Source organism: Sylvia atricapilla, chromosome 2 (assembly GCF_009819655.1).
Source record: "Sylvia atricapilla isolate bSylAtr1 chromosome 2, bSylAtr1.pri, whole genome shotgun sequence".
Classification (NCBI taxonomy): domain Eukaryota; kingdom Metazoa; phylum Chordata; class Aves; order Passeriformes; family Sylviidae; genus Sylvia; species Sylvia atricapilla.
In genome coordinates this window covers 20,244,108-20,316,196 of record NC_089141.1, presented here as the reverse complement: position 1 = coordinate 20,316,196, position 72,089 = coordinate 20,244,108, and the positions used below count along the sequence as shown (strand labels likewise).

The 72,089-nt window shown below is 41.9% G+C and overlaps 1 protein-coding gene across 1 annotated transcript; it reads left to right on the top strand.

The window, feature by feature from the left end:
- Positions 1 to 28,090: 28,090 nt before the first annotated feature.
- On the top strand, positions 28,091 to 60,565 carry DPT (dermatopontin). The gene is made up of 4 exons (XM_066340962.1): positions 28,091 to 28,414; positions 38,631 to 38,756; positions 53,354 to 53,461; positions 59,192 to 60,565. The coding sequence occupies exons 1-4, from the start codon at positions 28,116 to 28,118 to the stop codon at positions 59,256 to 59,258; spliced, it is 600 nt and encodes a 199-aa protein (XP_066197059.1). The 5' UTR covers positions 28,091 to 28,115; the 3' UTR covers positions 59,259 to 60,565.
- The last annotated feature ends 11,524 nt before the right edge of the window (positions 60,566 to 72,089 follow it).

The following is a 72,089-nucleotide window of genomic DNA, read 5'->3' as shown; positions in this document are numbered from 1 at the left end:
ACTGTAAAAACCTGAAGAAAATATGATTCTGGCTTAAAAGTGTTTTTCAAAGGCTTGCCAAACACTAATATAATGCTGAAAACACCAGGAAGGGAAGGGGGAAAAGAAGAAATAAAACATATTAAAAGTGTGAAAAGTGGTCAACATGACAGACTGCAATAGTCATAGAGGTATGAAATTCATGCCACAATCAAGAAAGGGGATGATCCAGAAGCAGGGAGCAGCCTGGTGCTAAAGGATGGAAGGTGCAGAGGAGAGCCACAGTGGGAAGTTGAGTGAGGAAGGCAGGACTGAAGCTGTCAGTGACAGCAGAGGTGCTGCACAGTGGAGCAGGCACTCCTCCACTGAGTGACACACAGCACATGCCTGACTGACGAGTGTTACTACGAGATGGAGCTACTGATCCTTTCCAATATCAAGCTCCGGAAATGTGCTACTCCCTCTACCTTCTCCTTTCCAGGAGACAGGAGCGATAGAGAATGAACACTGGATTGCAAGTAGTCCATCTGAAAAGAGAACTTTAGAAACCGCTTGTTTTCCATAATTTGGTAGTTTTTGTGTGCATATTTGTGCTCTTCCCTTTCTCTTTTTAAAAGTAACGCACATCACCTAGAGAATTCATACACTTTGGCCTAACAACTAATCAGAGCAAAGAGGATTCTGCTGTTCAAAGAACAATGGGAGAGTTGTCTGGTTAATCTAGGCCAGGTCCAAGCACACCAAACAGTAAGAGAAGTGCCCTCGGACTGCCAAAGATACTGTGTTGAAATGGCAGTGTTAGTTTTCAGGAAACTAGCTGGTTCCTAGGATGATGAACAGCTAGGGAAAGTCTGAATAACTAGAAAAGGCCATGAATCCTGGGTTAGCTTTGGATCCATGGGAGCCATCAAGGAGCCATACAAGTCATAGAAGTCCTAGGCTTAAGACAAGCTGGTCTGTTTGGCTGTTTTCCAGCCCCATCGTTTTTCCTGAAAGACAAGAATAACAAGACAAGAAAGACAAGAAGACAAGATTAGATGTGGTCCAGGATGGATACATAAGCTGCACCAAGGGAAATTTAGGTTGGATGTTAGAAAAAAGTTTTTTACAGAAAGAGTGATAAAGTACTGGAGCAGTCTGGCCAGGGAGGTGGTGGAATCACCATCCCTGGATGTGTTTAACAAAAGACTGAATGTAGCACTCAGTGCCATGGTTTAGTTGAGGTGTTAGGGCATGGATTGGACTCGATGATATTGAAGGTCTCTTCCAGCCTAGTGATTCTGTGCATCATGTGCAATTAAACTGCTGCCAAAAGCATTGTTTGGTATGATTTCCATTGTTTTTCTCCTTTACAGCCCTCACTCTCCCTGCAGAATGGACTGCCTACCTTATTGTCTCCTCAAGCCCAGGACCTCACCAAGCTGGAGGACTAGAAGGAAGACCAAAGTCCAAAATAGGGCTCATGGGTGAGCAAGCTCTTTAGGCAGAGACAAGGGTCTAGAAGATGCTTAGAACTTGACAAATAAAAAGATGGAACTTCTGGCAGAATGGCAGAAAAAAATTATTCAGTGGTCTAGGAATGGGGCAGAAAAATCTTCTTTAGTGGTCTAGGAGGGTGCACCCCAGGCTCACAGTTAGAGAGGCTGGTGAGAGTCATGATCCTTCACATTGCAATACATCCAGCTGCAAAAAAAGGGGATAGCTTCAACTTTTGCCCATGGTCTACTGAAACTTTGGTGCAACCAGGGCATGGAGCACCTTAGTTAATGTTCTCCTGGGGCAGCCAATTGTAGGGAGTGAAGGAGGGGAAAAAAGAAGTGGAAATTACAGCCTGGAGTGCACTGGGAAAGGACACCAAAGGGACAAGGAGCAGAGAGGAAGTACAAGGTGTGCTTGCTCTCAGTGCAGCCTATTCTTGGAGCATCAGCAAACAAAAAATCCTTTGTTTCATCCTGACCGATTCGTTAAATGTCAGTGTCCCTCCCCCTGCCAGGTGTGGCCTATAAATAATTCTGTCACCCAGCTACATCATGTGCCCAAAAAGGGAAGACAGCTGAACAGGACCAAAACCCAGAAGGGATCATTTTAATTGAAGGAGCACCTACTATGTAAATAATCAACTACTTGCTAACCCCAGACACTCTCAGGAGAAAGAAGAAGTCCCTCAGCAGTACTATTGGACCAGAGCCAATAATAGTTCACCCAGGGTGCCAGCTGTGCCAGACCTCTGCGGTGAGTCTCCCTGGGGCAGCAGCAAGAAGCCTAAGGATGTTGCTGTGCAGTTTGCCAGAATCTGGCCCGAGCCAGGATTAGTTTCAAGACCTGGCACTGCCAGTGATATTACTCATATCACTTTGAGAAAATCACTTGCCCTCCATCTGTCTCAGTTTCTTCACCTGTGAAACAGAAGCTGATAGTGGCTTTGCAATGCATGACTGTTTTTCTGGCCCTGGCTTCCCCACCTGCTCTACAGCTGCCAGCATGGCAGTCTGCAGGTGGGTCTGCTTTCTGCAGCCTTAAGGGAGGCAGCTCTTGCTGTAAGAGACTGTGGCTGTATGGATGTATGAGCAGAGCTGTCAGTGGTACTGTTATTATTACAGACAGCAGTAGTGGCTGATACAGCTTCTCTGAAAATGTAATTATGGCCCAGAGAAGGCAGCTGATGCAGACACGGGAGCCATGCATGCCTAGCACTTTCAAATCCTATTTGTATTCATAAATGTGAACTCACTGCAAGGTGATTTACTCCTACCTTTCACTTAGCCACATAAAATAGCCTCCCTGAATATCACATAATAATATCTGAATAGTTCTTTTGTGACCACTCCCCAGTATACCCAACCCTAACGAGGTTCTGTGGCCTCTGCACACATTGTGAGTGCTCCATCTAACCTGGGAGATACATCTCTGTCACAAATACCAGAAAGGATACTTTGCATAAAGGAGCAACCAGAAACTGCATTGAGGACAGCACCACTCTGCACAGAGTAGTGAGCCTCTCAAATGATTTTTATTATCAGTTTTCTAAGGACAGCCGCTTTATATTCAGTTGATATAAGAAACACAGCAGTGCGGCTGTCGCTTAGGGGGTTAGTTGTATGGATGAGATTACTTCTTTCTCTTTTTTTACACACCTGCTCTCCTGGCTACTGTTCTTATTAAGTATTTACAGGAAAAAGTGAGAAGGGGAGCAGGAGAAAAGGGGATGAAACAGCAAAAATAAAGGCAGCTGCTCATGTTAGTCATGTGGAGTAGCTGATCAGATTTTTCTTTCTACACAGTAACTTGAATTTTGCCATGCAAAAGGAAGAAAATTAAAATAAAGTTGTGACCCTGTTGTTCTCACCAACAGAACCACCTATCTGCAAATCACATTTTAAAAAATGTTGCGCACTCAAACATGAATGATAAGATTTTCAAGAGTGAGCAAAAGGCAGGTTTGGATTTTACTCTAAATTTCACTTGTTCCTCACTACTCGGACACACTCCTGATTTCAGTGCCATGAGTAAGAGGTGTTACATAACTATGCAAAATACCAGAGATGTGGAGGCACGAATCCTGTTGGGCCTCAGGTATTAGACTATGACTCTGAAAATATTGCCATGATTTCCATAGCAAATCCACTGAGTCATGGAAATGTTAGGGATTATTCACACTGTGGGAGGAGCCAAGGAAATGCAGATCTTCAAGGAGAGCTTTTGCATGAGCCAGCTTCTGCTTAAGGCAAGAAGATAACACTTTCTGATCTATCTGCAAATAGCCTAGATGTCCTTTCAGCTAACTGCACACCGTGAACAAAAGTTTTTACAGACCCTGTCCCCTCTGTCTTAGGTACCTCTGTACAAGGATGCCTTTGGTATATTCCACCAGCTTGGGTCTCCTACAGATCTTTTGTACTACACAAATGCAAAGAATTGGCAGCATATTTATCCTTTACATTGGCCAAGGAGACTGGAACTTCTTGACAGCAGGCCCAGGGCTGAGAGATGACAGAGGAGGATCTCCATGAGTGGGGGGATCTCCACACAGGCTTGAACAAGCAGCTGTTTGCTTTGATTTCAGAGTGATAATAATCTTCCAAATGGCATCTTAGGGCTCAGCTGCTGCAACAGTGTTTTTGGAATCAAATTACTAGAAAGGTCAAAATCGTTAACATGCGCTTTAGGAAGAGAGAAAATACCAGGCAAAACCTGTAAGCTTCCACTGCTGAAATATGTCTCCTGGACTAGCAGATGCCAGTATTTTCTCCCTTTTACTGTAGGCAGAAGAGTGTCCTCTCACCAAGGGAACAGAGAAGGAGGTCATTCTGCTTGGAGTTCTTTCAAGAATGAGCAAGGAGGCGGAGACTCTTGTGACTTTTTCATAATTTAAAAGGCACAAAACAGTGTTAGAGGGAGTGAATGAATACATTATGTTACTCTTATCTGACACGCCCCCGACCTAACCTGTGCATTCTCTGTAGGACCTCTTTGTCACTGTTGGGCACAGTTGTTCTAATGTTAAAAATGTATATACTTATTATTGATCCATTCTTCGGGAGAAAATGACTGTGGAGTTGGTGCTACAGCCAAAGGACAAGACCTAAGAAGAGAATTTTATTCATGCCTCCAGTACATGTGCTGGGGCGTATAATACTGATTACACTACAGTTCTTCTTCAACAAGAAGCGTTAAAAGACAAGGGGAAAAATAAATAAAAAGCAGACAGAGGCCTCCACAATGTTTGAGCTACAGCTTTGTTTTTCTTGTTTACCAGACACATCTCTGAGACCATCTGAAGACACCTGATGCCACAGCATTGCATTAATCATCAAGGTAGATGGCAGATCAGGGCAGTGTATTTTCCTTTTGAAAGCATCCGAAGAAAAGTTAAAGCATCTGTTGAGAAACAGTGTGGAGTTCCTAATGTAGGCTTATTTTGGATGCATCATGCATAGTTGGCCTCTTTGAGCTGGCCATAACTAATTCAAAGTCAATCTGATACCCTCCAAAACATGGCCAAGACAACACTGAACACAAGGAGGAGATCATGCTCAGTCTGTGTTCTCTGCCCTAAATGTTAAGGTTTATCAAGACAAACAGTGCACATACAGGCCTCTGTCCCCCTGATGCATTGAACCATCTCTTCTCATGCAAGTAAGCTGCCTCTACATTCCATACCCCTGTGGTGCTTTCATATTGTCCTGCACATCCCAGATGGGTAATGATTCACCTTGATATGACAGTGCCAGTGTCTCTAAAGTAATTTGGCCCATGAAAAATCATCTTTCTAATCCTTGAGAATGTCATGTGTATTAGCTGCAGCCTTTCTGGTATGAATTCTGCAGAGTGGATTCAGTTTCACACAAGTCCTAGCAAGACTGGCTATCCTAGGCTAGGAATTCATACCCTACACAGCCTTTAATCTTCAGAGAGGCAAGCAACAACTGCTCTCCCTATAGCATCCACCTTTAAATCTATACATAATTTTTTCTTACTAGAGCAGGGAGGTTTGATCTGGGAATTTGGAGGTCAAATGTTTTAAATTGTCTTACCCTATATCTCCCCTTCATATTTGAACATGTTTATGTACAACACTGCTTGTTCACATATGGTCTAAACCTTCACCTGCATCATTAAGTTCAGCTTTTCCACAGTATTTTTCCTCATCCATTTCCCCTTGACCAACAAAATCCTGTCACCTGAGTTTAATGAGCCATTGAACTTGACTTAAGTTCAGGTTGTTAGCCACTGTGTTCAAAACAGTTAGTCTTTCAGTGCTTCCCCATAACTTCCCTTGAGTGGTGTACTCTTGGCCAGGTACCTACTCATGAATTCTACATCAGAACTGACTCCTGACCAAGACAGTGCATGCCAGGCTTAAATCCACCTCAGTGCAGCCTGATGGACAGGCAATATTTGTAGTACTTCCATGGAGACAAGCGGCCCAGGTTCCAGTTACCCAGAAGAGAATGGCTCTCTGGGGTGCTGCAGGGCTGAGAGCCAGGGAGGCGCTCACAGAAGCCCTGCAGCCTCACCTGAGTGAGCACACAGGGACATGCTTCAGTACAGCTGGGCATGTGTATTTGTGTGGTCTAGCTGAATCTGGCCCAAGGTCATGAACAGTAAAAATGTATCTTTCATGCCTTTTACTCTTCTGAGAGTTCACCCTTGCTGTATGCTTTGCTTGCTCCGGGTTTCAGTTGCAACATGATTATTCTTATTGCAGACCAATGTTCCACCGTCTGACTTTTTGTCTTTTTCTTTATTATTGCTCTTCATTGCTGCATTGGTTAAAATACAGATACTGCAATCAAGTATTTTGGTTAATAGCTGAATAAATGCTTGAAGATATGAATAATTATCCTAATTTACTCTATTAACCCCACACAAAAAATTTAAGGACTCTGCAAGCATCCTCACTGGAGAAAATATTTCAGAAATAGAAAATAATAGGGAAGATGTTGCTCTGTGCTCAGGAGAGATAATTCAGGAAGGCTGTATAGAGATGGCTTTCAGTTTGCTTTTAATGTTTTGAAAGGGGATAATCTTTTAAACTTTCAAAAGTGGGTACCTGCCTCAGGACAATGCCTCCTTGACTCCACTTTCTCCAATGCAGACCCCTCACTCTTTAGACCTGGACAGCTGTATGGCCCAGAGTGAAATATCTGCAGTCATGACCTTGCTCTCACCTTTCCCCATTACCACAAATTTCCTTGACAGTTAGTACTTTTGGGGACAGTGGAAGGATTGCATCCATCTTGAGGATGAGGCCAGGACTCGTCTTTGTGCAGGAGTGTAGCAGATGTAGTGAAAACACAAATCCTCTGCTCCTCTTTTCTCTCTAAGGACTTTGACATCCAGCATGTCCGTGCAGTATTTCCTCAAGGAGTGGAAAGAACTCAGAAATGAAAGAACTGGCTTCAGGCCAACCCTTGGTCCTTCAGGCAAACTCCTGAGATGCCCTATATGTGAAATAAATTGCAGACCTCTGCCTCTGAGGGAATTAGAGTTAATAGCTTAATGTTCTCAAAGAAAAGAAAAGAAAAGAAAAGAAAAAAAAAAAAAAGCCATGCAGGCATTTTGAACCTCCTCACTGCTGGGACACACATTTCCTTCTTAAGGCAGATTCAGGAGAGATGGTTGTTACGGAGAGGGAGTAGGATCCCATTTTGTATGCAGATTTCAGTGCTGAATTGAAGGTCTTACTGTCTCAAGATGCCAGGGCAACAGCAGCAGTATCTGGGCAGTCCTTTTGCAGTGATCATCAGATGACCTTGAGATTTACCCAACCAGGGCAGTACGGTTTCTAAAAATATTCCATTTTCCAGGATCGTGTTTTCAGCTGTACCAGAGACAATCCTAGTGACGAATTAATTCAGTCAGGCATACCCTCCATTCTTTCTCCCCACTTCCCTCTCCCCCAGCACTGGCCCTCCCTTGCTCTGGGTTGTAAAAAAAGCTTCCAAGATTCCTTTTAGCACTGACCTTCTGAGCTATCTAATGATGAAGATAGGAAGAGGCTGCAACCAGACAGCGGGGAAAAAAAAAAAAAATCAAAAACAAAAAACCCTTTTGCTAGCAGGGAAATGTGTGAGTAATATACACACTCTTGGATGGTGGCCAAATCACTCTAGTAACGGCTGTTAGCTCCCGTTACGAAGAAAATCATCAAATGAGAAAGAGGAGCTGCAGTCGGGTGTCAGAAATGCTGAGTCGCACCGGGAGAGTGCCGCATCCGATGGAAATTTACCCAGGAGCCAGCGACCTTCACACGCTGGGGACGAGGACCCAGGGCTTACAGGGAAATCCTGCCCTCCCTTGTACTGCTGTGCTGCCTCCACGTCACCAGCCAGGCAGAGCACACCCTGGAAAGGCAGAGCAGGAGAGGAGCTCCAAGAGAGCCTGGGCAGCCAGGACAGGCTCCATGGCATCAAACAGGGTGCTGCTTTCCATAGTGTGCAAGGACGTCTGGCCCCACAGCACTGCCTAGTCCTCTGGGATTACTTGCCTCAGGTAATTAATTGCTGCTCATCTGGCTCCTCTCCTGCTGCTTTGGACACATGGACCTGAAATGAGACAGCTGGGTCCAGCTGACCCCTTCCTGGGGCCACCACCACAAGAGACAGCAGGCAGCAAAGGTGACTTCACAACTCCCTGTTTTTAGGGCTGTGCCTTGGGTCAAGGTAGAACTTCCGTGGTGGCAGCTTCAGTGCATATTCTGTAGCCATTTTCACATGATTTCAGGACCATATTGGAAGCAGAATGCAGGAATACTCTGGCTTCACCCTTGTCAGAGGGGGTCTCAGGTTTGGGATACCACCAGAATATCTCATCCTCTCTCCCACTTACCAGGGCATAATCAATGGCTTTGCCTGCAAGTTCTCAGCCTCTCCCTAAAAGACAATGAGAACTGGGGGAAGACGCTCAATAATGCCAGAAGATAAAGGATACAAGACAATAAGTAAGAACTGTAGTTGAAAACGGAGGACAGCTACTTGCATCGAGCTCAAAGATGGAAAAAAGAGGAGAAAGAAGCAGCTGGTGCTGCAATGATGGGGATGCTGGCTAGATGGTGCTAGCACATCCTCCTGTGCTTTTGTCATGATCCAGTACAGCACTATTACTGCTTTTCCTTCAGACAGAGCTTCCGCTTCCATTGCAAAAGTTGAAGAAACTACTGTCCATTTATGGCGTTGCTAATAGAGAACTGGTAGTCCCCAATGGAGTTCTTGTTCCAGTCAAAGATGAAGGGCTTCTGGAATATAAGAAAGATAATGCTCTCTTTGCAGCACTGGGGAATGATTAGCAGTCATCTCAACCCAGAACTCCCGTGCTGGCTAAACATGACACAAATCATGATATCTGCCTGTCGTCGTGCCTGAGATCAGCCCTTCTCACACTGTGCTGCAGAAACTTGTTTTTAATCCTCTGGACTATGCTGGATGAAGCTCTCCTGGCTGTGCTAATAGAGCCGGCTCCAGTCACCAAGGCAACAGCAGGCTCCTCAGCCCCCGCAAGGAGAATATCCACGTGGTGAGATAGATCCTGGCTCCAGCACATCCAGTCCTGCAATCCACACACTTTTCGTTTGTACGTTGCACTTTTTATTTGGAGCTGTACCCTGTTTGCGGCAGAGCACCCGTACGGCTCAGAAGATCCAGGGCAAGGTAGGAGAGATGCTGTGCCTACTGTGGAGAAAACCAGCAGGCTTCTAGGACACCTGCTGGTGGACTGGTGCTTGACACACAACGTCCTGAGAGGTTCAGGCCTGCACAAGGACTATTTCCAAACTCCAGAACTTGGATTAAATGTCTCCTAGTTCTCTTGGTGAATGTCTGTAATGAACAATGAAGACTGAGGGTAAATCAGGTCTTGAATATAGGTTCAGACCTAAAACGAACTCCCTATATATTATGGCTTTCACAGAGCCCAGCCACCACTAGAGGGAACAGAAGCTCACAATGAGTGACACAATTATCAGATTGCTCTCTAAAATGAATGCGGTTATTGAGAAAATACTAGCAGACATTCTCCATTAGAGCCGGAGATGAAATATAGACATCTCTTGATCTAGTAAGAGGAGAGGAGGAGGAGGACTGGAAATGGAGGACAAGAAGAGGTTTTGTATCTTTGCCTGTCATCCATGCCTCGTCTCCAACTCCTGCAGGCAGAGGATTAAAAGTGGACACCTTACATCCAAGTCTCCTCGAAGCTGTTGATAGGAAATTAGTCAAAGGTACAGGCTAGGACAGCATATATTTGGTGGAAAAGAAGATTTCACCTCTTTTGTGTGCATCTAAAAGAGCTTACAAGCCTCTCCAAGCCTTTCTTTGCAATGGCATATGTTGCACATGAAAGCAGAACCAGCTGGGTTAGCTGTCCTGGGCTCTCTCCTGGGCACTCTGTGAACATACAGCTCTGCTCTGGGCTGCACTGTCCAGCCAGCCTGGTCATGCACAACAGTGGAAAAAGAAATAACAAATATGATCAGGCAGAAAATGGAAGTAAAATTTTTTCCAAGAGACTAGAAACAGCCTCAGCAGCCAGTTATCCAGAACTGAGAGAAATGGGAACTAGCAATTGAGACTAAACATCCCTGCAAGTCCTTGCCTGTCCTCAGGGTTTGTAAGGAAAGGGTTTCACCAATCCCTGGTGCTGACTGCTCTTCCAGAGCTGTTCATGCTGCTATAGGTGCCCTTTGGTATGTGCTGGGACAAGAGCAGGGAGCTTTGCTGCATACCCTGATTTCAGGCACTTCACAGCAGCTCTCCTGCTGGCTGATGGTGCAGAGCAGCCAGGAGCCAAAATGGGTATGGGGCAGAGCAGTCCTCACATAGTAATTCTCCCTAAAGTTTAAGGTTTTTTGAATAGTAATGTGCTCTTACTGCCTCTTGTGTCAGTCATTTCAGTTTATGTTTCAGTCTTCCCTTTCCTAGCTCATGCATTTATATGCCTTCATCCTCAGTTTTACAGTCAGGTGCACTGATTTCCAAAGGCTTGCTCCTGATTCACATTGCTATAATCAAGAGGAAAAGAAGGACTCCACATTATTGTTCCCAGGAATGAATCCAGAAGCTCTCTTGATCTGTGAAGCAGCTACAGGGAAATTTGTAGTAGAAACAGTCCCATTACTGCATTTTGTCCGTACGACTCATCTTGATACTGTTAACTGCAACTAACATCTTTCCTAAGAGATGTACTTTCTTAGCTCTTTGGTCCTTCTTCCTTCTTATGCACAAGTTTCCCTCTAATTCCTGTTGATGTTACCCTGCCTGGCACAGAGTGAATCATTTCCCCTCATTCTCACAAGCAAATCCCATGCAGCCCTGTGCAGCAGGTATCAAGAACCTGGTGGTCACACTGCAGTGAGAAACTCAGTCCAGAGGCCTCCAGCTGAGCAGCAGCCACAGCACAGCTCCAAAGCTGGCTCATGCATGTGGTTCTTTTCTGGCCTCTCTTCTTCCCTGGAGAAAGAGGAACACCTTGGTTTAGGTATGGCTAGAGTCACCATGGCTGCCTGGCACAGAAATCAAATTTCATTGCTGCTGGGCATGAAATCTAGTCCAGTCCCTGGCATGGAACTATTCACGAGGGAAGTTGCCTTACCCCTTTCTGCTCATGCTTGGGGCCAGTCCAGCTACCCCCATTGTCTGCCAAGCACAGCAGCAAAATTCTTACCCAGCTGCAAGACCTTCACCCACAGATTGGTTAGATGTAGCACACACAAGTGTTACTGATGCACTCTGTCCTCATCTTCAAATGTCAGGCTCACAGAGTTCTGGGGTTGACTTGCTCCAAGCTGGCCTCTGAGTCACAAATTCTGGCCTGTCCATGACCTGCATGTCCGAGCAATTCTCCTCGGCCAGCTTTATTTCAGACCTTGGCTGTGGGCAGGAATGATGCGTCCGGGAATAAAGCTCAACTCCTCATGATTGACAAGGAGGCCTCTGGGTATCCTTTAACCTAATGCTGCTGCTGAAATGGGCTCATGCCACAAAACACAGCAGCAGGAACAACTCTGAGGTCAGGGAAATGCCAGCCTGTACTTTCAGATCTTCTATAGAGGCAGAATGACCATATGCCTCTGTTTGGATCCCAGTTTAGGCTTGGAATATAAACCATGAAAAAACAGCAGGGTAGCTGAATCCCAGATCTGGAATTGGGATTCCCCCTAATCTTTTTAGACAGATGCTTCAGAATTTTTCCATGAGACCCTACACTACGCAAAAAAGAGAATTATGGCCTCATTCCATAGAGCTGTAAATTCTCTTATCAAATGTTCAGTTCTTCACCTGATCACCATGGGAAGCCTGTCTCTAAAGCAAAAGGTGTTTTCACAGCATACAAGGCTAAGAAATGAGATTCTTCTGTATAGCAGATTACTAGCACCTTAGAAAAAGCTGGCCTGTCCAGACTTCAGTAATTTCTAGAAAGTTAGGCTTAGTAATACTTTGCACCCTCAGATGTCACTGGGAGTTTTGCTCTTGATTTCTGTGGGGACAGGGTTTATTTTAAGGGCATTTCATCTTATCAGAAACCAAAAGCACTTCATACACCCTGTGCACATGGGCATAACCTAGCCATTCAGGGAAATGCTGTCTCTATAGGACAACCATGGGCTGACAGGACATCCACATGCATATAAAAATCATCATGTCAAGGCCTTAATTTTTCTGAAAATTTTTGCCTCCAAGTGCTATGCAAATTAAGCAGTTCGCCTTCGCTTCCCCCCAGTGGAAAATAGGCTGAATCAAGAGAGGATTTGCAAACAGGACCTGACAAATTCTTTAGAGCAATTAGGGCCCCAGCATGGGACAGGAGCTGTACACTTCACCATTCTTGCCTGTGTTCATATCTTAATGTCCACTCGAGAAGTTTGACATTGCTCAACTAACAAAAAGTGGCTGAAACATTTGAATGAAGCAAAGACCAAACAAAAAATGGTTTGTCTCACAAGTCAGCTCTGCAGCTATTAAGCCAGCCCTCTTTCCCTGTAGCCAGTCTGATGCCAAGATATTGCCATACCTTTGGCAGGGGGTCACACCTGAAGAAAGGAAAAGTGAAACTGTGAGGCCATATATTCCCTTAGCACAACCACACTTAGGCAGGTAAGTGCTGGGGAGGTGTGGAGCCCATGCTTGAGATATGGAGAGAAACTTGCAATATGCTCAAGGGCCTCACAATAAAACAATGCACTTTAATATCTGCACTGCACATAAACCCTGACAGTCTCTAATTTTGAAGGCATACATAAATATAAATTTAAATATGGAGTGGGGTATAGAAATGCATATGTTATTTTACTAAATAAATAACCTTTTTCACACCTATTACCTCATGACCATATCTTTACCTACAATGAGATTAGAGTTGTGTTATCTGTTTGGAAGTGCCTCTAAGAAGTGCTTCTGTCAGACAGCTTTCTTCTCTCTGATGTTACAGAGAGAAGGTAAACCAAGGTGACTGTGGACTGAAATGTGATGGTCAGTGAACCTCAACAAGCCATGAGATGGTTCAGGCAGTGCAGAGTGGTGATTAAGCACTAATAAACATCAGTCAAAAGTATAGCAAAATAGGATATCAGAGAGCAGCAAAACAGGATTCTGCTGCAAAACTCCAGTGAGGTACAGAATGTCACACCTTTCATGGCAAACCACTTTCCCTTCCTATTCTTGGCAAATCCTGTCCCCTCTCCAAAAGACTTCTCTTTGCAAACAAGCAACAGGGGTGAGGTTTATATAAGGGGAATTCTTGAGCATGAAATGCAGAATACAAAACATAACATCAGCCTGAAAAGTCCAGCAATCCATTATCATAAGCTTACATGAGCCACATTTTCCATGTTTCTAAAACACAACCAAAGTAGCTAACATCTCTTATGTGGCAGGAATCCAGAGAAAGAGGCAAGCCAAAGCAAGACTGGGCAGTCCTCCAGCAGAATGGGTTAGCTTCAAAAGCTGAAGTGCACTTGAAACTTTAAGGGGGAACAAGAGGCCAGCTTTAGATGTTGTTTTGTCAACCATACATAGATTTCCAAGCTGATGAGAAGTTCCTCTCATCAGATTAACACTCCACCATTAGGCTGTACTTTTCTACAGAGGAATGATGCCATTTTTAAGCAACTGCCATTTTTAAGCAAGAAGAGTAAGTTTCATCATTCCATCAAACAGCATGGCTGATACTTGCTGTTTCCAGTATGTTTTGTGCTCCACGCACAGGGTAGATTTCCCCCCAGTAGAGTAACTACTATTTACTAAGCAGGAGTCAAAGGCAGAAAGAAGAGAAATTTGCTTCTACAAATGATGAGTGCTTGGGAAATTCTGAGTAAGACAGAATGTTACTAGCATCTAGCAAGAAGCAGCATAGACACTGTGACAGTGTCTACTCTTGTGAAAAAGAGGTCAGTAGGGAGTTCATTTCTTGTCCCACCTGAAAACTCTAATTTCCAGCAGTGCCATCTTATATGAGGCTACTGATCTGTTTGGAATTGGCAAAATCCCTTGAGGCTCTCCCAGCCATGCTATTACTCCAGTCACTGATGGTTACCTTGGGTAGATCTAGCTGGAGCATACTGTAAAGGCACATCAACCAGTAGCCCTCTTAACAGTAAGGGGTTACTCTTTCTTATTGCTGTTTTGCCATGCCTTGTTCATACAGATAACTGGTGGCAGATGTAAAACAAGTGAGAAGAAAAATAGGTCTTTAAAATCAAGATTTTTTTCCTCTGAGCACACTTAAACAAAAGACAGGCTTCAGAGATCTTGTGGTCATTTTAAGGAAGCTTTGTAAAGCAAATTAATCTCAGCTTTAGCAATATGTAGTGTGTATTTTTCATTGAGTGGGATAAAGGGGAAAGGGGCTACAAGCAAGTGCAGATATAAGAGCTATTCACAACACAAAAACATTGTCGTGACACTTAACCTCACTCTGCTCACATCCTCAGTGAAGGGAGCAAGAATTGATTCAGTTTGGAGACTGAACTCCTACCTCTATCCAGGAGTGAATGTAAGGGAGTAGGAGCACTGGTAAAGAAGAGAGGAGTGAAAAGCAAAAAAATGGATTGTTCTTCTCTTATTGAAATTGGCAGACAGCTCCCTTGGTGTCCTTGCATTGGCAAAGATCCTCCCCTCCTCCTTAGCAGCTCCCCCTTGTTTTAAGGTATTAAAAACAAGATAACAAGTCTATCCAGAAAAGACATTTACACAGTGTCTAAAATAAAAAGAGTGCCTACATCAATAAAAGTCAGAATTTTGAATTGGCTGTTCTTACTTCACAGAGTACATTGCCCAGAAGTTTTTGAAATAACCACATGCAGAATTTATGTTATTTTTTCTGAAAAGTGAAGAGGAAAAAATACCCACCAGTAAACCTCACTCAAACCGTAAACATGACCCTTTAACCAGCTGTGTATACACAGATGACTGTCCTTTTTTTGAGATGCACTGCAGGGCAAACATTGAAGATTTCATCGAGGAAGAATCTGGGGACTTTTCAATGTGAGAATACTGAAAAAAATTTGTATTACGAACTTTGTTTGAAATAGAAGCTAAGAAAATATGGGCTGCATCCCATCTTTTCTTACTGCACATAGTCATACAAAAGATACTGAGTCCAGAAAGTCCCAGGGAAAACTGTTCTGGAGTCTGTATACGGTGCAGTCTCCACAACATTTCAGAATGACTTGTTTATAAGGCAAAATACTAATGGCCCATAACAAAGTTAAAAGCCAGCACTATAATGGGCTACGGGGGAAAAAAAGCAAACCTCAAAAAATAGAAGAGGAAAATCAAACAAAAAAGCACCCCCAAACAAACAAACAAATAAGCAAACAAAACAGAAAGGAGAATTACTGGCAGTGTCCAAGATCTCTGAAATAGCTTGGAGTTTGCTGTGGAATTTCCTAGCTGTTAACATGTAACCAAGAAGCAAGACTGACAGTGAGTGAGTCTGCATAGTATATGAAGGTTTTGGGTATAAGATCTAGATATATGGAAAACAAACCCCACTCTCAGGGATAGGACCTGTGGAAAGAGAGGACAAGACACTGGGAAAATGGTAGCAGAAAAGGAAGACAGGAGAGAGAGAAGGCACGGAGAATGGGAATAGCTAAAAACAGGGAAAGAAATGGTGGTGAACTGCTGAGGTTTTTAAAAATGCCAGTTTTGTTATAAACTCAGTGCATCACCTGGATGACAAGTAAACCTCACCATGCTCCTTCCTCAGATTCCTATGTCTGTAAAATAGATATATTCCTGTACCTCAAGATTCTTACATGGAAAGTGCCAGAAAGCTATTAAATATACAGTGTAAAAAAGTATCAATTAGGCATAAAAGGAAAAAGCCAACTCAAAAAATAATCACTGGTATCTCTGGAAAAATGTCATTTTGGGTGCGATAAAATGCTATGCCATTTATATTCTGACATGACAAGGAGGCATGGCTGAAAAAAGCAGCACTCCTTATTACCACTGAGGTCCCAGCAGACCTTCCTACTGAAAGAACACTGTAAACAAATAAATGCTGATGTGATTGTGATAGTGATTGATGAAGGAAGATCACGATCTCATTGTGCTCAGCACTGTGAACACCTAATAATCCTTACTTGAGAGCCTTGTATTTGGACTGCAAGCAAAAGACAGTAAAGGATATAGTAAGCTGTAAGAGATGTATATAGAGCAATGAAATTGCTTTTACTGATTGGTTTTCATCTTGGTGAAAAGATAAGGGATCCATCATCCTGGCCTCATGTTTATAGGAATCTGGATCTGTGTATTGTGCATGAAAGCAGGCAGCAGCTCTCTGGTGTGGAGGGCAGAGGCTGTGTCAGGGAATTTTTTGAGCAGTAACTATATGCAAATTATTACCTCTGCAGTGGATGACAGCAAAGAAGGAATTTTGGCGCGATCCTCTCCAGGATTTTGCTGTTCCTGAGGGAATCTTCTGACTAAGTGAAGGGCACTTACAAGGTACATTATTTCATTATTTCTGCAGCTTGGGCACTCTTTTTCCTGCAGCGCTGCAGGGATCTTAGCATGCAGCTTTTGCCAGTCAGGGATTTTGCCAGTCAGCTCACTGGAGTACTGAAGCAAAACAATGAAGCCAATGCAGCAAAAATGCTGATTGTTCTACAGTCTGGGATAAATTCTTTTCATATTCAAGTCACAGCAAAGCCTGTTACAACATCATAAATCCTCTGTAGCAGTGAGAGAGGGAGAAGGGAGAGAAGCCTGCTGTCTCTGCTTTTCCTGCACAGTCTATTCTCAGCACTGTGTGTCACGCTCTCCTTCATCACTCTCCATCACTTCTGCAGGAAGTTCAGGAAGATTCTGACATCTGGGTCTGCAGTGTTATGAGTTAGCAAAGGCCTTTTCCCCCACAATCCAAAGATCACAAAAGCCAGAGAGTTTCTTGCTGTCAAATCACCACGTTTTCACTCTGAGTAAACTTGACAGGATAAATAGAGCCCCCATAGTGCCAATATTAAAGACAATTTTCAGAGTACAACAGTTTAAATGGGGGAAAAAAATCACACAGTGCTCTTGGAAGAAATAAAAGCAGATGTAAATGTCAAATTCATTTAATGTCAGGAAATTATATATTGAGAGAGATGGGTCCATACCAGTTATTATAACCACTGGCTAAGAAACGTTTTTTTGTTTTCTGCTGAATAGTTGGTAGTTTTTTTGCCATCTTCTTCCACAGTAGCACAACTCAGTAGACTGAGTTCACCTTTGAAAAGGCAGGGAGAAAGAAGCAAGATACAATGGTTAATAGCTGGAGAACATGGGTATTTGCCTCAGGTTGCAAGACACTGATTGTCAAATCCATAATGAGACAGTAACTTAACAACTGAGTTTACAGCATCAGGCCACAAATACCAAAAATGAGCGGAAGACCAAAGAGGAATATGAAGAGACAAAATAATTTGTTTAAGGATTTGGAACAATAGAGTGGCAGAGCTATCTTGAGCTATGACTAAACCCAGTGTGTTGAGATTTATTAACCCAGGATTCCAGGATTTACTAAACCAGCAGCTCCCACTGAACTGTTGATATTCTGGAGCTTGGGTTTAAATACACAATAATATTGTTGGAAGGATGATATAAAAAGGGTTTTGGGCAATTAGCACAGTTTTTTTGCTGAGTGCAAGGTTGTCATCTGGAGAACTGCGGCACTACTGGCAAGGGACACTGATAGCTTCACAGGCAATTTGTCTAATCCATTGCTGACATAAAAGAACACTGGTGCACTCCTTTTAATTGCCTTTTTGGGGCTTTTGGATTATCATGAAAATAATGCTGTGAGAGCTGGGAAATGTGTCTAATATAGGCTGGGAAACACTCTAAATTTCATTGCATGGTGTGGCATGCATGTGCATCCCTATTGCTAATTGTTCTAATGGCACTGAGACAGGACATACCTCCTAAAGTGAAAAATATACCCTTTTCAATATCATACTTTGAAGGGTCTTGTGATAAAGAGAGCAAGATACAGAGTAAGGAGTGTTCAAATAGCAGAGTAACAGCAGCTTTGATTCTGTTACCAAGTTCCTCTGGTCACAAAGACATTACAATTGTATAACTCATGCTTTCTGTTTACAGGTAGAAAAATGGCAGGCTGTGCATTCTCCATCCTTGTAGATATCCAAGACTGGATAAAGTTATGAGCAATCTGATCAGATCTTCAGCTAACCCTGATGTGAACAAGAGGTTGATCCAGAAACCTCCAGAAGTGTCTTCCAACCTGAGCTATGCTCTGCCCATTACAACATAAGGATGGGGTGGGGTTGCTGGTCATGCTTAGCCCAATAACTTCTGGCCTTTATTTCCTGGCCAGAGGCAAGTATTTGATCTCTACTGAAGACAAACTGTTCTGTTTTTCATGCCTCACCAGAAAGAGTCGCTGGGTATGGCTACAGAAGCAGCTCAATCCCATAGTGCAAGACTTACCCACAGGCATTTCCAGTTAGCCTAAATCCTGAACTCCTAAACCAATGAGTGCTGACACTTCACATTGCACTGTGCGGACATGAAATGTAGCTGGGCATTTAAGTAATGAGCAGAAATTTCTCTTAATCTTGTCATATTCCCTTGAAGGCCGTTATGAAGTACAAGGCAGGCTGTTCCCTAGTGCCTGTCATATCTCACCTTATGAATAACCCAAACATACAACTTTGCTTTCAAAGGTTTTTGAGAGTTCTGCTGATCCTTTTTTGTCCTTTCCATGTTTATCTTTCCATTATTGGCAAGTATTTTCTCTTTATTTATGTGTACAAACCACACAATGACACCAAGATTATGCACTCTCAACACTACTCTTCCACACGACCTTTTCTCATGATGAGCAGTGGTTGTAAATGTACTAAAGCTGAGAAGAGACACAGGGAGCTCGCTGCCCTAATGAAGTTTTCTGAGCTCTCAATGCAATAAAATAACTTAGAATGTAGCAGAAAGAAAAGGATACATTATTCTGCGGATTTAGTTGACAAACCACAGGAATTTGATGTGATTAGAAATGCTTAAGGCAGTAACAGCTCTGTAGGCACTTTCCTGCTTCTTGGTGAGCACAGTTACTGCTGGCATCTCGTGTGGTGTCAGGCACATCAACAAAATACAAGAGTGCCCATACAAACATGGCCTGCCATGTGGGTTGGCATAAGGCTCAGTAAACTGTGTGGTGCAAAGGCAAATATGTTCGCAGGCTGAGAGCAGGCTCAGAAACTTCATGGCTCAAGTGTGTAAAGACTAGATAGCAAAATCATGTTTCAGGGCCTCTCAGTTATGCTTCACATTATGATGATCAGGAGCTGTTCTGGTCCAGCCTCCCAGAGAGGTTAAATTAAGAGCAGACAATTTGTAGAAATACTGGTCTTTGTAACTGCTTGCAAGAACAAGGGGACAAAGAAAAGTACACCATGGATCAGAACTGATTATGGTGGTGCAGAACTACTGCAAAAAAAAAAAAAAAAAAAAGGGCATTACCTTTTCCTTAAGGACTAGAGGGATTAGCTTTTGTGAATGTCAGAGTAAAAAAAAAAAAGCTGTGCCTTGACAGAATGGTGCAGAAGTGGTTAAGCAAATACATTTTTGGTTATATGCAAATTCTATCAGAACGGTATCTGAGCCAGGGCCGTGTCAAATCTGCCTGTCACAATCACTGAAATAGTTCATCACCCAGTTGAACTGCAGGGTTATCAGCATCTTCATTACCTGACTGCGTTCTATCTGTTTGAACAGATAAAATGACGACAGAGACTGGGTGTCAGACATTGTTGCACTCTCCACATCTCTTTTTTTTTTTGTCTGCAACCCCAGATATTTCCCAGGAGAAGGCAACCTTCCAGTGAGCTGTCAGCGCTGTCACCTCTGTACAGCAGCAGAGCGGGAGCTGCACCTAATTAGGTGAACAAAGTAACAAGGATCACCTCCAGCCATGCCCTGCTAAAAAGACAATGAAGCAAGATCTGTAAATGCCATGTAGAGGGACTTGACAACAGCAGCTGCCAATCACACGCGGAGAAACTTTATAAGCGAAGGTGAGGAGCTGGTAGCATGAGAAGGCGGATCTGACCTAGCTTCTGTCCACCTGGCTGAGGCACCCACAGCAAGAAAGACAGGGAGTCGTAAACAGCAGCACGAACCAATGGCCACACAAATGCACAGGGACCTCGGTGGCTCTCTACTCTGCAGTGCTGGCCCAGAGGGATGAGTCCCAGAAGGAGGGGAAGAACAGAGACGGAACATCAGGGTCTTTTCTGAGGCTGAGCAGACAGCCCTCAACTAGCACAACTAGGGGCAGCTGAATTTATCACCCACCCACAGACTCCAGGACTGCCGGCTGGAGCCCAGTTCTCATGGGCAGCAAAGAGGGCTGGCAGGTAGGGAGAGAGGAGGGGGAAGAGCCCGGAGCTGGGAGGACACATGGACAACCAGGCGGGGTGAGTCGAGGAAGTGCGTTCCACCGCAGGACCGTGCTAAGGCCAAGGAGCCACTTCTGGAGCTGGACAATCTGTCCTGTAATGACAGGGTTAATTTTAAATTAGCACAGAGCTTCTGGGATTTTTCCACTGTCAAATCTCTGGGGCTGGCAGTTGCTAATGACAATAATAGGAGGTGACAGTCACCTGAGGAGTGATGGATGGCTGAGCAGGACTGAAAATCCAGAAGGGCAGATCACAATGAGTTGTAGTGGCAGGGTGCAGAAGCCCCTTCCCCAGATCTTCTCTTCCTCTCTCCCCACTTCCCGCCCCCCCCTCCCCCCCCCCCACCATCTGCAGCATCTTAAAAGCAAAACAGTAAAGAGAAATCATTCTCATGACTAGAATGCAAAACGGATGGAGGGCACTGGGAGCTGGGTTTCAGTGTCACTCCAGCTATCCAAATTCACAAAGCACACAGCCAAAAGGGACCAAGTAAGCATCTCATTTTATTTCCCACATAACATGGGCTGCCAGACAGCACCTGACTTTAGTGAATGTTAAAGCAAAATCATTATGAACTCTTTATTTTGACACAAAGAAAGCACAAAACCGGAATAAAACACCATGAGCTCTGAGTGTTCCTAGTCAGCATTCACTTTACACGGGCCTGAAAGGTCATGCAATGATAGAGTCCTTTGCATGTAAAACTAAGATACTTCTAAGTCAGCTCTCTCCCCCCTTATCTAGCTCAGAAAAAAACTGTCTTTGGTTCAGCCCATTCCCATGGCCAGCAAGTGAATTACAACTACTGCCATTCTCACATAAAAGATCATTTCAGCCCTGATCTCAGACTTATCCCGTGGGTCTGTGCAGAGTTATTATGAGTGATTATTCAGATTTTCCCCTCCAGCATTTCACAGTGATACTATGAACTGTTGGTCACAGACTATGCTGGAGAAAGCCATGTGAGAACTTTCCAATGACACCAAAATTCTCTGAAGGTGAAACCCCTCCCATCCTCAATGGATGGTTTCCATGACAAGCATCATAGCTGACTGATCTCACAACACTGCTCAGCTGGACACCTACAGTCACACCCCTGGAAAACATAGGCCGTGCGAAGCCCCAGGTCAGTACTCCTCGGATTTTGAAAAGGCTACATCTGTCTGCTGTGGCCATTTCTAAAAGGTGTCGCATGGATTAAACTGAAATAAAAGTAACCAAGCTTTACATGGAAACAAGATTCATGTTGGACTTTCAAAATTTAAAAAATGGGATTAAGGCCTTTGTTGTATCTCTTCTCAGATTTTGAAGAGTACCTCAGTAATACTTTGATTGCTTTTTGTAACTTCTACTTTTATATGTAACATTTTTCCTACCCATTTTATCTCAACAGACTTTCTCAACGCTTCAAGAATCAGCTGAAGCGACACATTTTGAGACCAAACTTAAAACAAGTTGAAAGCCTGAAAGGATAATTTATCATATACAAAATTCCTTATGTATTAAGTTTAGTAGCAATTGCACTCAAATGTCTAATGACACCACTGAAGAAAAAGTCTCTTTCTGGAGGAGTCATGAAGTATTAGAACATTTTGGTCTCTGCTGATCTGGTGATGACTGCTTTCCAAGGAAGGTCTCTAGCTGTATCAGGTGGGAACCAACAAAGCACAGAGATAGACAAGTTTGAATTTAGCTCAAAGATTAAATATAACTATTATATTATTTAATATAAATTTTTATATTAAAGCCTGCCCACACAAGTGCATGTGCAAGAAGGATGAGTGATAAAAAGGGGATTAAGTTACTCAGCTTCACTTATAAAAAGGTCATGGCAAAATGCTGCCTGCAAATCTGTGAGGAGGTTCAGCACTGACTCAGCCTGAAGCATCTGGCTCTTTCCTGAATCAATGCTCCCTGAATTTCCTGTATCTTCAAGGTTTTTAAAATTTCTTTTGGCAGCTTCACCTTCAGACACTGTACCCTGACTGTCTAGGCTTAATACAGGTTGGGAGCTAAAGATTTGGTATAGGTTTCAAGCTTATATGCTCAAAGAGATAGTGATAACAGCAACTAAAGCAATGAGTGGAGACTTTGTTAGCAAAAAGTACTAGGAAAAACACCTCTCTCTTAGCAGTAATATGTGATTGGAAAAGTACCATGCCCTGTCCTGACATGTGAAACTGTAATGGCAAACACTCCTCGACTTGGCTTTTCCTCATTGTAAGGATCCTGGAAGGGTCACTATAATCACAACTTCAGGGACTGAATTTTTTATCACAAATGGTAAGAGTTACCACAACAGGGAAACTTTTACAGTATGTGGAGCAGGCTGGGGAGGAGCAGTTTTACTTCTGCTCTGAAGAAAGCTTGAATTTGATTAGGATTAAACCACAGAGGAGGTTGTTCAATTTTACTGGTTCTGAACAAAAACAATGGAAAAAGCATCAATTTCTGTTCATAAATCGTGTGTGACTTCTGACAATATGTATGTAATTGTCAAGTTACCAAGCTCCTCATGTCCATATTTGAACTGAAACAAAGACATTTGTATCAGAACTTATTAATTAAATTAAAACTTATTAAATAGCCCTTGGTTAATCTCTTTGAAATACTTCTGTGTAGAGATCTGTAGAAGTCTGTAATGATGGTAATTAGTTCTTGGGTAATTTAACTCCAGAATATTCTGGGTAACTATTCTGAGATGTTTGTACAAACCTTGCTGTTGGTAAGAATGCTTCCCCTTGCACAACTCAGCTCTTTTTCCGTATCCTACTTTTCCCTAATCAAAGCTTTATGCGAGATGTGCAAGGTTTGTCACAAAGGTTTGTGACTGCTGCTTTTGAGCAGTTCTTGGGGGTTAACTGTTTAAGGAATGATGATTAATCTATGAAGCAGTTGTTTGCTGATTACCTGAAAATCAAGTTTTCAAAATAATGGATCTCAGACTCACAGAAGGAAAAGAGTTATCATGGCATCTGTATTGTTTCCCAAGCAGAGAAAATTTGTTTCAGTTGTTTCTTTAATGTTTCAGTGCAACTTTCTTACTCTTTCTTCAGAGACTTTGTGACTTAAGTTTTGCTTTTCCTGTTTGCTTCTATTACTTAATCTATAATTTAATACTGCACATGGAGGGAGGAAGCTATTACAAAAGCAAGTCAAAGGCTTGTGTTAACTTGGAAAAATGGCTCTGAAGCAAGCACTGTTTTTTTCTCTACAACAATATTTCGGGTGGTATCATATCAGAATTTTCTACAGCTACTTCCAAGGAGAAAACAGCTCTACGATATCCTCCAGTATCACAGTATCTTAAGTAGTAGCTTCCCTTTTACATGAAGAGAGCTACACAAAGTAGAAGCTGAGCCAGCATTTCTGTAGGGAAGTAGCAGAAAAAATGTTGGGAAAATGTGTGCTCTTCCAGGACTGGAGTAGGATTTTAAACTTCAGTCTAGATGCTGAAATCAAAAATCTCTTTCTAGCCCTCAAGGACTTGTGGGCATTGGGCAAATCACTGGACCCACTGTGGAAAGGGTTTTAACCTTCCCTGTTTTTCAAAAAGGTGGTTCAAAAGACCTAATCAAAATACTTTGAGAGCATCAAGTGAATGAAACTACACAAAATATTATTAATAGCAGGAAAACTTGACAAATGAACTCCAGCCTTCACCATATATATTCTTCTGAAAAAAGATAGTGTCTCTGAGCTGAATTTGACTAAGATATATCTTTGTCCCTTATGAAGCAGTCTTTCAGCAGCTTTGCCCTCCACAACACCAAGGTCTCTGTAATCTCATTTAAGAAACAAAACAAAACATCCCAAATCCTCAAACTTTTATGATAACTGACAATACAGGAAACTTTTTAAAATTTTTACATATATATCCTGCATTTAGAAGTTTGATGATTTGGGGTGCCTTTATTATGTTTTTAATCAGATATATAAAAGCCATGCTGCAAAGATGACAGGAAAAGTAATCTGTAATTGAATTCAATTTACAGCTCCCAGATCATGCAGCCTCCCTGACTCATCCAAGCCACTGTGCTTTCTCAGAACTGCCAGCATCACACTGAGACAGTGTGCAATAAAATATGGAAAATATGTTCACAGTGTGTGACCTGAGTGATGCTATAAGCTGTCACGAAAAACACTTTCTTCTCACAGTGAAATGCCACGATGCAGTTCATTAGCTTGGAAGCAGACATATATTGCTGCTGCTCCTGGTATTGCTTCTGCCATACCTGTTTTGTGTACAGAGGATTTCAGGGCTCTATACTGCACATTCAGCCTCCTTCACCTGCCCAAAATGCAAAGCCTCACTTCTGGCCATAGTCCTGATTAATATGAGATGGAATCTCTCGTATGCATCTAAATGGTGAAGTGCTGTGGGATAACACCCTCATGTGCTCCTTCTGCCCTCAAAGTGGGGTAAAAACTGGCTACCCATGAGCCAGCCCCTTGCAGACACAGAAACTTAAGCAGCACAGATACTCCAATAAACCACATGGCACTACTTTCATGAAACTCAATTTCATAGACATGGATCTAGTTGTACCTGTCACTGACCAAGTCTGAATCTTCCCTTTTCTCATTGCAGCTCTAGCATCTTTGTGTTTGTGAAATAATAAATAAAGGTTTACCAATCTTTCTCCTATTTTAGTATAGAGCTTGTGTTGGCTACTTGTATTCGTTCAAATAATACTTCTGCATCTGTGATTTTAGTTCAGAGCACTGAAATTCTTTCTGCACTTCATGCCTATATCATGGCATGGCAAGAGAATACTGCAGCATTTCCTCTAATGGCTCCAAAGCACTAATAACACCAGCAGTACTAAGTAATGGTGCATCTAGTACCTTCAGTAGAAGAGAAACACAGAATAATTCAGGTTGGAAAGAGCATTCCTCTTTAGTCCAAACTGTGCTAAAAGTTGAGATAACTCCAAAGTTAGACCAGGGAGGCAGGGTATCAAGAATAATCACTTTCATCTGTCACCACTCAGCAGGAGAGAAATTAAATTTTTTGTGCAGTTTAAATGTAACTTTTCAAAGAGCTGATGAGGAAAAAATTACCATATGGTATAGATTCCACAGCAAGGAATTGATAATGAAAGATTTATCTTAGCATCTCATATTCACTACTTCTTTGACACTTCCTGCTTTTCCAAAGATTGGATATACAAGGCATGCAGCTGATATTTTTAAAGTCAAATTAAAGAGTAGGTAATTTCAGAGAGGGACTGATTTTTAAATATTAGGGTTTTCTTGCAGTACAAACTGTAGCAGAAGTCAACCAAAAACACCAAGCTGAAGATTAGTTTGCAGCTCTTCTAGCCACTGGCTTTTGAGATGTTGAGCTTGATTCAGTGGCCAGAAGAAAATAAGGCTGACCAGGACGTGTCTAAACTGCCACAACTGCTACAGGGAGCTGTTGTTCCACATCTGCTGTGTTCACTATCTTTCCCTCTACAGCAGCCAAGCCACCTCTTGATCACAGTGCAGCATGCAAGGGCCACGCTATCCACTAACTGGGACCAGGTAGGGTAGACCATATGTAAGAAGTGAAACCAGACACCTCAAAGCCTCACACACATGTCAAAGATAGGCAAAAGACTGGCCACTCTCCACAGAGCCTGCCTTCCACCTTCTCCTTCCTTCTTGCCTGTAATATTGTGGATTATGTAAGAACCTTATACAGCAATGACACACATGGTACTTATACAGGGTTATGTGAGGTGAAGATCATATGTATAGGATAACGTGGTTCTTCCTGCAAAAACTTCTTCCAGAATGCCTCTTAGGCATATACAGCAGTGTGCAGTACTCCCTGATGTGACTGTGCATTTAAGGAAGTAAGAAGGATAAGAAATGCATTATTGAATTAGCTGAAGAGCTCATGTGAGATTGTGCAGCTCATGTACTCTGGGCTCATCAGATAACTACAGGGGCTTTAAATTTTAAATTTCCACTCTCTTTAGACATCGGGTGTCCGTGTCCCCCACTGTTACCTGGAATCTAGAGGAGGGCTGCTCCAGGGAAAGGGCTCTTCTCTGCTGTTTCCCTTCCCTAGGCATCTGGGGCTGCTGCAGCTGGAGGTGAGGCACTGAGCCACACCAGCAGCTCTCACCTGCCTGGTGAGAGTGGATCTGCCCCAGCTGTGAGCACAGACAATGAGCTGCTGCTGCACTGTTTTGGAAAAGAGCCAACCACCACTTACAGTTTTGTTGAACAACGCTCTGTTACAAGAAAAGCTATTCGCTAAATGCACATCTGGCTGATGAGGCTAGAGGCAGTTTTGAGATCTGAGGTTTGTTAATAAATGCACCTGCCTCCTGGGATGGTTATGTTCCTGCAAAAAAAATTACCAGGCATGATGGGTTTGGAAATCCTAGGGAGGATCAAGTCCAGTTACCATCATTCAGTACCAGCAACAGAATAAAAGCTCATAAACTTTTTTTTTTCTTCTTTTCCTTTTCCTTTTTTCTGTGCATGGCCCAAATGTGGAAGAGAGGCAGTAAAAAAATTTGAGAAGAAGCTTGCAGGAAGAAAAGAGTCTGTGGATTTCACTAAAAGAGACAGAATCTGAAGCTGAAGCTGTTCCAAGGGTCACACATTTTATTAGTAACACAGCAGAGGCAACATAGGCATATATAGATTATGTTATATTGACTTTCTTATTTATTAAAACATGCTGAAGTCCCAGAGTTTTCTGTGGGTCAATTACACAGTTAAGCAAAGCACATAATTCCAGTCTTTCCTGAAGAGTGGGTTCCTGATAAAGAAATTGTCTAAGAACATTGCATAGAAACACTTTCCAAGTGGCAAGTCAGGTTTTGAATTTGCAACACAGCAGTTCCTCAGCAGCAGCCTTGTGTTCCTGGCTCAGGATAAAATCAAGGTAGCTTCAAGGCCCTTGCTCAAAGATTTCAGCAGCTTATGGTCATGCATGAAGCTTTTCTCCTGTGCTTATGTGCTCATGTGCTTATTTCTTGCTTATGTGCTTTATCCTCAAATCAAAACATCTGCCAAGTCCATAATTTCACAGATCTCACACACAGTCATAGCAAAATCATTTCTGCTTGGAGGAAGCCAATGCCCTACTTCTCAGGGTGGGCTGTTTCCATGCCAAGGCAGAGTCTCAGTCATTTGGGCTCCACCTTCCCTCCAACTAAACCAATCCAAAATTTCTAAAGGAGTTTTTTCAACAAGAGCAGTGAATTCCCTCACCTTGCCCAATTCCCCTCTTTCTAGGAACTGGCAGAATGATGAGACATGCATTTAGGAAAAAGAGGATGGTCTCACACACACACACACACACACAGAGGATCACATTTTATTGCCTGTTACTAATGATGGAAAATGGCAACTTCAAATAGAGCTTTGATTTCAAATAAAGTAATTTTCAAATTTTACTGGTGTCTTGGGGATGAAAGTGAGATGTCTGGGACAGTTGTACTTTGACATGTAGCTTGCTGTGTACAGTAGCTCTGCCGTAAATGATCACAGATGGTTTGTGGTGGTGGGAAGACCCTGCTCTTAGGGACTGCAGCCTTACTGTATTTGCAGAATTCCACCTTAAAAGTAATTGGATGTCTCTGTAGCTCAGAGAAGGTTTGTTAAGCAATGACACACTGCACTTGGATCTGAAAACATAACATCTGGAAGCCAAATGTTAGAGGCAATATAAAAGGGCCAGCCCAACAAACCAGAGGGGCACTTCTAAGCCAGGAACATCTTCAGGATGGACATTTTCCTTCTCTGTGTGTTCCTGCCTCTGGTGACTGTGGCATGGGGCCAGTACAGTGACTATTACTATGGCCCCTATAATTATGGAGATAACGATGAATGGGTCAATGTGTACCGGCAAGGTTTCAACTTCCAGTGCCCACATGGGCAGGTGATCGTGGCCGTCAGGAGTGTCTTCAGCAAGAAGGAGGGCAATGACAGACTGTGGAACTATGCCTGCATGCCAGCATCCCAGAGCCTGGGGGAGCCGACAGAGTGCTGGTGGGAAGAGATCAACAGGGCGGGAACTGAATGGTAGGATAACCCCAACCATCCCTGGAGGGCACAGCCCTGATAACCCCCGGGAATGCAGGCCTTGATACTGTGGTCAGAGCAATGCAAATGCATATGAATGTCATGATAACCAACAGGCTTCACTGCCTTAGGACTCATTAATCACAATGCATGGGAGCTGATCAGCATCACATTTGTCTTCTCTGTAGCAATCTTTTGCTGGAGGGTGTCAGTGTGTTTTACAAATGTGTCCTTTGGTCACTCACAGCCTCAGCTGTGGAGTGGTTCAGTCTTACTATTGTTTCAATTACAAGGAAAATGAGGCGAGCACCTGTGAATGAGGAGAGCATAAAGCCCCTCTTGAAAAGTCACATTGAATCAGTGACTAAACTGGGAAACAAATTGCAAAACTCCTCACTCCATCCTCATGCTCGTATCACTAGAAAAAATAATCTCTGTATTGCACTAGCTCTTTGCATTGTGTTTTTGTTGCTAAGCTTTTTGGCTTAGACAAATGTTGTTTTCTAGTTGTGCTGTTATTACAGGAGACAAAATTCCACATTAACAAGCAATGATGCTGGCATATATATCTGCATTGTGATAGCAGAAGATCATGTTAATTCCCTAATACCTTCAGTTTGCTTGAATGTTACATCTTCCATCAGCCTTGGATGCAAAGTTGATCACATTATGTGGCCACAATAATTTCTGGAAATATGTATAGTATTAAATATTTGGGCAGAATACCCAGTATTTAATTTTTGTTGTTGTTGTTGTTTTAATGAAATAGGAAACAGAGTTTTGGACAGCTCTGGGATTGAAATATTCTTTGGACAGAATGAAATGCATACAGGAATGAGTATTTTCAAATACTTGAAATGGATTTATTCCAGAAATTGCAATGTGATTTTTTTGAATTTTGTTGTATGGGAATAGGTTAACAATGAAATGTAAAGTTTCTGCTTTTTAAATGATTCAAAATTTGTTCTGGATTGTACATACTCTTTCATTTACCATGTGACACATGCCTATGGCTGATGCAATTGCTAAAGGAAAAAACGGTTGACCCTATGTTTAATTTTGGAATAAGAATTGAAAAAAAAGGGGGAGAGATGCAAAAGAGGAAGAAAGAACACATTGTGATAATTCTGGATGATTTCTCCATTTCTTATATATTGATGCAATTTCTATTTATTGCACAGTAATTTTGAATTAGACATTTCTTTTGTTCAAAATAAACTTATTATTCTCTTTCTAAAAATCCTTGGCAGCAATTGCTTAAGTTCACTTCTCACAAACAGGATACTGTATAAGTCTATATAGAACAGTTTCTTCTGCTATGTAACTATTCACCATCGTGCTCTGTATGCTTAGCATGATATATCCACAGTGTATTATCTGATTCTTGTTTCCTTCACCTTTTTAAAAAATTTTTCACTTTGTCCTATTTGTTGCATACTTTTTTTCCTATAGCAAACCTTATATTATCTCCAAATGTATTTCTTTTTCAACCCCTCTTTAACTGCTTATCTTTGTTTCTCTCCCTTTATTATACTAGTTTTTTGAGTTATTTTAGTATTTCTTCACTAGTTCACCTTTCCAGTCCAACATCCTTACATCTGCCTGCCCACTCTGCATAATCTACTTTCCCTCTCTCCCTCTCTCCCTTCCTTCCTTCCTTCCTTCCTTCCTTCCTTCCTTCCTTCCTTCCTTCCTTCCTTCCTTCCTTCCTTCCTTCCTTCCTTCCTTCCTTCCTTCCTTCCTTCCTTCCTTCCTTCCTTCCTTCCTTCCTTATTAGGGAGCACGTATCTTTTGCAAAGGTTAACTTGTGCTCCTAGTTACTTGGGCCATTTCCATAAATCCTAGCTAGCTGTGCCTGATTGGATTCTGCAGTTTTCAGTTTTCTACCCCCAGGGATGAGTTGTATCAGGATACAGTTGTATCTACAGTGCTTCATGGAGAGAGGCTTGCAGTACACCAGCACACCATTGGTCATGCCAACACTGCTTCCCACAACCCCACAGTCTCATCCCAGAGTGGAGTGAAAGTGTTGGCCAGTGTAATCTCAAATTAACGTGACAGGGGATCTTGGAGAATCCTGCCTTCTGTCTTGGCATTCTTACTTCTCATAGGTGCCTCTCTTCCCTCTCACACCCACCTCAGGGCTATTTGGACCCATCCCCAATTCTAAAAAATTCACTCAATAATCAATGGGATCACAAATATGAGTCACCATTCGTACCAATAGCTCCTGTCTGGCCAGCTCTCTTCCCTGCTGATATCCCAACAAACCAATCTGTTGGTGAGCAATAAATCATTCTCATGTCAGTTGACACAGCACTCTGCTGGACTTGCTGGTTCACCTCCCATCCTTATAGGATGGACTAAAATATTCCTTCTTCAGCTCTATCTCACAGAGTATTTTGTCTCACCTTGCACTCCACATCCAGGGATATTCAATTGCTTTTACCACCAGTAACTACAAGTCTGCCAAGTTTTTGCTAAAATTTTGCAGAACCATTTAGGTCAGAAAAGACTTGAAATCATTGAGTCCAATCTATGATGGAACACCACCAGGTCAACTGAGTGCCACATCTGGTCTGTCCTTAAACACTTCCAGATGGTTCCAGGGATGGTGAACTCCACCACCTATCCAAGCTGTGAGCTGCCAGCTTTTCCAGGAGGATGCTGTGGGAGCCAGTGTTGAAGGCTGCTACTCTGCTGCAGCTGAAGCTTTTTATTCTTTGCCCTACCTTCACTGAGCAATGAGAACAAGTTTGCTGCATCGTTTTGTAGAATCTCTTTTACTTAATACTAGGTAGCAGCTATGCCTTTCCCTCAGCCACACACACCTTCACCCATGCTTTTGATTTCAGGGTTAACACGTCTCCATTCTTCTAGTTCTCCTCTGGAGGTTTTATACTCTGACACTCCTAAGCAAGCATTGATCACACTTACAGCATTTCTCTGAATCCCCTTTAGTTTCTCATCCAGAACCCGAGTCAGAAAATCTAGTCTGGCAGAAACACACACAAAAAAAAAAATAACCTTTGACAAATTATGCTTATGGCATTTCAAATTTCAGAAGGTGATTTTCAAATTACCATTCCTGACTGCTGCACAGCTGCCTAGTAGAGACAAATTCAAGAGATGTTTCTTTAGAAAAGAAAATAAATAAAGAAAAGCTTAAGAGAGAAAATGAAGAGGGAATAGAAAAGAGAGAAGGAAGAGTCTCCAGATCATTATTTTCTTTGGTCTTCAGTATTTGGGGCAAAATGACAGAAATGGATGGGGGGACCATAGGTATAGGAGAGTTGGGAGCAAGAGGGAACCACTGGCAGGGCTTCCTGGTAAGTTTTCTTCCTTCACTAACACTAGGGATTATACAGACTTAGACAACCAAACCATAAAACTTCGAATCTTCCAGATATGAAAAAACTATTCAACAGAAAGAGTACAATGACGGGGATCCACATCATGCCTAATAATGCTTAGTTTATGACCTTTACATACTTCCAGGGTCAATGGAGAGAACAGGTGCTCTAAAAACTCTCTGGGGCACTCCATCTCTTTCACAAGCAGACTCATGAAGACCAATCCCTTCTGACCACTACCTAGAATTACCAAGTGGCATTTCAGAATATATCTATGATGCTTCACTGTATAAATGCACTGAAGTTAATCATATATGTCCATACTTCTGAAGATATTAAGTGCATTTGTGTTTTGCTGAAAGGACATGAGAAGTTTTTGAACCTGTTACAAGACTCAAAGGGGAAATTGTGGCAATAGATTAGATCAGATGGTCAGGAATGCCTTCTCAGCCTCATTCATCTGTGAATATGTTTAAAATCAAGTACATGTACAAATCTGTTTCAAGACCTTACTCCTTCAGGGTAAGATTAACTATCTGCTGACCAAGATGATATTCAACAGAGAGAGCAACTGGGAACAAGAGTAAGTCCCTGGATCATTTGGAAATACTCATGTCTGGAGTAAGGAAACGTCTCCAGAGTGTGTCTTGATTCCATAGTCCTTCTACTCATTTTTATGCTGCAGCTTCTCAAAGAATCCTGTCTTTTCAGGGAGCACAATTTTTATGTTCTCATCCCCATTTGTACGGGAGAAATTTTGACCTTGTTTAAATATCTCACTGCGTAAGGTCTGAGTGATTGAGGGTGAGACTGTTCTTTGCTGCTTTATTGAATACCACGGAGTTGTCTCTGGAGACCAGTCTCTGAACAAGGTTTTAAGAAAGACTATTTTCTTGCCTGAAAACTGTCGTACAAAAAGACAGCATTCACACAAACAAAGGAGCAAAATCTTGCAAGTGGAGACAAGCAACTCTTCCCTCCAGGAAAATATGTTTGGTTTACATCACATGATATAGATGAAACGATGCTATATTCTCAATATACTCCCTGTTAGCTGTAAAGCAAAAAGGAGAAGCATTTCCAGCCAACAGCTGGAATAAATAAATAAACTCCATGTTTATTGACTCTTTTCCTTGTTTACAATTCTGAGAAAGTGTTTAGATGGGACTTGGAAAAAACAGATATCTAGATTCTCCCTCCCTACTCCCATTTTCTTTCTCCTTTGCCCACAAACTAGGTGCAAAGACAGACTACTGAGCAAAGGATCCTCCTGTTTAGGCTCTGGCAACACACCTTGGTACAGCACTAGGAACTACTTTTGTTTCCAATCTCTGACCAATCCCAAATTTCAAATCTGCGGCTGTATTACCCAAATCCAACAATCCAGCTGCTCTTTGAAAGTGTTCCCACTTGTACTATCTACAGAAACAAGTTAATTTTCTTCAGAGTCCTAAGTTTATGTTAAAGAACTAGTGCTGCAAGTCCATTTAGCACAGCTGCAGTGGACTGAGTCCAGTGGGAGCATCTGAGGAGAAGAGGAATCTTTCTGTAGAAAAGGAGGCGTCATCAGCTACTGTCAGGAAGAAATCACCAGGGTGAAAAGGGTCTTGCCTTCCCCTGGCCAGGGAGAAAAAAGCAGGTCATACTGAATGAAAGAAAATATTGCTGAAGATGTTACTGAAGTTGCCTTTAGCATGTGGAAGTCATAACAACGTATCTCAGCACCCCATAACAGATAGGGAAGACTCCTTTTGTAGAATTTTGGAGACTGACATGGCCTAATCAAACACATAAAAGTTGTTCCCTCTGTGTGGGTGCCAGAGTTGCAAGTGTCCCGAGCCTGCCCTCAGCCTCTTATGTTTCCCCATTCACCTGTAACAGACTGACCTTTGAATTAGCTCTCATCATGCAATTAATCCAATTACACAGAGAGAGGACACTCCACAAAGATAACTCAGGAGAGCAGTATAGGGCCTCCCCCCCGCAGGAATGACAATGGGATGACACTCTCAGGTTACCCTGTTCTTAGGAACAAACCACCCTCAATGCAGCATGACCCAGGGGCTGAGTGAGCTATGAGTCAGCCTCTGCATGTTTCCAGACAGCTTCAGAAAACACCATCCCAGTCAGTGCAGCAGAAATTCAGGCTTCCCTGGGCAGATTTGTAGTGAGCAGGCTTCCTGTTTGAGTTCTCATCCTCCAGATAAGATGATGCTGATGTACCTGAGGAACAGGGGGCCTCAGAGGGAAGTTTACCACACAGCACCAGAATTACATGGGGCAAAACACTCTGGGGCTTTGCTTAGCTAAAAGCAAAATTAAGATGCAAGTATAAGTACAAAGTGTCACCAAAACTGATTCCATTGCTCAAAAAATTCTATTGTTGTAAGCAATATTTCTATTGTTTGGCAGACAACTGTTGAGCCAATGAGGAACATGCTTGGCTGCTGAGGTTGTTACTGATGTTTGTAAATAATGTGGCACAATTTAAGAGATCTAACAGGTGAAACAGGTCATGCACAGATCCAAAATTCGCATATGCATTTTGGGTGAGTTTGTTTCACACGAGCTCTTTTTGGTCTCACAGATAAAAGCTCACCATTGAGGAACAAAAGCAGTTCTGAACTGAGCTAAATCTTTAACATGGATGCATGCCTTGATTGCTTACCATGGCAGAACTCAGCTGTACAACAGTCATTAACCAGTTCAGAAGAAGATTTGGCAGAGGAGAGGCTTTCCACAGGAATCACAGTAGGCCAGGAAAGTCTCCAATGCCACGTCTCTGTTACTACACAGAACTCCTCCCAGAATAAGGCTTTCTATGGAACACTGTGGTCATTTCCCACACCTGTACCCAAGGCAAGGGCAACTTCCCATCCAAGAGCCGCTGATCTTCACGACCAATCTTCTCACTCCCCCACTACCACACAGCTCACCTCCTCTTCTGCCAGTAGCAGATCCAAAAGGCTTCTTCACACTTTGCAACTTGAGCCAACTAGAAGAAGAAAACCTATCCACTGCCAAGTTTAATCCCACACAGTCCCAGCCAGTTTCTCACGTTCTTCTGCATTCACCTTGTAAGAGGCATTTTCCGCTCTTCTTAGCAATGTCAAGATTTCAGTAGTGAGGAGAACCCAGATACATTAACTCTGAATGCTGAACTACCCTTTATAGTAAAAGTGCTAAAGAGTGGGTCTTGTGAAAAAAAAAGAGCATTGTTTTGGCTTGGCTATAAATCAAAGCTCCTGAATCACTAGTTTTCATTCACCTATTTGCTTCAGGATTTGCTAAGAAAAGAGTAGTGAATTCAACAAAGGAGGAAAACATTCCAAAATATTAAGTGTTGTTTTCAGATTAGTGCATAGAGCAACTGACTGAAAAGGTGCTTTGGGGAGGGGTTGTTTGTTTCCCTTAAAGAATCATTTTCTGCTCGTAGGAAAGTGGCCAGCTGGGAAAAGGAAGGAGAAAGAAGTATTTTATATGAGCTCACAAATAACCACTCAAAGTTCTGAGAGCATTTCTTCATTTTTGAAGGAGTATCTGGATTTTACTTGAAAACTAGAAATATTAAGGCAAAAAAAAAAAATCTTACATTATCTCAAAGCCAAAGAAAAGTACTTCAACATCACTATTATCTTACTTTTGCTGAACCTAATACTGATCTTGAATAACAGATTACAGGATCTTGTGTATGAGATAGAAGCTAGGAGAGACAAGTGAACATGAGCTTTGATGCATATTTCAAATTTTCTTGGAATTATGTTAAAACATTACTTATGTCCAGAAATACTTTCCATCTAAGAAACTTATTTTTAAGACAATACCAATTGTATTTTTTAATCAAACTTACAGTGAAAAGATAGAGTCAGAATCACAAATAACCACACCATCCTAAAATCTGATACCCAAATATGAGTGCACGTAAACAAGTGTTATGCTAGCTAGGGTTGTTTCTCAATTCACTACAGAGAGAAGTGTCCATGAGCGGCATGTCTTTCAAAATTAATCTTTCCATCACAACTGGACTATATTAGTAGAAAATAATGTGACAAGAAAATAAAAACTGTTGTAGACAAAAGCAGTGGGGAAGAGGACAGGACTTTCCAGACTGAATGTGAGCAGGTGGGAAAGGAAAAGAAGGAAGAACTTCCCACAAAGACAAGTATGAGCAGGAATATCAGGTGCTGGTCAGTGGGGATGGGAAATTGCAGGGCAGTTTTGAGCTTCTGAGAGGAAGTGCAAAGGAAATGGAGAAACAAAGTGCTCCTAACTTTGCACCTATGCAAAAGAGAGAGAAAAATCTCCCAGGGACATGAGGATTTGAGCAGTGCAAATGCAGGTAACTCAGAAAGGTGAGAGATGGAAAGTTTGTTGCTATTTTACAGTTTAATGCTTGTGGTAAATGTAATGGATAAATTCGTGTATCAAAGATTTGGTCTATTAAAAAGCTACTCCAGGGCATCTCTGAGATTCCAAGACCTGTGGTGCAAGCTGCGAAACCACAACATTTGCAGCAGAAATAACATAGCCCGACTGGAGATAGCCCATTCATCAGGGATGGGCCTCCAGTTCACAGCTGCTCAACATCTGATATAAATCTCGATAGGGGATTCGAGATGATCAAATCAGCACCCCAAAGATAAGACCCGGGAAGACTATCAACGCCTTTTCATACTTACGGGAACCCCTTTCAAGTCCTCTCTTGGAAATAAAGAGATACATGAATATTTGGACTTTCAATGGACTTAGCCTCAGGACAAATAAGCCATATAAAAAACCCTACACTGGACCTAGTGTGTGTGGCTGAGGTTGGATAGTACCGTTGTTACTGTCACTCTGCCCACCCAGCATTCGATCGATGTCTGAATTTATTGCGGCTTTTTAATTGGTTTTTTAAAATTTGCTAAATAAATTCTGTTATTTTGAATTGGCTTCTTACCATTTATAACAATGCTCATATTGCAACAGGTACAACAAATCCCTATATTGCTGTGTATCAATCATTCTGCCATCAGGATAACACCAATCATCTGCAGCTATCCAATATGTTTACACAGAGTCTTAGCCATACGTTCCTATGGCCTATGTGCCAAAAATCAGAACAACTTCCTATCAAAGTCCTGCTGAAATCCTCTGAATGAAAGCCAGACTGCCACGCTTGGTGTGATACCATGGCAACTCAGAGTCCCCATCAGGACTGAACGCTGAAGGACCTTGAAAGAGTCTCACAAAACACAAGTACGAGTGGCTCCATCAGCGTGGGAGATACAGGGACACAAACAAATGTAAATATTCTTGTCTGAACAACAGAAAGCAGGGGAAGAGACAAAGAAGAGAGCCTTGGGTTCAAAAGTGGACGCCAAAAACTAGGCAGGGAAATTCATCACTGAATTAGTCAAAATTGATCAGTTTTTCAGCTTTTGCACACAAACACTTCAGCCTCACGCTGTCTTTGCAAGCACTAACACCCCTGAGGACAAGGGAATGACTTTCCAAACTCCAAACTGCTCTAGATGATGTGTTTTCCCTTCTGGGAACTTCAGGTCGTTAAAATTAATCATGAGGCCATGGAATAAAACTAAGGGAGATTTTTGGTATTTGTTAATCATACAGTTACTTCTGAAAGTGTCTTTCGGATATATCATTGTAATTGATTTTATGAAATCACAGAGAAAGTTTGCTGCAAATTTTCCCTGATGAAAGGAAAAGAAAGTAAAGGAAAAAGGATGGAAGAAACGGCATTCCTGTAACTTTCACCATAGGGAAACAACCAGCTGCTTGAGAGCATGAGCACTCAATAGCTGAGCTCCTTGTCCTTAGTCTCCAAGAAGCAAGCTATTCAAACTGACTACCACTTGAATTACTTTGGGTATCAGTGTTAAGGTGCTGTAGGGTGTGAAAACAGAGGCATGCATGCCTTGAAACCATGTCTACTCTACCTCAAGGCTGTGATTCTTATGTATGATAGAACTACACAGAACGCATGAGAAAGCAGATTTTTCTTTTAGAAATCCAGTCATAAAATTTATGTGAGTCTTAAAATTGCATAACATTTTAATAGCAGTTTTTCTCATTATCAAATAATGATTTTATAATAAGCCAAAACGTTTTTAGTTAGGAACCCTTTCTCCTAGAAACAGTTGTGAAAGAAAACAATTAAAGAGGTTAATGAATTTATTTTATAAAATAGCTTCTCAAGTGTGGGTTTTCTTGTTGTTGTTGTTGTTGGTTTGGGGGTTGTTTGTTTGGGGGGGGGTTGGTTTTCATTTGTTTATTTCTTTCTTTCCTTTTGTTTTTTGGTTTTGGTGTGTTTTTTTTTTTTTTTTTTTTTTTTTTTTTTTTTTTTTTTTTTTTTTTTGTTTGTTTGTTTTTTTTCCGTGTGTTTTTTTTAGTTTGGTTTGGTTTTTTTGGTTTTGTTTGTTTGTTTGGGGTTTTTTTGCAGTGGAGAAGTAGTTGAAAAGGCTGGTTCAATAATGCCCAAATCCTCTAACACCAACAGTCATAGACAAAAGTATTAATGGGCTATTTTGAAGTCGGTCTCATGATTTGTAAACAGTTGAGAATACCAACACCTGAACAATCTTCTTTCCTGGTTAGCATACTAGAATGATTGAATACTTCAGCCTGATTGAATAGTTTTGAGTGCAACACTTTATCACATTGGTTAACAACTGCTGCTTTCTTACAGAAAATAGTTACTCTATACACAGCAAGTGCAAACAGTGCTTCTCAGCACAAAGTCAAACCCTTAACTTGCACTCTATATCAAAAATGTTAATGCTCTTTTGAGAAATGCTTGAAACTATCCAGGAATCTAATACCGTGTTTACCTTGTGTGTTCTCTCCTTTCCCCTCGTTATTAGGTATCAGACCTGCTCAAACAATGGGCTGGTGGCTGGTTTCCAGAGTCAGTACTTTCCATCTGTGCTGGACCGTGAATGGCAATTTTACTGCTGCCGCTATAGCCGGAGGTGCCCGTACTCCTGCTGGTGAGTTCAGTCACGCACCAAACCTGCCAGCCTCTTTTCCCCAGCAAGTCCCTGTAAATGTCTTTGGCTGCTTGACCCGTCAGAAACCTTGTTTGAAAAAGAGTTATCTGTGTTTCATGGAGCTAAGCATGTTACAGGATTCTTAAGAATCCTGTCTGTTACAGGATTCTTAAGAATCCAAGGGTAAGGGAAGAAAATAAGGCCGCAGATACATGGAACAGCACAAGGCAGTAGCTGGCCCTCAATGGACAGGTCTGGGGATCAGCATCAGCCTAGCTGTGCTGGAAACCACAACAGAAGTCTCCAAAGTGGAATGATATTTTCCCAACATAAATCCAGCAGATTTACTGGAGTAGGAGGATCCCTGTGCTACACATTTGTGCCACAATGAATTACAAGAGTGAACTTAGACCACTTACCTCAGAAAATGTTAGCAGTGCATACAACTATGCTTCCTCTTCTGATTTGTTAAAAAAATATGGATATTGATCTAATACCAATATCCATCTATGACGGACAAAGACTCTCTAACAGTTTGAAGTTAGAAAGTGTATGTTTATTACGACGCCGGGCAGCGTGAGGGATAGCTCCCAAATACACACGCGCAATTTACAGATGATCACAGGGTCTTTTTATGTACAAAAGTGTTGAATACCCAAAACACAAATGCATATTCATGACTCTGGTCCATCCCATTCCCCGCTTCGTATGGTAATTAGCCAAAAAGCAATTAAGCATGCGTAGTTTGTTCTTTGAAATGGGTCCGTGGTCCTTTTTAGGGGGTGGGGTCTCAAAATGATGAAGTAAGATGCGTCTTCCTCGCTTTGCCTTTTTAACCTTTTAGTGTTGGTGACACCTGGATCCTGTTTTCTCAAGACTATCTGATTTATGATCACACTGTGTTCTTGGAGTCTATTGATTAAGTTGACAGGTCTCCTGATTTATCGGTTCCTTAAATCCGGCTTATGTTAAAAAAAAGGAAGTTTCAATGTAAAAGGGGAGTCTACGTCAGCAATGTCTAGTTTAACTAAAGTCCTTTATTCTTCAAAATGTAAAGGGAAGTCTACGTCAGCAAGTCCACATCTACTTTAACTAAAGTCCTTAATTCTTTAAAATTAATATCTCACTTCCAAAACTGTTTAAAGATTGAAGTCAAAATGAGCTACTGATTATAAACCCAAAAGAAAAGGGTGGTCTCAGTAGAGTATCATAACTGTGAATTTGAAATGGGTCCCTGCTCAGGGAGGTGATACTAAAAACCCTCTGTGACCCCCATCCCCTAGCTAGGCCCTGGATCTAGAGAGCCAGCCAGATCATTTAGAGGGAAATTGTCTGCTCAGTGAGCCTCCCAGTTTTGATTCCTCTGTAAGATAGATGTCCACCTCTAACATCAAGAAGAAAAGAAGGGTAATCATAGTAGGTGACCCCCTTCTGAGGGGAACAGAGGGCCCCATATGCCACCTGGATTCATCCCACAGGGAAGTCTCCCTAGAGCTGCCTCCCTACAGCCTAGGTACAAAATATCAAGGAAAGATTTTCTTGGCTCATTCAGCCCTCTGATTATTACCCACTGCTGATACACCAGGCTGGCAGTAATGAGAACAAAAAGAGGAGTATCAAGGTGATTAAAAAGGAATTTAGGGTCAAGTGGTTGATAAGACAGGGACCCAGGTAGTTTACTGCTCAGTCCCTTTGGTGGCACAGAAGAATGATGAAAGAAAGAGGAGAACTCACATCATTAACAAGTGGCTTAAGGGTTGGTGTCATGGACAAAATTTTGGATTTTGTCATGAGGCAACTTTTGATCAGGAGGCAACTTTTATGGCATCTGCTGTGTTGGAACCAGATGGGATACATCTCTCTGTTAAGAGTAGAAGGTTCTTAGCTCATGAACTGGCAGACCTCATTGAGGGGGCTTTAAATTAGGCTTGAAGGGGCAAGGGGATGCAGCTGGGCTGCCTGGAAGCAGGCCCAAGGGTGGTAAGCCTGAGTCAGGGGTGAAATCAGTAGCCCAGCCAAGGTATACAGCTGATGTATACAATGCATGTAGCATGGGTAACAAACAGGAAGAGCTGGAGGTCACAGTGCAGCAGCAAAGCTGTGATGTAGCCACCATCATGGAAACGTGGTGGGATGACTCACACAGCCAGAGCAATGCATTCGATGGCTACAAGCTCTTCAGAAGAGACAGGAGAGGGAGAAGAGGTGGAGGAGTGGCCCTTTATACTAAAAAGGCTTTTGACACCATGGGTATTGAAACTACTGAAGATGGAGTTGAGTGCCTGTGGGTAAGGATTAAGGGAAAAGGCAACAAGGCTGACATCCTCCTGGAAGTCTGTTATCATCCACCCAACCAGGAGGAAGAGGTGGTCAACTTATTCTACAAGCAGCTGGAGAATGTTTCAGGATCATCAGCCCTTGTTCTTGTAGGCGACTTCAACCTGCCAGACATCTGCTGGGAATTTAACGCAGCAGAAAAGAGGCAGTGCAGGAAATTTCTAGAGTGTATGGATGACAACTTTTTGTCACAGCTGGTGGGTGAGCCCACCAGGGGAGGGGCTATGTTAGATCTGTTGTTCGCAAACCAAGATGGGCTGGTGGGAGATGTGGTGGTTGGAGGCTGCTTGGGGCACAATGATGATGAAATTATAGAGTTCTTGATATTTGGTAAAATCAGGGAGAACACCAATAAGACTCTTACATTGGATTTCCAGAGGGCAAACTTCAGCCTATTTGAGAGACTTATTCAAAGAGTTCCTTGGGAAGCAGCCCTTAAAAACAAAGGAGTTCAGGAAAGCTGGGTGTACTCCAAAACAGAGATTTTAAGGGCACAGGAACAGACTGTCCCTGTGTGCTGAAAGATGAGTCGTCAAGGTAAATGTCCAGCCTGGATGGGAAAGGAGGTTTTGGAGGAACTTAGGAATAAAAAGAGGATGTGTCACTTTAGGAAGGAGGGTCAGGTTCCCTCAGGAAGTATTTAAGGGGGATGCTAGAGAATGTAGGAAAAAAATTAGGGAGGCCAAAGCTCAGTTTGAACTTAAAATGGTGACTTCTGTAAAGGATAATAAAAAAATGTTTCTACAAATATATTAATGGTAAAAGGAAAAGTAAGACCAACCTTTGTTCTCTGTCAGAGAAGGGAGGGAACTTAGTAACTACAGATGAGGAAAAGGCAGAAGTGCTTCTTTGCCTCAGTCTTTAGTGGGAAGATGGCTTGTCCTCAGGACAGCTATCCTTGTGGGTTAGTAGATGGTATCAGGGAGCAGTCAGGAGGCTCCTCTAGCCAGGAGGAGGCAGTCAGAGAACTGCTGAGGTGCTTGGATGTTTATAAATCTGTGGGCCCAGATGGGATCCATCCCAGGGTGATGAGGGAGCTGGCAGCTGAGTTTGTGAAACCGCTCTCCATCATTTACCAACAGTCCTGGTTCCCTGGTGAGGTTCTGGATGATTGGAAACTGGCCAATGTGACACCCATCCATAAAAAGGGTGGAAAGGAGGATCCCACTAATTATAGACCAGTCAGCCTGACCTCAGTGCCCAGCAAGATTATGGAACAGATCATCCTGAGTGTCATCACAGAGCACCTCCAGGATGGCCAGGGCCTCAGGCCCAGCCAGCACGGGTTTAGAAGAGGTAGGTCATGTTTGACCAACCTGATCTCCTTTTATGTCCAGGTGACCCACCTGGTGGGTGCAGGAAGGGCTGTGGATGTTGTCTATGTGGACTTCAGCAAGGCCTTTAACACTGTCTCCCACAGCACACTCCTGGAAAAGCTGGGAGCCCATGGCTTGGACAGGAGCACTCTTGGCTGGGCTAGGAACTGGCTGGATGGCCGGGCCCAGAGAGTGGTGGTGAACAGTGCTGCATCCAGCTGGGGACAGTCACCAGTGGTGTCCCTCAGGGGTCTGTGCTGGGACCGTCCTGTTCAATATTTTCATTGATGACATGGATGAGGGAGAGTATTGAGTAAATTATATTATTTTCTTTAGTGAATTTGCAGGTGACACTAAGCCGGGAGCATGTGTCAATCTGCTGGAAGGTAGAAGGACTCTGCAGAGAGACTTGAAGCAGCTGGATGGATGGGCAGAGTCCAACAAGATGAAGTTTAATCAGTCCAAGTGCAGAGCCCTGCACTTTGGCCACAATAACCCCCCTGCAGCGTTATAGGCTGGGGATGGTGTGGCTGGACAGTGCCCAGGAGGAAAGGGACTGTGAGCACTGGTGACAGCAGCTGAACATGAGCCAGCAGTGTGCCCTGGTGGCCAGGAAGGCCAATGGCATCCTGGCCTGGGTCAGGAATGGTGTGTCCAGCAGGAGCAGGGAGGTCATTCTTCCCCTGTACTGGGCACTGGTGAGGCCACACCTCGAGTGCTGTGTCCAGCTCTGGCCCCTCAGTTCAGGGAGGATGTTGAGATGCTTGAGGACATCCAGAGGAGGCACCGAGCCTGGTGAGGGGCTTGGAACACAAACCCTGTGAGGAACGACTGAGGGAGCTGGGGGTGTTCAGCCTGGAGAAAAGGAGACTCAGAGGTGACCTTATCACTCTCTACAAGTCCCTGAAGGTGGCTGTAGCCAGCTGGGGGTTGGTCTCTTTCTCCAGGCAGCGGCTGACAGAACGAGAGGACACAGTCTCAGGCTGCATCAAGGGAAATATAGGTTGGATATTAGGAAGAAGTTTTTTACTGAAGGAGTGATTAAATACTGGAATAGTCTGCCCAGGGAGGTGTGGAGTCACCATCCCTGGATGTGTTTTAAAAGAGACTGGATGTGGCAGTCAATGCCATGATTTAGTTGAGGTGTTAGGGCTGGGTTGGACTCGATGATCTTGAAGGTCTCTTCCAACCTACACATTCTGTGATTCTGTGACTGGTGCTGGCAACTTAATGGAGACTGTGGAAAAATGAGCTATGCATCCCAAGCTTGCCAGTTTCTCTAGAACACACAACAGGTGTGGTTTTTCTAAAGAGGCAGCTCATATTGCTCCTGACCATTCTGCTCAAGTACAAGTGAACTCATAAATTTATGGTCCATTATAATTTGATGTTACATTCAGCTTAAATTTAGCTATTTTCAGTGATACAAAGGATAACCTGCCTGCATTAAAAAAAAAAAAAAAAAGTAGAGGGAGAAAAAAGTAAAAAGAAAAAAGTAAACCTGTGCTTGAATCTTTTTTCCAGACCTCATCTTTGAAGGAAGTTTCCCACTGGGATGCATACAAACTGTTTATGTGCCTGTTGGTCTTACTTGGCTGGCTGGCTATTGGCCAAAAACAACAGTACTGCCTTGTTTTTTAATCCTTCAGTCTCCTTGCAGCCAGGAGGAAAAGAAATGTTTTTATTATTATTTAATGCCTTTAAATTACAGGAACTCTGTAACAAAGTCTTTGAACATTCTTTTGAACACTCTTCTACCTCCTTTTCAGCAGATATTGCCTATGGATGTTCCCTATATTTATTTACATACCTGTTTATTTGCATACCTGCCCAGGCTCTTCCCTCTGAGGCAAACTTACTCAGACTGTTAAGCAGTTCTTCCAATCTCTTGTACTCTAACATTGCATACATTTTCAGAGAGAGAACAGAAATATCTGACTTTTTTTTGTTATTGTTGACAGTTCTGCTTCCCTCAGATGTTGTCTTGACAACTGGGAACAGCTTTACAAATTGGCATTATTCAGAGTAAAGCAATTCCTAATGTAAGTGTTTGGGGTTACTGAAGTCTTTAGTTTTCATCTCAGCTGCACAGAGACTCCTTTACTGCCCTTCTATTTCCAACAGTGAAAAGTCTCCATTTCTTGTTCGGAAAAGACAGTCTTATCTATTTCCTCTGCAGTTCCATGCAGAAAAGGCAGCATTTCAAAAGCAGGTGAAGCATTTTTCCCTCTAAGCAGGGTAGAAATCCTATGTACTCCCATCCTTCTGGGAGGGGAGAGCTGTAAAACTGGTGGGAAGCTGTGTCACCTGGCTTGTGAAAAGCTTCTGGTGAATAGTTTGTGATTATGGGTTCATTAAAAAAAAAAAAATCTGCCTTTAGATTAACAAGGTGTATGTAGATAAGCTCTTGCCACACACAGTTATCCAAATTAGGATGTTAGGATCTGGAGGGACAGACAACTAGATGGGTTAAAATATGGTGGCATAACAGGTTCAGAGGGCAGTGGTTAAAGAGTGAGAAACTGCCTGGGTGCCTGTCCTGCTTAATATCTCTATCAATGACCTTGAGGAGGCAACAGAGCACACACTGGCCAAGTTTGCATATGACACCAAACTGGGGGGTGCAGCTGACACGCTTGAGGGCAGGACTGCCAGCTCAGTGGGATGTAAAGAAAACTGCTTCTTCTATGAGGACAGTTTGCCGGTTGAGGCTCCTTGGAGGCTTTCAAGACTGAACCAAATAAAAGGTGGGAAGGCTGGTCTGACCTTGTTTGGAGCTGAGGGCTGTAGCAGAGGCTTTTTGAAGTCCCTTTCCATCAGAGTTATCCTGGGGTTCCACACTGGAGTACGTTTTTACTGGAGGACCCACACTGTGCAGATAAAGTGCCTTCTCCAAAACAGTGGTCTGTTTTCTATCATCTTCTAGGAATGGTTTCTTTTCTGGTTTACCCTCCTTCCCTGCCTAGTACAATGTACTAGTACTCTGGTTGTTATGGTAACATATAACCAACATGAACTCCACCAGGGTAGTGTGAAACCCCATGCTTTGGACTCACTTTTACTCTGAAGTCACAGATGTGACTTGTCTGAATTGTGAATTGTTAAATTTCAGCATACAGAACCCAAATTTCCTATCCCCTAAGCTCAGGGATCTCACTCACAACCTAATTTTCACTGGTGTTTACAAGTTATTGTCACAATACCTTGTTCACACATCACACTTCTGGTCTGTATCTCGCACTGGTCAAGATGCATTTGACAGAATGTTTTCCAAACAAACTGCAATGTAGTTCTGGGCTACTATGAGTAAGACCTCACATTGTATACGCATGTAAGGCATAACAAAAATGTGTGTGTGTAGTGTATCATTTATTGCATTTTCTGCCCCAAACTATCCAGGAACTCATTGTAAATAAAGTAACTGTGGAGAAATAGCAATCAACATGCTGCTGACTCCTATTTTTTGGTTGAAGAGGCTTATTTTCGTGCAAAGGCTTCTTTTAGTATATGACTATGTGGAAAAGCAAGAGACCAGGAAATTATTCAATGATTGGTGGTCTTTTGTGGGTCATACATTACACATGAAAATCCACATTCAAAGAAATTCTATGCTGTAGAATTTCTCAGCAGTCTTGACTTTAATGTGCTATGTATCCTGAAGGATGAAACCAGACGTGGGCAGAAATGCATTTTTAGGAAAACTGACAATATTGAGGTGTGATGAAATTCTGTTTCAAATTAGCTCTCACCTTGGGTATTTGATTTCTTCCTCTTCCAGTTGTCTCCATACAGTCCTCTCTGGTAAATATAAAAGTAGTAAAATAGCTGATCCTTATACATGGTTTCTCTTGTTTCTTTTGCTTCAGGACTACATTCCTCCTGAAGTGACATGACCCTGTAATGAATAAAGATAGGTTTTTCTTATGTGTATGAGCCATGCAACTGATTTGTTAGAATTTGCCCTGATTTTTACACCTAGAATATCCCTGTGTTTTTGGAAAACTGCTAGTATTTATTTGAAAACTAATTTATAACACGACCATGCTGACTGAAACCAACACTTTCCTTTCTCTTTGCTTAATAGAATGACTGAAATCAAATACATGCAGAAGGACTTTATTTGTTACTATTTATATCCCTACTCTTTGAACCCAGTAGTTCTCTTTTACAGCTCATCTTCTCACCTTTAATTCCCTGTTTACTGCTGCAGTAAGCTCATATTGAAAATACATTTACTAATCTTTTCAAGTCTCATAGATTTGCACTTGCTTTGTAAATTTTTTTACAAGTACTTAATTTCCTTCTTCATCATGCCAAGAATTGTCATGGATTCTGCACATTTCTAACATACTGAAAATAATTAACATTCCTCACAGGAGACAGAAAAGCTCTCTTTACCTGTCTAGGGAATTCTACCACAGTAAAATAAACTACGTGCTGATTTGTACCATAAAGGAAACAAATCTATCACAGATGCAGAGACAGTGTTATTAAGCGGTCCCATTAGAGCTCCGATTTTTCTCTTTGCCAGGAAATGAAAGCTTGACTCCATACTCTGAAAAGCAAACACGTCACAGAGCAGCCCCAAGTCTGCACAGACTGTTTATAACTGTTTCCCTTCTCCAAACAACGAGCAGTTTAAACGCCAAAAGGTCTGTCTGGAGCTGTTGGCTGTTCTCTGTCATGGTGACACTGTCCAGGCAACAATTACATTTTCCAAGAGTTATGGGGTTTAAAGTACTTGTTTGTTTTCCTGACTCAACCTGCCACACAAGACATATTGAAAATGATGTGATCCTATGCAGGTTTCTCAGAGATAACCAGTAGCAGTGATACTAATCCAAGCGGTGAACTCAGAATAGATGTTGTGGAAACATGCAGTTCTAGACAACTCAATTCCCCTCCCAGCTTTTTCCATTTTTACAAGGTATTCAACTGTTAAAGGGGGGTTGATTTTTTTTTAAAATTATATCACCCTTCAAATACAACCTTACAGTTCACTCTGCATTACTTCTTCCAGAGACATTTTAGGAGAAACACATATGATCTGACATTGGAAATCTGGTCAAGTTATTTTGGACATATCTTTCTTCAGGAACAGGCACAAGTTGCCTTGAGCTCTCTGCTGCTGCATGTTCCTGCATTGCATGAGCTGGTGCAGGCCTGGAAGAACTGTGCTCCAGCTGTGCCAAGCTCGTGGCTCCTCAGCCCCAGGATGGCTTGTGGCTGTCTCGTCTTAGATAGACAGGTATCTGCCAGGGAAGACTGGAATTTCCCTTGAAATGTAAGCCCCCTCTCCTCCCCTTTTCCAAATTATTAAAAATTTGCAATTAAAAGGCTGTCAGGCAAAGATTTTGGGAATAGGTAGAGCAGTTCTTTACTAGGGATATAAAAAAATACAAATGTTGTAGTACAGAAGAATAAGCAAACAAACAAACAAGAAATCCTAGAAAACCATGACAGAGTCAGAAATACAACCTGACACCCTCTTGGTCAGGGTGTTGGAAACAGTCCAAAGTAAGCCCTCCTGGAGTGGCAGATGTGATCCTGTTGGAAACAGAGATGGTCCTGTGGAGAAAAGGGTCCAGAGATGGGTCCAGTCTTCCTTTGGGAGTCCCACGGGAACACTGGATGTCTGGTGACACTTGTGGCTCCTTTTTATCTAGGTGGAAATGGTTTGGCTCCTCCTCCCTGGGTGGAGCATCTCCCAATGGAATGATGTAATGTGTCATGTCACTGGTGAGCTTTAATGGCCCATTAACAGACGATATCCCCGATAGAGGTAGTGGAAGAATGAACAGAGATACGCAACACTGACCCATCTGAGCAGAGATAAGCAACAGTGACCCACCCGGTTTTTAACAGCTGGCTTCTTATCAGAGAAGGCAGTTAACCCCTCCCTAAAGAGATTAAAAAAAAAAAATAAAAATCAGACTATCCCCAGCAGCGTTTGGGCTACCTCTTTGAGTTAAGTACTCTTAAGTATCCAGCACTTGGTCTCCTTGGTAACCTATGGGTAAAAAATTCTTTAGAGTGAAAAAGGGACAAACCTAACCCCCAACAGTGCCCTTCGGTGCATCACAGTGGGAACACAGCAGCAGCGATGTGTCTGTGAATCTACGGGCTCATAGCCTGGAGCCTGGACTCAATCACAGAACACATGACATGGCCACACAAGAGAACTTCCCATCTGTAGAGGAGCTCCAGGACCTCCAGTTCCCTGGCAGCCTGGCAATCTGGGATCTGTACTCAGAGCAGTTGCCAAAATTGCTGTAGACAGCTTACTAGGACCTTCTTTGGCTTTTCAGCATAGGATGCATTTTTTAAAGCAGATGACCTCTGTCTTCCAGCTGGAGAAAGAGCTGAAATTGATTAAAGGGCATATAATCTTCATGTTCATTGAATGTAACTTGTAGGCTTGTGGCTCTTGAAAAAAAATTCTTCTTTAGGAAAGACATATTCTTGAAGCATTTGTAAACAACTGCTGAAAGTAAGGCCATTTGGGGGATACTCCTTGTCGTCAAATGTCAGAAAGTTAATGCCAAGGTTTATGTTTTCCTCTTCAAATGGAAGAGCTCTTTCTTTTGGCTGTGGCATTGCTAGAGGAAGAGTTCAACAACAAAGAGGGAAACGAAGGTTAAAGGGAAGCCATTCATCTTGGTAGCAACTGTAGTTGCACAAGAAGTGAACACTGTAGTTGCACAATAAGTGAACATTCCAAAACCACGTATTTATTATCAGGGAATTAGTATATTCCACAACTGGCGCCAGAAACTCTTCTACCACTGACAATCTCTCATATTTAAAAAGTCTCATTTCTTTTGTCTGCTTGGTATCTGAAAGCAACACATACCCACAGTTCTCATTTATTTCTTTAATAAGCAGGCTGTACTAAGGCCGTTGGTGTGACTTGATCTTCTTATTGGTAAATAATAGACTCATGATAACTATTTCCAAAGTTAATTGTTAAAAAAGTGCCATGGATCACTGTAGATTATAACAAAACATCCTTTTCAGTGCTAAATGAGTAACACTGTGTTTCCTATTAATATCTACCATAGCAATTCTTCACCATGGAAAATAAACAACGCAGCTGTTTTCAGATTAAAATAAAAACAACAGTAACCCTGGTAAAGATTTAATGCCTTTTTTTCAATACATGTCCTACCCTGAGCAAGATTTATAGGATTATAGTAAAATACATTGGAAAAACATGTGGATGTTTGGAGCAATGTAAACCACTGAAAAGATAAACCATTCCACATCAACTCTATTCTAGCTAAAAATGCCATTATGAAAATACCTTTTTCTGCCAACTTTTCCTGCTGTCTCACACCCATGCCAAACTACTTACTCCCCTTATCATGAGATCTCCTTTCCCAGTCTTTAACACAGAACTACCTTTTTTCTCCTCCCTCAACAATGCCACTGGTGATTCAAGTCTCCTGTGCCCAAAATATTATCCAGAAACAGATTTGAAAAGCTGAACCAGAGCTACTGTTTTCTGTATTTTCTTGCAAACAGATCATACAGACTGAAAAGACTACCACTTTTTGAAGGTCTCACAATGCTCTTTTCTCCCCTACAAGTCTTTCCCCAAATTTAACACCTGTGTGTGTATCTGGGTTTAATAAACAATTCCACCAAACACACCCTGCTGGCCCCTGCCCCTCAGCGTCTGTTTGGCACCAAATTACTCAATGTCTGGAGGCCACAATCGCTATAACACATCTTCTCACAGCTGCTTTTGCCAGCCTGTTTCCTAAAGCTCCCTGTCACCTATGCCCTTAGGCACCACAGCACCCCAGCTTGGTCATACAACACCCCAAACAGCAACAGCAACAGCAACTTTGGGCACTTGGCAATTCCCAAGCTTCTCACTGCTCCCCTAGCCCAATTCTCTTTGCTATGAGTTCAATTCCAGAAGTGCTTACAGGTCACTGTGTGTGCTATGGGTGGCTTTTCCCAAATGAAAAGCCCATGGGCAGGCAAATCCTCACTAAACTGGAGCAAAAAGTGTCTCACACTTGTTTCATGACTCCTCTCAGGTACAAACCACACATTGCCACACGTGGCTTACAATTGCTACCATGTTTGGAAATAAATTATGTGTCTGTAGGGCCATGGTAGGTGGTTCATGAGTTGATATGCACTTTGTATTCGTTAGTGAGTTAAACATTTTAACATTTTCAGTTAAGTACTTGATAATAAGGGTTCAGAACAAGCTACAGCAAAATCTGAGGGAACCGCTGTCCTGTGCCAGGCAGACCACTTTGGGAAGATCCTCAACGGCTGTCTTAAATGACCTTTCTCCCATTCATGGTGAGAAAACCACATACTGACTATCCCTATGCATTAAACACTAGGACATCTCTAAGCACAGACACATTTTGAGTGAATTACCCTCAGGATTCAAAAAATGGAGATACTAGAAAAGGAATGGGACACACCACAGGGCTCTGCTACATAGACAAACAATTGCATTTCCTTCTAAAGGACATAGTGTAAGCCAGACAACCTTGAAATGCAGGAACTTAGAGGAACAGTTTCAGAAATGAGTACAGTAATCATCAAAGAGAAATTAATTAGACAGATCACATTAGACTCGTGAACTTAAACACTGCTGTCATAGAACTATTTATAATTTTTCTCTCCAGAAGAAAAGAGTCAATAGGCATCTGCCTATGAAACAAGATACACTTCAGAGCAGCTCAAGTCCCCAAATAGTTTATTTTTGGTAATTGCATATATTTGCTTTTTGAAAATTTCTTAGCAGAGGAGCCTTAAGGGGCTGCATGGCAATGTAGAGAAGTTAATAGAGAGGGAGGGGAAGATGACAGCAGTCAGAAAGAAAAGAGAAGGAAGCTAAATAAAGATTCCCACTGCACTTTAGAATAGCACTGCAAAAGATCTGTGAGACCATGGCAATTCAGAAGTTTGTATTCAGGTTTGCTTTTCAACTGAGTGGTCCGTGAAAGAAGTTCAAAGAAGTGACTCTCAGTTCTGTTTCTGAGTAGAGCAAAAAGCAGCTTTTTAACCTGGTGTTGTGCACAATCTCATTTGCCCAGCACATATTCCTGGTCAAGATTACAGAACATTTTCCTTGCTGAGTGCCAAACAGATGTTATGAAACATATTTGGTAGAACATATAAAAATCCATGTCTTAGTGGTTTCTCATAATAATAGCTAAACAAAGTGTCAAAACCTGGAGTTGATGGAAGAATGCAAAATTAAATGCAGGCTCATAGCTGTCTTCATTTTTAAAACCTTCTATGACCCTGCATTTTCTGAAGATGCGCTACCAGACACTCAGGCTTCAAATTAGCAAACTAAATATGGGGACTCTCCTCTGGCTGAGTGGGAAGTGTTCATGGTTTCTTCTCTTTCTCCTGGTCTACAGCACCCGTCTGCATGACCTGTGAAATACTGCTGTTATTTCTTACCAATAGCAGAGCACCACAAGGGCTTTGCACATCCATGTGTCCTTGGTCAGAAGTTAGACAACAGACACCGTGACCAGGCCTGATCTGCTTCCTAAACACACTCTGGGATGAGTGTCCTTGTTCTATAACTCAGAATCTGTGTGATTATTGTCATGGCCAAAGGACAGGAACCATGAGAACAAGATATATTCAAAGAAGTTGAGGTCCTTATAAGGTCATGTTGAGTCTCATATGCAGACACATTTTTCATTTGTCAAGGAAAAATGATTTGTGAGGAATGATGTTCCAACTGAATCATCTTTCATATTCAAAAGCTGAATATAACCTTGAAAGCAACATAATAGCCCAGAGTACCTCAGTTTTCAGGTATACTTTCCGCTTCTGAGTTCCCCAATAGGTTTGGGCTCCAAATACACCCAAAGCGCCTCATAAAAACTCAAACTCATTCCAATAACTGTATTCCTAGTGACTAAAATATTTAAGCCTGTGCTTAAACTCCACCGATTTATAAAAATGTAAACATGCACGAGTGCTGGCTGGAATGTGCTTGAATCACCTTCAAGCATCATTCGGGTACTGCTGCTGGGCTGGATTAAGTCAGGAAAGGGTTGTCAGGATTTCTCTAAGGGTGTATTAGCCCTGTTAGTCTTAACAGGAGTTGGGCTGTTTATTTCCACAGGGACAGCATCTCCCTTACAGGGAACCTGATGTTTCTCTTTGCCATTTCAGAGGGAAGCTCGTAACTCCAGTAGCAACTCCTATGTAAAAATCATGTAATACAAGGAGTGCCAGGTTTCCATTCAGACTTCAAATGTAATGTTGACAGAAAGTACTGGTCATGCTTCCAGCTCCTTCCTGAATCTGCTCATTATCTATAAAATTAATTACAGTATTACTTGCTTATTTCCCAGGGAAGCAGCAATCATAATTTGGTTAATAATTGAAGAAGTTCTTTGAGGTTCTCAGATAAAATACACTGCACAAATATTGTCCAGGCCTATGTTTTTACCTTATAAATTAGGCAGAAACAGGAAACAACAAAGAGTAATGGATTAATTGCATTCACTTAATATAATTCGTAAGTGGATAAACGCTTAGAGTCGTGTGACTTGGCAGCATTTACTGCAGTCTACAGCCACAAACCAAAGAGACTCACTAGAGGCTGGAACAAATCCCTGTTATAAAGAAAAAAAGTAGTAGATGGACTTCATTTTCCTGCTCAGATTTCTTTTATCCCAGAGCTGCAGATATATATACATATATTCTTATATTGCAGTTTGCTCTTAACTGTTCTAAAGTCACTGAATTTTGTTCAAATAGCTACCTGAATTAGTTGTGTAGAGGAGAAAGGCAATCTTGTGAGACTGTGTCTTGTGGTGCTGTTAAGAAACAAGAACTTTCAAAGAAGTAGGAGAAATCTATTAATTGAGGTGTAGTCATTCAGCTGGACTCTCCTATAAGACGGCAAATTGTATAATCTTCTTTTTCCTTAATGTAAAGGTTAACGACAGAATATCCAGGACACTATGGAGAAGATATGGACATGATGATGTACACTTACGACTACTACATCCGTGGGGCAACCACAACTTTCTCCGCTGTGCACAGGTTTGTTTTTCATCTGTTTCATTAGAAATTTTAAAAAGTCTGTCTCTTCTATTTCCCCCCAACAGTGCATGGCTGATAGCATCTGCTGTGGCACTCAGCATCACGCTAGTAATCCTGGGGGCCCAAGTTCACAGTACATACAATTCACTTTCCAGAGGGGTGTATCAGCAGCAGGGCATGCTCATGGGCATCATTTGCCATGTCCATCTGAGCAGTGAAAAATACAGCAGTGGTAGGTTGGGCAGAATCTGGCCTTCACAAAATGCAACCAGTCTTCAGTATAATTTCTTACCTACTCCTAGTTGGAGCATATTTCATTGAGCTCAGTAAAAACATTCTGTGCCTTCAGAGAATGACGGACCTATTTTGGTCCACTTCTCTTTGCAGAGAAGCAGGGAATCTGCCAGCCTGTAAGGTTAAGACCATACAAACTGCAATATGAATGCCTTGAACTGCCCAATCCATTTCAGCACAATTCTAACACATTCAAGCCACTCTAGGAATTCAGGCAGTGCCATATTCCTTGATCCCTTTACAGAAAATGGGTTAACCATATTTTCTTGATCAGTCCTGGTCATCTCTTGGCATTTGCTAGTCCTCTCTGGAGAGGCCCTATGGCTAGTGAAGTTGTAGACATGCAAATGGATTCACAATTTTTCCTTTCAGTTAAAAAGGAACATCTCTCCCTTTCTACTATGCACAACTGCAAAGTTTTAAAATTTGTGTTTAACATAAATCCCACACTGTTGTCTGCCTAACAGAGCAGGTTTAAGAAGAGTGTCAGAAGTCACTGAAACATGATTGTGGGAGAGGGATCTTGATTCTTTCAAGCTGCCCTCTAATACATCAATCGTGAGCTATTTTTTTGATGATGTCTTTTATTAGGCACCTCAGTCCAGTATATTAAAGCATTTGTTATCAAGCACAACACAGACAGCAAGGCAAGGTGTCCTGCACTGCTGTGCCAAGATGGGCTACATGAGAAGGAGGAGAGAAGAGAGAGGTGTGACTTTAAAGACATCAGTATTTCAAGCTGTCTCTAATAACTCTCAAAGAAGCCAAAGCGCTTTTGTCACTGTAATGATCTCAGCCTGCCAAAGTTCACCATAAGGATCTCTCAACAAAAAGGTTACCTAAAATAAGGAGGCTTTTCCGGAAGTGACAACACATTGTAGGTCTACTGCAGCCCCATAACTGTGATTTCCTGGCTAAAATTATCCTGTTTATTACCAAATGGAAGCTGTTTCTGCAAATTCTTCCTGTAAGTGGAGGAATGACTTTCACAGATACTTGACTCAAAGGTATCTATTTATTGCTTTAGATAAAGAAATTAGAAAATCATAAGGGACAGCCCCGTGCCAGGTTTTTAATCTTAAATATTCCCCGGTGTTATCCTTAATCCTTGTTCCTCATGGTTGTGGCAGGCTAGGGGAAATAATGCAGACAGTGCATTCCCCTGCAGCTGGAATCCAGACTCCATCGGATGTGGACCAGGGTAAAGTCTGGAATCACAAGGACAAGCCTGGAAAACAAAGCAGCCAAGGTAGCCTGTGCCTCTGAGCAGATTTCTGTCTCTGAGTGCTGAAGGCAGACTGCAGAACAGGGTGATGGTGGGGCCACTGGCCAGGAGCAAAGGCAGTATCCTGGGAATGTACATTGGGAGTGCAGTTCCTCCCAGGACCACAGTGCCTAGAAGAGGGAGAAGTCACCAGCACAACTTTGTCTTATCTCTGCTCTGGTGGCAGTCATTCACCTGCAATAGTAGCAGGTTGAAACTACAGAAAAAATATTTTGTGAACTGCAAACTGGAAAAGTTTTCTGCATCAAAGAACTTTCTGGCCCTTGGCTTCCAGAACAACCAGAAACAATTTCTGTTGCCAAGAGAATGATATGGAAAAAAAAAATCTACACCAGTTCAGAATTCAAATTCAGGCTGTAACTCTCCTCCTGAACAGTGTGAATCATTGCAAAAGTCAGCAAAATTTGTCATCCTTAATGGTTCTTTGAAGCTCATGAGGCAGAATAGGAGCAGGAAAACGTCTTCTGAATCTCAACCTGCCTGGAACATGCACATTTTCACTTGTCTATGTGAACATCTTTTAATTCTGCTTTATTTTCAAACACATTAAACTGGTGTCCATACTGTTTAGCTCATGATGGACAATGTTCTTGAGCTAACAAGAGGCAAGACAAACAAACAAACAAACAAACAAACAAGCACCTCTGAAGGTATTTCATTTTAAGCTTTCCCAATCACATTAAACAGATAGATAGTTTTAGTCTTTTTCAATAAGCTTGCAGAATTCATATCTTTCCATTCCTTAAGACACTGCATCACTGAGGCCGCTGTTGATACAAGGATATTTGAGACAGCATGTGATGCTTGTAGCAAAGGATGTAGAAAGTTTATAATGATGTTAAACCCACAAGCACTTCTGTTGTCACTCACTGTGAGTTTCCATGCCTGGGTATCAGGAATGAATGAAAGAATAATTGTTGATCATCAAACGTTTTAACTACTCATTTGTGGAGAACAGACTTCAGAAGTGATTACTATTTATGTTTTCATTTTAAATAGGTCAAATAGTCTCATTTTAAATAGGTCAAAAGGAGAAAATAACTGTCTATAAAGCAAGACAAAAGCAGCTGGAAAGAATTAGAAAATGTCTGAAGTATCTCTGGGAGCCCATTCAGGAGTGTGGTGATAACACTGATGCAGACAGGATGACCTGGACAGAAAAAAGGGAACATTTGCAGGGAAGGGCAGTATCTTTTGTTAGGCAGAGAGATACAGTCAAATTTCAGACAAGGACATGGGCTATGTGAAGCAGGTTGTAAACAACTGAAACTGCCCACATACACATGCACATTGCAAACCCTTGGCAAAATACCTTCCAAAATTAAACCCACAAACCAAACAACATAATACCTTCAGCCTGAGCTCTGAAACATGCCAACTGATGATGGTATGGCTTTCTGGTGGAACATTGTTATGTGGATGTGGCTGTGATCTGGTTGGATCAGTGTCCTGAGTCCAGAGAGCACTGCTAGAACTTTGACAACCCAAACTGCTGCAAGTTTATTGGACAGGGAGGTGGGAATTACCAGGTGTTCCTGTAAGAGCCACAGATTGTCTTTCACTGTGTGGTATAAAAATAGCACGTGCAGACTATTATAAGCTCATTTCTTTTACAAAACTGTTCCCTGCTCTATTTATTTGGGTGATCTGGATAGCCAGTTATTTCTTAACTGCCCAGATATCATCACTGGAAAATAAATCGACAGCCAGATACCCCAACAGTGAAGTATGTTTGAAATGCCCAGACAAGTTGGACATCCAGCAAGCTCAGCTGAGCTAAATTATAGGGTATTTAAGGTCCCTAATACGTTTCATATGACCGATGAAAGAAGATTTTGTCAAACTCAATATGAATAGGAATTCACAGAATTTTTAAACTGAATTGGAAGCAGATTATTCAATAATATTTGGAGATTAAAGGAATTTCTCTATACATCAAAAATTCAAATCTGACAGCACATGACAGCTGGAAAGCAAAAGTGACAGTTCAATATCAATTCCCAAAGCCAAGGAAAATGCATGAATTTAGCACTGGGAGAGGATGACACCTACAAATTGGTGTTAAGGATCTGCAAAGGCAAGTTCAGATATATTCTAGAGTGCGCCTCATAAGGCAATTCCTGATGCCATCTGCATCCCCATTGGTAAACTTGTAAGGGATCTACAAATTGAAACAGGCTGAGAACTACTGAATTAAGCACACAGTAGCAACAGTACAAAGTAATTGCCTGCATCCTGAGAAGTTGGGCATGTATGCTTGAATTCAAACACGAAAGGGGAAAGAAAGGTAATATGCCATAAATGTGTCAACCATATATATATGTTAGTATCTGCAAGCCCAATCTGAAATGACAGCTTCAGAAATAATTTTGTTCCAGTATTTTAAAGCATGTTATTAATTCAGGTGACTAAAATACATTTCTTTTAAAGAGTTTGACTTTTAATTTCACAATGTCCTATTTTAGAAAAAAAAAACCTACTTGACCTAAGATATTGAGCTAAAAGTCTCTCTGACAATGGGTGCTAGCTTAGCAGACCTTAACTTTGACCAATATAATCCTGTTTTCCTCTTTATTTATCTCTCTTTGTAACTTAGTGACCAAAAGAGTAATAACTGTCTTTGAAGAGCATGCACATAGACCAAATAAGAGATTCTTAAAATAAACCTAAAAATGAATCTTGCATTTCATTAACCTTTGGTAACAGTTTTACAAGGAAATAACATTTTAAAAACATCTAGGAAAGATCTAAAGAAAACCAAAGCCAAACACTATATAACTGGTACATCACACTTGCTGATGAGCATGACACAGACTCAGTTCCAAATGACACTCAGGATAAACTTGTAGCTTAGTAGCACAGTAAATTTCCAATGAAAAAACCTCAGTTTTTTATGAAAAACTGTGATGAAACATTTTATACTGACAAGGTAGGTACAAAACATATACCTACAAGGCTTAAGAGTCAAATTAGTCTTATTCCAGGACAGAGTCACCCAGTCAATCACACCATGTAAGCACAGTTAATACCAAAATCTGGGCTCAAGGGTCTCAGCACATTCCTGACAGGCAGCAGTTTGGCACCAGTTTGGTGCAGGGGTCTTTAAATGCAAGCTTCTATTAAATCACTCCAGCAGCATTACCCATCTTGTGCCTCAGCTTTAGAATATTACTACTAGCAGAATTCAAGCTTTCAGAAACCTGTTGGAGGACTACCCATTATCAGTATAAATAACAACTGCCATCTGCAAGGACTGTAGTTTGGATCTAAATTCAAGTTAGCCAGTGTCAAGCAGCCTAAATTCAACATTTCTTTCACAGCAGGACAGTATTTGATCCTCTGAAATCATGGCTATTTGTCAAAGGAAATTTTAGTGCACAATAAGCTATGGAGGAGATTAAATTTCTAGCCTGTTGTGGCTATTGGACACTAAATCACTGGCCTTTACTGTTGAATCCCACTGCTCCAGTCAGGCTTCCTACTATCAATTGTTAGGTTTCCTACCAATCTCTTGAGACAGAATACCACTCACAAACTGGGAAGAGCATAAACTCTCCTTTCATTCATAAATGTTACTCTTCCTCACATGTGACTTCATCAAGGATGAGAAGTGATTTTCATTTCTCTCACTATTGATTCTTTCAGATCTTTATTAAAGGACACTAACTGGAAGGCCTAGTAGTGAAAGACATTAGAAAAAGAAGAATGTGAAATTTGTCCTATGGATGACTCCCCTCTTAGACATAGCTTGGAAATCACCCAAATACTTTTCATTTTTTGCACATTACTGAACAATATATGACATGACAATAACTTTTGGCAGACTCATCCTTTTCCTTTTGGTCATGGATTCAAAGTCAATTCAGGACTGATCACCATCAGGATTCATTTTCTTCTGATGGATACTCAGAGACCTATGTATTCAGAGAGCTGATTTTCTGATCTTGTAAACTAATGTGAGGGAATTGTAACTATCACACATATTTAATCTCCTTTTGGCTCTCAAAAACAGAGTTGTCAGATGAAAATCAGTTAATGGCAGATGGATTTTTTTGTTGCCATAATACCTGGTATAAAGTTACTCTTACTTGTATAGCATCTTTGGCAATTCTGGCTGACTAATACCTCCCTCTTGTCTCTCTTTCACACAGGGATCGTCAATGGAAATTTATTGTCTGCAGGATGACAGACTATGACTGCCCATTTCAAAATGTTTAAAAAGATTGAGTGTATTCCACTCGGAAAGCTTGGGGACAGACAGGGTGGGATGAGGATTAGTGATCACAGAATAAGGCCAGTAGGGCTCACAAAAATGTACCAAGACTCATCAGCTGTCTGCTGAAGACATAATTCTTTCCCTCTGGAGCTAATACATAAATTGCCAGCCCACATGCTTGAAACAGTGAATTCAGATGATTCTTTCAAGCTGCACTGAGAGTTGTATCCCCCGATTAAATTTGCTTCTGACATACATGTTTATGGTGCACAAATCTATGGCATATGCACAGTTACTTTTCTGATATATACATGTAGCCATTCTAAGCACTTAGAAATTCCTTTCCATAGCAGCTCTACGTAAATGGCTTCCCAGCGCAGCCACTCCGAATGAGGTGGAAACATATTATACACTTCCCAACATACACTAGACTTTCCTGTCTCCTGCTTTGTGCTTGGAACCAATCCAGGGACCCCTACCAGCTTCTCAGAGCTGGAAGCATTAGAAAACATCACTGGGAGGTGTGTGATGGGCTGCACCTAGCATTACCACAGCCCTCAGCATAACTCTGCTGCAACAAAGGTCTGCCCACATGGGAGAATTCCGGGTATTTAAAACAAGAAGGCATCAATATCTGATAAAAATGAGAGTAGATCCACCAATAAAAAGAGAAGTCGAACCCAGCTTTATTGAGAGTCTCTTTTACATTGTCTTAAGGATCTCTAATGACAAAATTACCCAAGAACTCTGCTCTGGGCAAACCCAGGAGTAGGTCAGGCCACTGACTCTCAGTAAATACGAATATCACATTCTTTAGGAGTCTGATTTTCAGGTGGATTTGGTTTCCACTGTGGGTGCCTGTACAACGTCCATCTTCCCTTGGTAATACATTCTTGGCTTAGAATGGACAAATAAATTTAGTGACCTAGGTGACCTTAGTTCCCCAATTTGTAGATTCTATTACCTATGAAGTATATACTGAGCATGTTTCAACACTGCACAGCACTTGTGCAGCTGCAGTCCAGCAAAAAAGAATAGTGATCTGTTTCAGGAAGATCTGAGGTAGGATTTTCACTCTTGAACAAGCCAGACTTTAGGGTTCAGTTTCTTAGTTGACAAATTCAATGGTGAACTTAGCTGTGGCTTTGGTGGTGCTGGCTCAAGGTCCATGATGACTCCATGTGCCAATTTAAGGCTGCAAAGCTTCATAGGAAACAGTTGTGTCTGCCAGTGAGTTTCCATATTCCAAGCATTTTTAGCATGTTTACAAGCATACCCTCTTGTCCAATAAAGGAATGATAGGCTTTGCTTTGGTGTAGCCTTGTTCTTTATTGATTTTACTTACACCAGCTTATTAATTTGCACACAAACAAACCCTCTATCACTCCCAGAGACCATGAAAGTGATTAGGCAGTTCTGTGAGAGGCAGTTGCTGAGATATGTAGGTAACAGCGAGAAAGAGACTTTAATAAGCATAGGGAAGCTGGAGAAATTTCTTCACTGACCCTGACAGACAGGCAAAGGAAGCCAAAGGAACTCCAAACAGTAGAGCACCGGAAGAGAAGGCACTCATGTCAGGGGATCAATGGAAAAGGCTGTGCACTAAAATTAGGCACAGGAGGATCATCCCTGAGAACACCTGCTCTGGATGGAAATCCATCTCCCACACAACTTTATCTTGACTAGTTAGGCTGGTCTTCATTCTATGTGCACACCATGGGCTTATGAAGGCCTCTGATGGGACAGTATGATATCATCTCAAGATAGTTTAAATTAACAGAGCCACACAAAAGAGCAGCTCTGTTCTCTTTTCCTGGAGCTGCAGTGTCATATTGTCCCATATAGAATCATTAAGGTTGGAAAATACCTCCAAGATCATCGAGTCCAATACGTGATGGAATGCCATCATGGGAAAAACACCACAGCACTAAGTGCCATGTCCAGTCATTTTGTGAGCATGTCCAGGGACAATGCCTCCACCATCTCACTGGGCAGTTCATTCCCATGTCTAATCACTCTTCCAGTGAAAAAAGTCCTGCTGATGTCCAGTCTACCAGCCTAACCCTCCCTTGGCACAGCTCAAGGACATTTCCTCTTGTCCTTGTCACTGGTTCTGTGGGAGAAGAATCTGACCCTCACCTCACTACACTCTCCTTTCAAGTGGTTGCAGAAAGTGATATGGTCACCCTTGTGCCTCCTCCCAGGCTCAACTACTCCAATTCTCTCAGCTGCTCCTCATAGGACTTGTGCTCCAGACCCTTCACGAGCTCCACTGCCCTTCTCTGGATTGACTCCAGGATCTTTCTTCTCATGAGGGGCCCAGAACTGAACATGGAATCTGAGGTGCAACTTCACCAGTGCCAAGTACTGGGGAACAGTTGCTTCCCTAGTACTGCTTAACACTATTTTTTATACAGACCAGGATGTCATTGGTCTTTTTGTCCACCTGGGCACACTGCTGGTTCATTACTCGGTTCTCCCTTTTCCCTGTCCCAGTCCCTTGTTTCCATCCATGCTCTATTCCCAGCTCCACCCTAGCAGTGCATCTGTGTAGGATACATTTCACAGGACTCCTCTTCAGAAAGTTAAGTAATTCTCATATGAGGAAAGGTGTGGGTGGGAAACAGAATGTATCTTGGGGGAAGGCAGAAATGGGATGTGGACCAAAAAAACCCCAAAACCCAGAAGAGATGCAGAGAAAGACTGGTTCCTCTGAAGTCCTAGGACAGCTAGTTAGCAAAACTAGGAACTGAACTTAACCCTTATCTAAGTTTTTATGTAAGTTGCAGTATCCACTTCTAATGTTGAAGTAATCCTTCTGTATGGGAAAACACTGCTCCAAGCTAATAAGGTTCCAGCCCAAATTCCTCAGCACAGAGTGGGGTGATTATGAGCCTGTCTCACAAAAGTTTGCCAGCTTCAAAATCTCATCAAGTTTGCTTTAACTTTCCTAAAGCCATTCTGGGGGAAGTGAGCCTTTCAATCTGCTTTAGGACACCTTACCAAACCTGAGCCACCTTTCACTCCTTCTGGGACAAACCACATGCCTTTGCAGGGAAAAGAAGAATTGTGCCCTGTTAGACCAAGTACAGCCCAGCACAGATGCCCAGTGCAGGGAACCCACCACACTTCTTCATTCTCACATGTTCCATGGCACAGAAGCACCACACCTGCACTTGTGCTATATGGAGTAAAAGTCATCCCTGGCCTGAGAGTAAACACAAAGTGTAACGTTTTAAATAAACCCTTAGTCTTTAATAAATAAGACATCAGGAAATAAAGTCTTATTTATTTAATGAATAACAACAGTATGGATTGAATTCAAGCATCTGAGAGAAAAACATTCCTTTGTAAATGCTGAGCATTGTCCCAGACATGCTACAAGGGCTGCAGATGGCACACTGTCAGCAACGTTTTTTAGACAAACTAGGGTAGGAAAATCTTTGCATTCACAATGCAGCAAACTTCACAAAGCAGAGAGAACCTTTTGAGCTTTTCTAAATGGAAATATAAAAGGTGAAGTGACGTGGCTTGACTGTGGAAGAGAAACACCAGTGGGCAACAAATCCCTTTGTGGGTCTCCTTTAACCTGAAACTCGGCAAAGGCAGGTGCTAAGCGAAACCCACATCCTCTGTTTGATCTACTCGACTTGAGGAGAGGTTTGAATAACAGAAGAGCATAAGTAATTGTCTAAAACAGACAGTCAGAGAGAAGGACTTGACTGCTCTTGTTCCCAAATCTCAGGATTAACTCCAGAACCATGGGACTTCTATTAAAAAATAAGAAGAGTGAGCTCTATTTTTTAACATACTCTGATTTCTCAATTTGCAGAGCATATAAGCACTTCCAGTATTTTTAACTTTCAATAATTTTCAAGTGCTTCAAACAGTATTTTCAATTACTTCTCAACAATGCTGAGCCTTGAAATATGTTTCTTAAATGAAGGCTGAGATTCTTGTTTAATACTTGAAAATGAGAGCTGGGGCATCAGCACTTTCTTTTATATTTTAGGTCCTGTTTTACGGAACATCAAATACCATGAAACTCATGATAAATATACCAGACTTGGCAACACAGCACTGATGAGAAAAGGTATAGCAAACCAGTAGCCATGTTGAAATAAGGCCTCTTTCCTGCAATATCAAGAGAGACCTTTCAACCTCTTCCAACCCAGTATTAAGGATTTTGTAATATGAGATAAACCTGGCAGAGAGTCATGGCATTACCTAAGCAGAGAGATGCCAACACAGCTGAAGGGAAACCAGTCTGTGGGTGAACCAGAAGGTCTGGCAGAAGACCAGCTGGCTCTTTGGAAAACTTACTTAAACTTGACCCTTAACTCACATCCACTGATTTTTTTCTATTTTAAAACTTGATTTCAAGTCCATGTTTATTGCATTAGCAACAGGTTACTGTACTGGCCTGCATATTTAAGGCTACAGTACTGTTTGCAATCAGAGAGTATGAACATCTCTGGTAGTGGCACTTTGTGCCAGAGTTGTTGGCATGAACCATAGGCAGGAGTTCTGCTAAAACCACATTATCAAATAAAAATCAGTGCTTGTACTTAGGTTTGCTTTTCAAGACAGAGTAGTTACACCAGGGAGTGCTACTTTATTTCCAACATTTCAGGGTTCTGGTATGTGTTCAGCTGATGCCCTGAATAGTAACACGGACCTATGCTTTGAGAAGTTTAGAAAAGGCACGGGGCTGCTGCCCACATGCTGAAAAAAAAAAGACTAAAACAAGTGCCTGTCAATCAGAGCAAACAGGCTTGTCTTTGTCTTTCTGAGCTCCATACTGGAACAGCACCAATTTCAGCCTTACCAGCTTGTGAACCTTGGGCAAAATCAATGGAGTTCAGCCTTAAGCAAGAGTCATGCACCTAAATACTTCTCAGGATCTCAGCTGGTATGTCTCTGCAAGGAATACTGGATAAACTGGAACTCAGATCAGAGGGAATCAATCAAAGAGTGTGCCAATATGCGTGAGAATGGCCAAGACAGCACATATTCTGTACCTACTTTCCTAAGACATAAAAGCCCAGAGTTGGTCAGGACACTGGACTGGATGGTCACTCTAGGTCACTTCCAATTGAAATAGTGTATTCCCTTCTATTCTACTAGAAAAATCTCAAGATTTTTCAAAACATCATGAAGATCATGACCTACTTGGCCTTAGGTTATCTCTAAATCATTTAAGAAGAGTAAAAGAAGTTTTGCTAAGCTTAGCATTAAAGCCTTGTCATGGAATAAATCCCAGTATGCAAAAAAGAAAGGGTCATAGCTACATTTCTGTAGAATGTGAGTTTTAGTTTACCTGCAGGGTCAAATTCTCCAGGTCTTACCTGAACAAGACAAATCACCACACTGCAGAACCTGATACCAAAGAGATCATCCCAAATTATGAAGAACATGGAAGATACGGGTGCAGAAGAGATGGTTCTATCTCAGAGAAAAATGAGGAGAATGACAAGAACCAGTGAAAAAAGTGAAAGAGACATGAAGCTACCTGAAGAATATACCATTATGTAATTTCTTAAAATAAATGCATGCTCCTCTATCTTCAGAGATGAAATGATGAGGATAATTTAATTCCAGCAAAGAATTTGGAGAAAGCTCCCCAAATAACTTTGAAAATAAAAATAGCAGTATATAGCACAATATATCGAATACCATCCATGAAAAGCAGAGGAGTTTGCAACTGAAGCAGAACCAACTGATAATGTTGATATAATTATTTTAATCTCTGTTTGGAGCTCTTAACCCTTGACCAAAGAAAACAGAGAGATGAGAACTGAAGGTACAACCTAAGAATGAAGTGAAAGTGGAAGGAGAAGGTGTGATCACAGATTAAGAAAGTGACAAGAAAAGAACAAAAGCAAATAAATTCTCAACAAACTAATGAAAATGGGCCTCTGGCACAACCTCTGGCCTTTGAACTGATATTCTAGATTTCCATGGTTGTGTGAGGCTGCATATAAGGTTTTGTTTCAGTTTGTATCAACATATTGCTCAAACTACTTTAGAAGCTGAAGTTACTTAAGACTCTGGCTTGGGTTAAAGTGAACAATCTTTGACTTGGAAATGGATATATCCATCACCAAAAGAAAATCCTGCTAGAATAAATAAATAAATTCAGACCATGATCTTACATGCAAAGTAAGATGCAATAATATTTCCTTCTTTATTTATCTTTATTTTACTTATTCAGAGTGAATTTGACACTGATGGAGATTTTGAGGTGGCCTTGAAGAAACTCTTAGCTATACAAAAAAGCACTTTTCTATCACATATTTCTGCCTTCCCCTGGGTCCTAGGGGACCTCCTTGGGGTTTAGAACTGCTGAGTGTTTGTGGCTTATTCAACAAAAGCTGTATTGCTGAGGCAAGTAACATAAAGGACATAAGTAACTCTAGCTGCCGCCACTTCTCTTCTAGAAACTGACTTAGGACCATGAAAGTAATTCAAGATCAGCAGTGAAATAGTTATTGAATTGCAACAGACTTGTAGGTGTTACACTGAACTGTTATGTCATCAAGAAGAATTTTTCCCCCAAGTATTTTTCCTGAATGTGCCACACTGGGTTGGAAAAAGTCACCTACTCCAATATATTTAACTACAATTGAGAGAGACAAGACTGATGTAAACATCCTTCTGTACTGCTTAGAAACATTAAGCCTGGACCTTTTTACCATCAAAACCTAGTTTGTTCTTTGGCTGGTTCAACATTACCTGATTTCCATGTCCCTCTGACATCTGCCTTTGCTGCAGATGGGAACTACAGCATACACATCACAGACTCTGCACTTAACACTGCAGCACAGCAAACATTGTACTCACAGCCCAATAACCTGAGCCATCATTTGCAGCTCCTTTCTGCATTATTTAACAAAGCAGACAAGAGGAAAAGAGCTCTGAGTAATTAAGTGCTGTTTGGCAAGCACAGTAAATACATAGATCTTCATGACATTAATATTAAATGGTGACTGAGAGTGCTTTGGTGCTCTGCACTTTATACAGATACAGCACAGTCCCAGGATCACCAGCGAGAAATGCAAATCATGGCTTCAGGTCATTACTTGTCTCTGGTAAACCAAACCAGCCCCCTGCTGCCCTGCCTGGTACAAATGGATTGAATTCTTCAGCAACAGGGGAACACTTCCTACTTGGTTTGAACTGAGCACATGGTAACACTGCTTTCTCAGGGCTAGGTATGTCACTGCCACTCTTCCATCCAGCCTCTGTGCTCTGCCAAACCCAATGGAATGACTTTCACCGCGCTCCTGTCAAGCCCCCCCAAATGTCCATTTCACCTTCTTTTCCCCCACACTATAGTAAAAACTAAAAAGACTAAACAATATTAACATAAAAGCATTAGCATCAGCAGTGAATTCTCCTCATTTATGCTCATGCCTGGTGTTACTCTATCCCAGGTGCAGAATCCAGCGTTTCAACTACTTAAATTTCATCCTATTAATCACAGTCCAATGCTCCAGTCTATCTAGATCCCTCTGCAAGTCTCCTGTCTCTGAAGAGAGTGAACAGCACCTCACAGTATTGTTAGAAAACTTGCTAATTGTACATTTAACTCCTGCATCCAGACCGTTGATAAATATATTGAACAGCACTGATCCTAGGACTGAACCCTGAGAAACACTCCTGGTGCCTATTCTCCAGCCAGATGTAGCCCCTTGCAGCAGAACCCCCTGAGCTCTGCCCTTCAGCCAGTTCACCACCCAGCACACCATGAACCCATTTATACCACTGATGGGCAATTTGCCCAAAAGGATATTGTAGACAGCAGTACCAAAAACCTTATTAAAATCCAGAAAAATACTTCAACCTCACTTCAAGTGACCTTTTCATAGAAGGAAATCAGCTTAACTTAAACAGTGTATCTGTGCACTTGTTCTCCATTTGTTGTGCCTGTTGATCTCATTATTTGAGTTAGATTTAAAAAACTCTGCAAAATCAGATACATTCACTTGTACCACAACACTCAAATTCTATCTATATATTCAATAAGGTTAATAACTTATTTCCATAATGTGCTGTATGAATACCTGGAAAGATAATGAGCTGCTATTACACTTTAGTGAGCTGAAAGTTTGCAGCATCAATGTATTAATGAATTAACCCTTTTGATCAAGCAAAAAGAAAGAAAGAGTAATGGGCTGATATATATTATTCTCATGCTTAATCTATTAAAAAATGGATTCATCCTTCAGTCTGTTGCTTGGAAGACATACCAAATAAACAAAGGAGATAATAATGCAGTGTGGGATGAGAACTAAGTATCACAATATAAATGCTTTCACAGACCCAAACACCCTGGGTAAAAAGGATGAGCCATGCAAAACAAACCTGAATTCCCATGCTGGAATTTTCCTTTGTCTCCTATTGTCAACAAGGATATTAGCCATAACAGAGAGCAGACTGCAGCGTGGTGCTGACACACTGGAGCATCTGGAAATGAACTTTTAAGAGTAGCCTAATTTCAGCTGGTCAGAGCATGGCACCAAGGATTTGATCACAATCCTCCTGTTAACTTAATTAAAAACTACAAAACCTACCCTGCTTCAGAGAAAGCTGCCATCAGAAAACAGACTATTTCCTGGTGTTAGGTCTCCCTTTCTTCTAAGACTTAAATTTTCTGATAGAAAGGAAGTTTGACACTCTTCTGGAGGAGAAGGAATAAGCCAAATCTACCATGATCTGGTACATTTCTATATCCCAGCTAGCTTGCTCAGCATTTACTTGGATATTGATAGGTGTTGCTCTATGGTGCACTATGCACGGTACGATGCAGATAAACCCCCAGTGTTCCTCACTTCTCACCCCTCATGTGATACTGTACTTTCTTGATTTCTGCATGGACAGTGAAAAAAACTGTTAGAAATTGAGATTGATAGAGGATGAGAGAAGATAAGACGATGACATCTGCCTCATTGTATGCATCAGCTTAGTGTAATGACCATGGTCCCCCATTCAGCCATATACTTGAAAGCCAGAGGCAGTCTGAAATAGAATAAGGCCTTCCAGGGAGGAGGACAGATGAAGTATATACTCTAAACCCATGTGCAGCCAGCCTGACAGAAGGAAGAGAGCTGATGTTTTCTTTAAATGATGTATGAGCACACTGTGATGTAGGAACACTCCAATTAAAAACAAATCAAGAGGGAATATTCATCATGAGACTTTGCTAAAGAAGCAGTTAATTGCCTGAAATGTTAAAAACTAAAGAGTGAATATGTTGGCACAGGATAATAAACCTGAAGATAATTCCAAAAAATAATTACAACCACCTTTTCCTTGGGGAGCTGTTGGGCTGAAAGTACAGTGCAGAAACATCCATGTCATCTACCAGGCTTCACCTAGGCAGAGACCTTTAACTGATTCTTGCTTACTGCTTCAACTGAGGGAACAAATCCATTATTCTGTTTAGAGCATCATGCTCCAACAAGCTGTTCAAGCTGCAATTTGCATCTTGAATGCTGTGCAAGGCAAAAAAAAAATTGTCTGAGTCATGCCAGAGAATGTTTCACAGCAAAAAGAAAGAGGGGAAAGAATGGGTGCAAGAAAGAAACCTTCCCAAAATAAGTGAATCTGGGGTAATAAGAATCCACAGCAGGACTGAGATGTAATTAGCCCCATGAAAAACCCTCTTATAAGTCACCATGAACAGTACCCCCTATGAATAGTCTTGATGGAAAGAGTGCTCAGTGGTTAAAGTGCTAGCCAGGAACTTGTCAGGCTCCTGCTTGTCCATCTACCTTTCATGTGAGGGGAGCAGGGTCACTTATGTCACTTATGCTCTCATGATTCTTGGCAGAATAAGACACAAGGTCATTCTATAAACTTAGAGAGGGATGATATTCTTAAACGCCACACACAGAGATGCTAACACACATTTTTGAAACAATACTTTCATTGTGCCCAGGCTGCTAATTAATCCAAGCACATAATTCAGCTAACACAGCTTGCCTGATTCCAGGATAGCTCAATCAACACTAAGAGTGGGATTTGTTTCATGTGCAATTTGGACGTATGAAACATGCCCGGTGTCTCTCTGAATCTCATCTCTCTTTCCATGAGTCAGGGAGAGAAATCATCATTGGCATCATACACAAATAAATGTAATGGCAACAGTGAGGCTCTAAGATATTATGATGAGAAGAAGGCTGGGGTATCTCTCTAAATATGACAGATCAGATGAATCTCAGTGTGAGTGTGCTGGCTCACATTCTGGCATTTTGGGCTTGCCCAGAGTGCTGATACCAAGGGCATCCTGCCTGGCTCCTCAGGGCTCTGTACAGGCCCCTCCAGAGCTGATCCAGCAGCATGGCAGCTTCCCAAATAGCACAGCCACCACAAAGCACCAAACAGCTCTAAGTTCCCATTTAGATGACCATTGCTTACCTATCAAAGATGGATTTTCCTTCCAGGTGTGAAAGCACGTTACAACTCGTGTGGCCAGCGTGCCTACTATGACTTGTTGCCAGATCAGATACCAGATGGTGTCAATGAGCCAGTTGGGAAAATTACTTGGCTGTGTACAGCCTTCCGGAAACTTGTTGAAAAGATAAGCTGCACTGGTGGTCTAGGCAAGCACCAACTTTTTCAGTCATTCCAGTGACAAATTTTCCAGAAAGGCTAGATTTATTTTTTGGGACAGAGGGGTGGAGCTAAGTTATTCTGCTGTCCCTAAGTTACTAGGGCTGGACTTCTCATCCATGGAATATTGACAGCTAAAATACTGCAGGAAACACACATAGTACAAATGACACTTTCCTCAGCCACCACTGCACCCCTCCACTCCTGCAAGGAGGGAAAATGTTCTTGAAGGATCAAAGTGTGACTTGGATTAAAATGCTTTATAGACACTGATCTTGGGAGTTGCCAGACATATCACCCGTGACCAGATTTACAACAGCAGTAAGACCCCAAAGACAGAGAAAGCAGCTTGACAATTCACATTTTCAAAAGTAAAAAGCAATTTGCTTTAAACAAAGGTCAGATTTTTCATCTGTAGGAGAGGGCCTTCAGCAAAATGAGCAATGCAGGTCAGAACTGAAAAACTGGAAGGCAAATTCTTAGTAAATCAGGCAGTGGAAGACTGGAAACTGGTTCTTAATCCTAACCATTGCTGTCTGCTGCATAGCCTGAACTAGACCATTAGCCCTGGGAACACCTGTAAAATTGAGTCCTGCAGGTGAAGATGCCTGAGAATGTTGTTGAGTTTTAGGGTGGGAGACAACAGCAACTGAACATGTGAGTTTGTGTCCAGCAGCAGAAATCAGTCTGGATTTCCATGGAAAGTTCATACACATACAGAAATCAGTACGTCTGACTGAAACAGCTGCTTGGTGGAGTTTGAAGGGATATGCCAAGGCACTTATCTGGGCACTTGGACTGTGTGGTTCTTTTAACATACAGAGCAATTGTATGTGCATTTCCTGTAGTAGCCCGAACAAAAGAGACCAGGCTGAGGCCTCCCAGCTCTTGATACTGTTCATTTAGAGAACATCAGTCTGGAAAGTCCCAAGCCATGTTCCGAGCCAGCTGAAGGTCAAGGCTAGATGTAACTTGAAGATGTTGACGTAAAGCTGCTTGATACAGTAGCCAAGAAAATGTGAACCCTTTTTAGCTCCATGTTCTCAAAACTTGCCTCCATAGATAGCTAGCGACATATGGGCATAGTCACTGTTCTAGTTAGCACAGCTTCTCACAGAGCTTAGAGAAACTTCTGAGTGGGGAGTACTGTGATCTAAGACCCTTGTGCTGGCACTGGCTAGTGGATTAAGCTAAATGTTCACACAAGCCAAGTCATAGTGCTCCACACCTAATGATTTCTCATTAAATCATACCCCTCTATGGAGGAGGCTGCTATGTTTTTCTAAGGAGGTTTTTCCACTTTTAAACCACAGAGTGATTTAAAAGGGGTGACTCAATAATGACAATAATAAAGGCATGAGAACATGGTAAAGGCACTGTATTTTTGTAAGGCCAAACTATAAAGATATTTATAAAAGCCAGTACCCTTATAATCTCCAAAACATAACCACGAATAACCATGAAATTAATATGCTTATGCAACTGCTGGCTTTAATCCAGTGCAAGTTTAAATCAATGGAGGGACATAATGGACACTGGGCTGTCCAGAAGTGAGCAAATGAAAAGCAGAGGACAGATAGTGGTGTTCCAGACAGCATTCATACAGTAGGCTAAACACATCAGATCCTGGGAGACCTTGCACAGGAATTCTCAATGGAAAATCCTCAGTAAGGCAGAAATTGCCTCATTTTTTAGCTATTCTTGGCATATTTTTCAATACCAAATCTAAGGTCCCAAAACCATAACTAAGGCTTTCCACAGGGCTTAGTGGGTTTACCATGAGTCAGGTTTAGTACAGCATAATTCCTTTCATTGTGAATCCTGTTAAATTATTTCCATTCTCTCACCACTGTGCTTCCAGTAAAGGTGGGTTAGACACAGACTAAAGGAAGCAAAAACCCAGAAATCTCAGTTGCTTGGCAGTAAAACATATGAACAGCCTCTGCAAACACCTTGGATGTTTTGACTGCTTGAGTGCAGAAGACCTGTACTTGGGCTGTTTCAAACAGGACTGAACAAGAGAAAATCTTCACAGTTCTTTGCCTCTGATTCTCAACAAAATGTGTTTCCTGAGATTTCTCTACTTTTATGGACATTTTCAGTAGGTGTTGCATAAAGAACATCTACCCCTGGATCTCCTAAGGATGTCCAAAATACTTTTGTCTCTCTCTCTGCCTTGGTCCTTTTGTGTACTCCCTGCTTGTAACTAGCTATGA

Excerpts from the sequence above, each read along its gene's own strand:
- DPT (XM_066340962.1), top strand. The coding sequence starts at position 28,116 with ATGGACATTTTCCTTCTCTGTGTGTTCCTGCCTCTGGTGACTGTGGCA. Across the intron at positions 28,415-38,630 it reads AACAGGGCGGGAACTGAATG|GTATCAGACCTGCTCAAACA; the intron begins GTAGGATAACCC and ends CCTCGTTATTAG. Across the intron at positions 38,757-53,353 it reads AGGTGCCCGTACTCCTGCTG|GTTAACGACAGAATATCCAG; the intron begins GTGAGTTCAGTC and ends CTTAATGTAAAG.